This window comes from Syzygium oleosum, unplaced genomic scaffold (assembly GCF_021117445.2).
Source record: "Syzygium oleosum isolate NSW1041296 unplaced genomic scaffold, Sole_v2.1 Sole_v2.36, whole genome shotgun sequence".
In the NCBI taxonomy this organism is placed as follows: Eukaryota; Viridiplantae; Streptophyta; class Magnoliopsida; order Myrtales; family Myrtaceae; genus Syzygium; species Syzygium oleosum.
In genome coordinates, this window is record NW_026607520.1 from 1514246 (window position 1) to 1586334 (window position 72089).

A 72089-nucleotide genomic window follows, 5' to 3' on the forward strand; every position below is an offset into this window, starting at 1 on the left:
TCAGCCCTTATATGCTTACATATGGACAAGAGGCAGTTTTACCAATGGAAATAACAGTGCAATCTTTAAGAGTCCAATTACAGAGTGAAATGTTGCCTGAAGATTATAAAGATTGGATGCATATAAATCTGGATGAACTAGATGAAGTTCGTGCGGCTTCTTTGGATCAATTGATTGCACAAAAGAGAAGAGTAGCCAGAGCTTTTAACAAAAGAGTTAAAGTTAAGCAGTTTGTGATGGGGGATCTAGTATGGAAAGCGATACTGCCTTTTAATCTCCAAAATAGAGAATTCGGTAAATGGTCATCAAATTGGGAAGGACCCTATTTAGTTACCGAAGTGCTGAGTGGGAATGCATACAGGTTGATGGATGTCAATGGAAAAGAACTATCACGTTCTATAAATGGGAAATTCTTGAAGAAATATCATCCATCAATCTGGGAAACATAAGGAGATTTATTCATCCACTAGAAGTCAAAATACATTCTGATCTTGGTTACAAAGATTTGCAGATCCTTAACAAGTTTGAGATTTTGGGCTACAAGATTAGAATGTAAGGCAAGATTCGGGTGAAGTTCAGAAAGTTGTTCTTCAAGATACTTCATGTGACGAGAATGGAAGCGGACAACTTCAAACTTCTCCCAAGCTTCTCGAAGCAACTACCTGTGCTTGTTTGAAGAAACTTCTACCATGGATCTAACTCGAGAGATTTCATCTCTGATCACTCTCTGTTCTACACAACGATGATTCAAAAAGAAAGTAAGGAGTCGACGTGCCATCTCAACGTCATCTTTAGCTTGAGTACAAGACTCCTAGGTTTGAGCATATTCAGCCTTAGAATCTTGCAATCGGGAAAACTCTTTCTCAATATGAAGTTGAAGAGCATCAGCTTCCACAACAACAGGTTCCAAATTCCAAATCTCCCTCACATTATGTTTGAATGCATCAAAGTTATCAGGGAATAAAGAACACAGCTCCCAGACCCAGATCCAGAAAGGTAGAATCTGCAGGACAGAAATACTTTGGATCTGAAGAAGTCTGTCAGGTCGGTAACTTCTACCTTATGATTGTTGTTCAATAATAAAGCATGGTGTCCTTGGGACAGCAGTTCGTGTAGTCGCCTCCATAAGGATCGATCACCTATAGAGAATGAAGCAAGTTGTCATGTTAAAGGGAATGAAGAATGGTCGTCAAAGGTCAGGTAGAAAGTTTACCTTCATAAGTATTACGACCATTCTGTGATCGAGACCAAAGAAGCAGCCGAGATGAAGAACCATGTGAAGACATCATGAACAGGATTGTGAGTTTGCAGGGAATCTGTGGCAAGCTTAAACAGTTATAAAGGGAGCAGATCGTGGAGGATGATGTATCAGAATTTTCTCGGAGATATGGGATGGAGATGGAATTTGATTCATGCGTGTGGATAAGCAGTTATTAAGTTGGTAACCAATAAGTTCAGAGAGAATGAATGAGAGGAAAGGTTAGCGTTTGATCTTTCAGTTACGCAAGTTGCAGTGGAACAGTTATCTTTGAGTTGATTCAGATATCCAAAAGAACCAGACAGAGATAAAGAGCGACCTTTGGGTAGAATGTTTGAGTTACCGATTGCTAAAATATACAGCGTCGGGAATTTGCTTTATCGGGATATCCTACATTTGAATATACAGCATCGGGAATTTGCTTTGTCGGGATATTCTACAATTAAGCAAATGCAAGGAAGACCAAGAATGGAATCCAACAAATGGTTTCGACATTTTATCTCCAATTAGCCAATAGGGTCTTGGCTTCAGTTACAAAGTCTCTTAATCTAATCTCTAGCCTGTAGTTTTCATCCATGATCTCTGCCCTTTTCTTCTCATGAACCCTAACTAACCCAATAGTATTATCAAACTCTCTCTCCAATTCCCTACATTTCTGCATCTTGCGTCTAAGTGTGGGAGAAAAGTTTGAGACTGCGAATTTCTGATCTATAATTTGAGCATCCACCATCCTCAACTCTGCTTCAAGTTCTGCTTTTCTGGCCTCCAAGCTTTGAAGTTTGCTTGCCTCAACTTTAAAATGATTATAGAAGAGACGAGCATCTTCACGCTTGTGGGCTAACTCATCTTGAATTGCCAATCCTCGGCTTTCTCCAAAGAGAAGATGGGGGAGATGGTCAAGATTGACTCTGTTTGTAGTCACAGCATCTACAAAGTCAATAGCGAAGAGATCAATCTTGTCTTGAAAAGAATCGACAAGATAAAGGATGGATGGCCAGAGCATATTTCCTGGAAAAGATTCCTCGCTTGGCGTTCTTTGTTAGAGTCAATGATCAACTTCCTATAACCAGGCTCTAATAGGTTTAAGAGTTGTTCCCATTTAGCTTTAGCCACTTCTCTAGGAACTTCGGCAAGCATTGACAAAGTTGAAGGCCCTGAGGAATCAGCAGTCATTGAAGAACTAGGATGAGTACCTGCCAATATTCTTTCCAACTCCTCCCGTTCTGCTAAAGAGAAAATTTCTATCTGAGCAGATGGATTGGGCACAGCAGAGGATGTTGAGGGAGGTAAAGCAGTGATAATCTGAGAAGTTGGTGGCACTTGCACGCTCAAAGGTTCCTGAATCGTCGTTTCTTCAGGCGTTGGAATCTCTTGAGGTGCAGAAGCAGGTATGTCAGAAGCTGCAGCTGTAACATATGTATATCAGATAACTGAATAGAAATTTCGAGTCAAATACAGGGCAATGACATTTACCAGTAAGAGTTAGAGGAAGATTTTCTTCAGGTTCTATGACATTGGTAGAAGTATCCTGCGTTGGTATACCCTCTTGAGAATCTAAAATAAGAGGTTGATCTTGAATCAACTCAGCAGTAACTTCTATCAAAGAAGCAGGAATCACTGGTGAAAGATTTGGGGCTGATATGATAAGAGCCTTGCTAGGAGAAGGAACAGGGGAAGCAACACTGGATGGATCAGTCTTGGGAGTATCTGGATTAATCAAAGGATATACAGGGTAGTGCTAATATGCACGTTGCTAGTCTCCATAAATAAAGCAAGAGAAGTACCTTTTGGTGTGCGCGGTTTCATCATAGCTCGAAGCGTGAGCTCTGAAGATTGATCAGATGTTGGAGGATTCTCTGGAGATTCTGAGGAACGAATAATTACTTTTTTAAAGCCGCGTTTTGCTGGTGCTTTCTTTGGAGCAATAGAGTCTGAAGTCTTTCTTTTCTTGTTCACTGCGAGAGTATGATGTTAAATGGGAGGCTGAAAATCAAGCAAAACATATATTGACGATCAGAATCAAATTACCTTTGGAGGGTTCTATTGACTTGGTTGGAGGCATATTCACAGCCTCAATTGCTTTTGATGCTACAGGAGGAACAGCATCTCTTATTTTTGAAAGAATTAGGTCCAGAGGATATGAAAACACAGTCTTTTGATAATCCTTCCACCAAAGGTCAAAATCGGCTGAAGAATAATCAGAGTAGCCAGTGAATTCGATGACACGGGACAATCGGTAGATACCCCGTATCAACGTGGTCAGCTCATTAAAAGGCTGATCATCCTTCAGCTTGCAAGTTAATTTATCAAAAGAAGCAACAGAGAAAGTGTAAAGGGCAGGAACAGGAACTCCTTGAATTAACCCAAGTTGCCTGGCACAGTATTGGGGAGAATAGATTTCAAAGCCAGCAGCAAACCTGCCTTTTGTCGAAAATCTCACAGGGAGATCAACAGAAGTCAAGACAGATTGCCAAAAGTCACTTTTGTTCTTCTGAAAGGCAGGAAGGTAAGATTTGAATTGAGGGGTAAAGAAAGGAGAGAAAGAATGTGGATTCTCCTTAATGGAATAAATTTGAGAAATAAAGTACCGAAAACAAGAGGATGGTGCTTTAGGAACAGAGACCAGTTTCCTGCTCAAAGTTTGGCAGACTAGTTGGTCAGGAATAGAAACCGAGAGAGGTTGGATAACTTGATCCTCGGAAAACCAAGCAGGGAAATAGAAGGTTGCCCATGCTTGAAGAAGCCAAAGAGGACCACCAAAAACGCCACTAACTTCATCTGAAGCAGTGGAGGAAGAAGCATGGGCTAAACCCCGATAGAGTAAGGCCAACATTGTCTTGCCTAAAGAAAGTTGGGTCCCTGAAGCTAAAGCAGAAGCAACAGCAACAAAATCGTTCGAGACCCTAACTATAGGGTGGCAGAAAAGGAATTTACAGAGCCAGTATAAAAGAAAAGCAGTGTGCTCTTCGTCGGTAATTGCATTTTCCTTTTTAAAGTAGTTTTTCATGAATGTCCCGTAGGCCATTTTAGAATCAGATAATTTGCCGAGCGGCGAATGAGAATCTGGAGACAGGGTAGATGGGTCTGTACCCAAAGGAGAGAGCCCAGTAAGGCAATGTACATCAAGCAAAGTTACCGACATAGGAGAAAAAGGGCAAAGTACACCACAAGTGCCATAACTTGTGTACGGCGATCACTTTGGTGCCATAACTTTTTTTCGGATCACTTTGGTGCCAAGTCGGAGGAAAAGAGATCACTTTGGTGCCAATTTGGCCGGAAATCCGACGTGGCATTTTTTATTCATTTTTTACGCCGACGTGGCTCGCCGGAGGCTGAGTCAGCGTGTACAGTCAGCATTTTTTATTTTAAATATTTTTTTAGCGTGTACAATCAACATTTTTAATTTTAAATATTTTTTTCCTTTTTTTTTCTTTCCTTTTTCTTTTCTTTTCTTTTCTTTTTTTTCTTTTCTCCCCTCGCCGACCTGTTGCCGGTGGCCGGCCGGCCACCGGCGAAGCCCAGGAAGAGCTGGGCGAGGGCGGCCTTGCCCATGGCCGGCGAAGGGCACCTGACCCTCGCCGGCGACAGGCGAGGCCGGCCTTTGCCGGCGTCAGGCGAGGGAAGCCCTCGCCTGGGCGGGCGAGGGTCGCCCTTGCCGGCGTCGGGCGAGGGTCGCCCACGCCTGACTCAGGCGAGGGCGACCCTCGGCCGACGCCGACGAGGGTCGCCCTCGCCAGATCCGGCGAGGGCGACCCTCGCCGGCGTCGGGCGAGGGAAGGCCTCGCCCGGGCGGCGAAGGTCGCCTCACCGGATCCGGTGAGGGCAACCCTCGCCGGCTTCGGGCTAGGGTCGCCCACACCCGACTCAGGCGAGGGTGACCCTCGCCCGCCCAGGCAAGGGCTGCCCGGCGTCTGGCGACCCTCGCCGGCGTCGGGCGAGGGAAGCCCTCGCCTGGGCGGGCGAGGGTCGCCCTCGCCTGAGTTGGGCGTGGGCGACCCTCGCCAGATTCGGTGAGGGCCGGCCTCGCCTGTCGCCGGCGAGGGTTGGCCGCCCCTCGCCGGCCATGGGCAAGGCCGCCCTCGCCCAGCCTTTCCCGGGCTTCGCCGGTGGCCGGCCGGCGAGGGGAGAAAAGAAAAAAAAGAAAAGAAAAAGGAAAGAAAAAAAAAGGAAAAAAATATTTAAAATTAAAAATGCTGATTGTACACGCTAAAAAAATTTATTTAAAATAAAAATGCTGATCAGTATACGCCGACTCACCTCCGACGAGCCATGTCGGCGTAAAAAATGAATAAAAAATGCCACGTCGGATTTCCGGCCAAATTGGCACCAAAGTGATCTCTTTTCCTCCGACTTGGCACCAAAGTGATCCGAAAAAAAGTTATGGCACCAAAGTGATCGCCGTATACAAGTTATGGCACTTGTGGTGTACTTTTGCCGAAGAAAAAGAGAAAAAGAAGCAGTTGGTCGAAGATGACCAAAAACAGGACAATGCGCCAATTAGTTCCCGATTCACATGATAGTCGAAACAACTAAGACGCAAAGCATCGTGGATGGAAAGGGTATTCCAAAGAGAACCCTTAGAAGGAAGAAGACGAAGGTACCATTGATAGAACTCAGAATCAAAATCAGAGAAATCCCTAAGGCGAGAAGGACGAGAATACCACTGGTACGCCAAAATAGATTACTCATGGATGGGAAGTACCTCAATCTGATGACGAGGGAAGCGGTTTGACAGGCATTGTGGAACGAAAAAGTGATTGTGAGCAGCAGGGCCGAGGATATAAGAATCTTCAAAATCATTCTGTACAGAGATCAGATGAGATCCTTCTTTGAAATTATCAGAATCTCGGAATAGATAATATCGGTCGAGGGCATCTGATGCAGAAAAGGAGAAAGTTTGGTCCTTGGAAGCTTTGGAAGCCATGGATTTTAGTAGAGTGTCGGAAAAGATTGCAGAGATTCGAAAAGGTGAAGATGAAGAAGAACGAAAAAGGAACAATTTTTATCAAAAGTGTTTTGGAGACGAAAGGGTAGGCGCGCGAAGCAAGGTGACGAAGCGACGTCAAGAATAGGTACCATTTCTTTGACATTTAAAAGAATTAAAAGTTCTTTTAATTCTTTTAAAAGGGGGCATTTGTTTACACCAAAATCGGCATAGATGTCAAGTCGGTTTAATGTCAAAATCCGACGGACAATGGAGCTCAGTCGTCTGCCGAAGTACGTTTGGATAAAATTTGGGAATGTAGTAAGCGTGAATGGCACCATGTCCCAAATTCTGTGATTGGAGAGAATCGGTAATTTTACCGAAACATGAAAAGTTTACATTTCGGGAAGTGCTGAAACTACCGAAAATCGGCAAGATCACAACCCAGCCACGTGAATCGTGACAACAGGAAGTTATGAGCAAAAAGCGGAGATAGTGAGCACGAGTAGATCGTGGGAGATTATTTATCCAAATTGGAAGTCATCCCAGCGGTTGAGATCAAGTTTTGGTGGACAATGAAATTGGAAAACGTGGGTAGATAAGGCAGTTATTGAAAGCGCCAAGATTCAAAGTTCGAAAACAAAGAAGTAACCGACAAGCAGTTACAGGATAGGAGGAGATATAAATACTCAGAAGAAAGAAGAAGAGAAAAAAGGACAACAATGCAAAAACACTCAAGCTTATATGCACTTTAGTTTCCTCTGCACTTTTACTTCCTGCGTTTACAGCTTCCTGTAGCTTTAGTTAACCTTCAAGTCCTTTACAGCTTTCATAGGAGTATTGTAACGTAGTTAGAAACTTTGTTGATCTCAGATCCATTTTCACTCCACTCAATTTCTACCCGCTTCCATATAACCCTGCACTACACTCTGTTTTTCACCACGATATTCCTAGAAATCAAGCCACAAAACCTACTTTAATAAAAACCGAAAATCGAAGTTTCGGTGAAGGATATTCCTCGTCGTAAAACGAGCGAACACCGTCGTAACATCTTGGTGGAAGGAATCCAACGGTTCGGAACCATCATGAAGAATCCATGGTTGCACACCGCCTTCTCTAGATTTAACGTGGAAGAGCTTTCGCCTAAGCGCAACCGGAGATCGCAGCAATCTTCCATGGCCGACGTCAACAGAAGGAAAAAGAAACACAAAAAATGAGGAAGATCCTTAACGCTTCCTTAAAATGCAAAGATTGCACAACGTTTCAATTCATGGGGAATCCTCAACCCCTCGACTGATGCAAACAAAATCAAATTCGACAGGTCAACTCCATGTCATACTTATGGTGACTCATCGTTTACCTCTATTGGGAGCGAGAGGGCGAAGTAAAACTAAATGCAGACAGACGAGGCTCTCTTCTAGGTGTCCCCGCAGAATGTTTACTATTGACAAGCAAGAAAAAGAGAGAACGGCAGCATTGAAGAGTCGTATCCAAGCGAGGACGAAGATTCATAATAACCCCTGCTAAAATTAAAGAATTCTAGATATCATACTAAATTTATGAGTACATATGCATGCATTGGTTGGTCTCTTCGAAAATTTCTCTAAAGGTTATCTAAGATTAATTTGATAATCGATGAGGAGAATTAGTAATTTAGAGAAAAATCAACTCGACAAAATAACATTAAATTTCAGAATTTATGACAATTTGATTGTTTATTATAAGGACAAATAGGTGAAATGCACTTGCAGGATTGAACCATTCTTATGACCATGATATATAAGCACAATTGACAAAGTTTTTAATAGTTGTACCTATGTGATAGTCGTGGAACCGTGGAAGAACATTAGTGAGCGGCTTGCCGACATGGCCGATTGAGTAGATTTAAAACGTTGAAGAAATTGTTTCATGGTGCATGTAACTTTATAGTAGATTTGACTACATAATGCTTTCGTTGGGTTTTTTCTATATTAAGCATTTCAAATTATTTTTAATTATTAGAACATTATATAAAATGCTAAAAGTTTGTAGTGTTTAATGTTGAACACTAAAAAATTACAAATTAAAAGCTAAAGTACAATGAAACATGGCAAGAAGCATAGCAAGATCGTAATTTTGCTACATGTCATGTTTACTACATGCAAAAAATATCTTTATTTTCTAAAATTTTCAAATGTCCATACAGGCGACGCTATGTATATTTGCTAGTGTATAGAGATTTAAACCCCTTTTATCAAAATTTAAATTGTTGTAAGAAAACATGAGTGATATATTAAATACAAGGCAATTATTTTGTATTCTAATGCATTAATTGATTACTTGCCAATCATCTTCATTATCGTAAATGATGATTTTGTCCATATATAGGTATGATATTCATAGTGAATTTTGTGCAACTCACAGCACCATGGAAATTCATGTCATTTTATGCCTTCTTATGACGTCATCAGTTAAGTTAGTAGTAAGCGCATATATATATATATATATATATATATATATATATATATATCGATATAAAATTATAAATTCATGTCAAAAGAGGTACGTGGCGAATATCGCTATGTTTTTTTTGCTCCGACACTACAAAAAAACAAGGATTTAGCCACGGAAATTAGCGACGAATAATTTTTCGTCGCTAATTAGAGACGGAATTTGCAACGAATTTTTTTTTCGTCGCAAATTAGCGACGAATAATTTTTCGTCTCTAATTTCCGACGAATTTTGCGACGGAAAAAAATCCATGGCTAATTTGCGACGGAATTTGCCACAAAAAAAATTCGTGGCTAATTTGCGACGAAATTAGCGACGAATTTTTTTTCCGTTGCTAATTTGCGACGAAAAAAAAAGTCGTCGCTAATTTGCGACGGAATTTGCCACGAAAAAAAATTCGTCGCAAATTTGCGACGAAATTATCGACGAATTTTTTTTCCGTTGCTAATTTGCGACGGAAAAAAATGTCGTCGCTAATTTGCGACGGAATTTGCCACGAAAAAAAATTCGTCGCTAATTTGCAACGGAATTTGCGACGAAAAAGTATTCATTGCTAATTTGCGACGAAGTTAGTGACTTATTTTTTTTCGTCGCTAATTTTGCGACGTAATTTGCAACGAAAAATAAATTCGTCGCTAATATATGTATTGCGTGTCAAATATTTACTAATATATAAATGTAAATTGTTAATAGGATTTTTCAAACTTCAATGTATGAACTACCACCAAATGAGTTGGACCGTTTGTGCGATGAACAATTTGCAGCATGGTTCAAAACATATGTAAGTTGCCTATGGACTAAAATCAAGTTATTAATATTTTATACATCATTTAAATATATATTATTGACTTTGCGTGTGTGACCTTAGGTTCACAGTAATCATGATCAAGTTGAAGAGCAAAGATTGCTATATTATCTGTCATGGGGTCTAAAGTCAAGAGTACGAACTTGGCCAGCATATTTCATAAACGGGTATAATTTTCACACTCAAGAATATTGAATGGGAAAAGCCACAATGAATAGTGGTGTGTGTGTTCGGTCATCCAATGGTTGCAGTTCAAAAGATGATTTTTATGGCTTGTTGGATGAAATCATGGAGATAGAGTACCCCGGACCATTAATGCGGGTTGTGTTATTTAAGTGCATGTGGTTCGACCCCGTCAAAGGAATGAAGGTGCATACGAAGTTTAATTTAGTTGAAATAAATTACAAGAAAATGTATATGAAATATGAACCATTTGTGTTGGCACAACAAGCAATTCAAGTATATTATGCATCATATCCTAGTTTGAAACGTGACAAAACTGATTGATTGGCTGTATCTAAAATCAAAGCACGAAGAAAAATCGAGGAACACTGGAAGGATACAGCATATCAACAAGAGGAAGTTTGTAACACGGTTCAAACTGAGGAATATGATGATGATGACGATGACGACGACGATGACGACGATGATGTTCAAGAAGAAGATGAAGATCAAGATGAAGACGAAGGTGAAGATGACGATTTAGATTTTTGAGACTTTTTACTAATTATGTCGTAATTATTATTATGACAAGAGTTTATTGTTGTTGTCATATTTTGTCACGCCCCGAACCCTATGGCACGCGACAACCCTACCGAGGTCGATTCAGTGCGACGTCTCAGGACGCGTCGCCGACCCGAAACCCAAAACAGAGAACAATGCACAAGCGGAAGCAAACAAACACCCGTACAAATTAAAACCACATGACCAAGGATAGCGGTAATACCATAAATACAACTTGCACTAATAACGGGGATTTACAATGTCTATTACAACATAATAAACATATAAAAGCCAAAATGGGTCAACATCCACCAACGTCAAAAAGGGGGTACGTGGCTCGGCGGTCAAGCGCTATATCTAGCCGGGGCTCCTCTCAAAACGTATCGGTACGCCTGCCATCCTCAAGGCTGGGGGTCTGAAAAGTGGGGTTTCAACAACAGTGAGAATAAATCTCAGCGAGTAGGTTCCCTAAACCTAAGCTAGGCTAACATGCACCTCCTGACGAGCACTAATCAACACACCAATCAAACTCTAATTAACTTAGGCCCTCGGGCCCAAATCCAATACTCACCTTGCCCTACAAGTTAGGCACTTACAATTCAAGAATAAAACACAGGACCCAATCACAGCACATGCACACATCACTTGGTCACAACGCATGTCATGCTTATGCTCGTGCTCATACGCGTGCTCACGCCTCATCAATGCATTTTTGCACGCTTGCACTCCAGCACACTTGCAATTATCAATTTCTCCTCCGACCCGCGTTAAACGCATCAGGTCCATCACTTCGAGATCGATCTCCGGCTCGCGTAAAACGCATCAGGCTCATGACACATAACCCGCGTAAACGCATCAGGTTGGTCATCTTCCGGTAATCCGGGCATCGTCCCGCGTAACACGCCTCAGGACGGGTTCACTACCCCGCGTAAAACGCATCAGGGCTTTATGTGATCACCATTCATAAACACCAATTGTTATATGAACCCCGCGTAAAACGCATCAGGGCATTTTACGTGATCACACACTCATGTCATTCGTGCACACTCATATATGCAAATGCCATGCCAATGCTCGAGATGCACACCCATGGCCATGAAGTTCACACTTGGGCACTCACGAATTTCACAATGAGCATTCAATTGCACAACGCCAATTATTCAATTCACAACACAATATGCTCAATTCAATGAATCAGAAGTCCAATCAATCAATTAATTCAAATCAGCCATGGTACATCATCGGCACACGAAAATCACGCAATTAAGCCATTAAACTTGCACAAGTCTAAGGTCCACCAAGCATATCCTTTCTCGGCCACATAAGTACTCAATCCTGGCATCACGTAACCACTACCAAGCCATAAATAATCAGCCGCTTAATGGACAAATCAAGCACACACGGCCAATTCACAATTAATCCTCAGTTTCGCCGAACAAGGCCCGATAAATTCCACTATGGACAGCCACTAACCAGTCCCCTCTAGGCCTCCAATCCACTTCCAAATCATCACATTAGGCTTCCCAAATCCACCACATAAACAGCCACTACACGGCCCGATTGTTGTACCCATTATAGTCCGCATTTAGACCACGATTAATCAACATAATAGTCCAATCGAGCCTACACTAATCGGTCACCAACCAGATCACCTTAGGCCACTAAATCACTTCCAGATCACCACATTAAGCCACAAGAATCACCATGAAGACAGCCACCATGCGGTCCACAAATCACATCCGCCAAATCCACATAATCGCCTAAATTAATTTCCCCAATGAACAGCCGACCATCAGCCCACTCTAGACTATCAAGTCATATTTAAATCATCACGTTAGGCTCTCATAATCACCACATTACCAGCCTAACTCGCAGCCCACGAATTGCGCCCATTTAATCCACATAATGGCCCGAATCGAATCCACAATAAACAGCCACCGATCAGCCCATTCTAGGCCATCATATCACATTTAAATCATCACCCTAAACTCCCAATTTCTCCACATAATCAGCCACCACGAGGATCAAACTAGGCGCGCTCTATAACCCACAATTGAACCCGAACTTGACCCGAACTCGGGCCGATTCAATCCGATACTTCCAGCCATCACACAGCACATTCCAAGCCGCTAAACCTCATTACAATAATCCCGCTAAACCACCAAATCAGCCACAATATCAGCCCCTAATGTCCTTCGCACGTTAACCCCTAATTACCCTAATTAACCCCTAAAACCCGTCTAGAAATGTAAATTAGCCTAATTAGGGTTTAGGGTTGTACTCACTTGGATTCCTAGGCTCCAAATAGGGCTGAGCAAGTGTCAACGGCGGCTAGACAGCGGCGGTCCCGCGCCGAAACAGTAACGGCGGCGGCGGCGGCTCCGGCGAACGGTGCGAGCGGCGACGACGGTCTAGGCGATTCCACGGCCTAGATGGACACGGCCAGAGAGAGAGAGAGAGGTGGGACGGCTGGACGGCTGGGCGAGGTGGTGGATCCGGGCCGGAATAGTAACGGTGGCGGCGGAGCTCCTCCGGCGAGGTCCTTGAGCGGCCGAGAAGGAGAGGGGGAGCGGAAGAGAGGGAGATGGAGGCTGAGGGGGGTGCGGACCGGTGGCGGCTGGCCGGACGGGCTGGCGACGGGCGAGCTGGCCGGCGGGCAGCAACGACGGGATGGCTTGGTTCGTCGGAACCGAAACAGGGGAGAGACCGGGGAGGAGAGAGACAGGGGGAAACTGGTCTCACGGCAGCCGAAGGCGGCGCGGCGACTTCACGGTGGCCAGGCGACGGAGGGCAGGCCGCGGGCGGCCGGCGGCAGCCGTGTCGCGGCGGTCGCGGCGATGAGCCACGCTCGCGCGCCTCGCGGCGCGAGGCCGGCGACGGGCGGTCGCGGCGACAGACGGCGGCGCGGCTCAGTCGGGGCGACGGTGGCGACGGCGACGTGGCTGGAGGCAGAAGGGCGGTCACGCGGCGTACGGTCGGGCGAGCAGAACAGAAACGAAGCAGAACCGTCGGGGAAGAGAGAAGAGGAAGAAGGAGAAGAAAGAAAAGGGAAGAAGAAGGAGAGAGGAGAGAGAGTGTCAAGGGGGGTTTGGTCTGCATGGGTATGGGCAGATGGGACGCAAGCAGGGAGAAACGTGCGCGGCAAGTGGGGCGCGCAGAGGAAAGAGAGAGAGAGAGAGAGAGAGAGAGAAAAAGGGGGAGAGGGCAAGCGCACGAGGGGAGACGAAAACGTGCGGGCAGGGGTGTTCGACGCGGCAGATGGGGAGAGAGAGAGGGGGAAATAAATTTAAATGTTCAATCAAATAAATAATGCAATTCAACGGCCCATAATTAAAACCGACAACGTTCCGACGGTCCAAATTAGTCCTAGAATATAATAAGGGACAAAAGCCAAGTTAATTAAATCAACTACCACGAGGGAGGTCTACTGGTCCAAACTCGCACCCGGTCAAAAACTCCCCTTTTTCCATTATTCCTGACAATCTCAACGCTGGCCACACTAATATCGACATCGTCCAATTTATTTCGTACCGAAACTCCTGAAAATCGACTGCCAAGTTTGGGGTCTAAATAACGGCAAAATTCCATCGAGTGCGATTCTAGCAAAATCTCTATTTTAAAAACAAGAACCCGAGAGTGATCAGTTCCCTGGCGAGATTCTATTATAAGCGCACTGACGAATTATACGTTTTATAAATCCCAAAAATGAGCCGAAATTCGGGATGTCACATATTTATTATTATTGTTGTTGTCGTAATTATTAGTATTGTTGTTGTTGTTATTGTTATTATTATTATTGTTGTTGTTATTGTTGATTATTATTATTGCTATTATTGTTACTGACACGTTATTGTCGAGAAAAAAAATGAATTAGGCGTGTGTGGGCTAGTAGAAATGAAATTCATGGCAAATTTGCACGGATTTAACATTTGAAAAAAAAATGAATTGCGGGCATTTTTTATGAAATTCGTGGCTAAAATCCGTGGCAAATTTGCCACAGATTTTAGCCATGAATTTCATAAAAAAATGGACGTAGGCATGTGTATGGGCATTTTTTTAAAATTCGTGGCTAAAATCCGTGGCAAATTTGCCACGGATTTTAGCCACGAATTTCATAAAAAATGGACGTAGGCATGTGTATGAGCATTTTTTTATGAAATTCGTGGCTAAAATCCGTGGCAAATTTGCCATGGATTTTAGCCACGAATTTCATAAAAAAATGAATTGTGGGCATTTTTTTAAAATTCGTGGCTAAAATCCGTGGCAAATTTGCCACGGAGTTTAGCCACGAATTTCATAAAAAAAAATGAATTGTGGGCATTTTTATGAAATTCGTGGCTAAAATCCGTGGCAAATTTGCCACGGATTTTAGCCACGAATTTCATGAAAAATGCCCATACACATGCCTACGGATTTGCCACGGATTTTAGCCACGAATTTCATAAAAAAAAGAAATTGTGGGCATTTTTACCACGAATTTTAGCCACGAATTTAATAAAAAAAATGAATTGTGGGCATTTTTATGAAATTCGTGGCTAAAATCCGTGGCAATTATCCGTGGCAAATTGCCACGGATTTTAGCCACGAATTTCATAAAAATACCCACAATTCATTTTTTTATGTCCGTGGCTTTGTTTAGCGACGAACTCTTCTGTCCGTGGCAAAATTCCCTAATTTTGCTCCCCGCCCTCTCTCAAATTTGCCCGCCCTCACCCCAATTTTTCTCTCTCTCTCTCTGTTATTCCTCGGATCCCCCCTTCCGCCAAACACCTCTCCGTCGCTCCCTCCTCCCCTCCACCAGCCATGATGGCCACCCTCACAGCCACTGCCGCCGTCGCCTCCTCCTCCGTCGCCATCCGCCCGTTCCGCTCCCACAAGCCCTCCCGCGCGCCCGCCGGGATCAGGTGCTCCGTCGCCGAGGGCCCCGCGATCTCCCAGCCGAGGGCCGCCGGCGGGGGACTGGTTGATTGCGTGGTGGTCGGGGGCGGGATCAGCGGGCTTTGCATCGCCTAGACGCTCACCACGAAGCACCGCGACAGGGCCCCCGACGTGGTCGTCACCGAGGCCAGGGACCGCATCGGCGGCAACATCACCACCGTCGAGAGGGACGGCTACCTGTGGGAGGAGGGCCTCAATAGTTTCCAGCCATTCCGAGATTGGTACGTTCCCATTCCGAGATTAATACGTTCCGTCGGTCCCATTCCGAGATTTGTACGTTCCGTCTACTCTGATTTTGTGACCTTCTTATTGAAGTTCTCGAGTATGTTCGTGTGTCAACTGATAGATATATCGTCGGATTATTGTAATGGTTGTCGTTGCTCTTGTTTCGTTAGAATTGGGTATAGTCTTGATCGAGAAATGGAGATGATGTTTGTGAGTTTATAGGGTAAATGGGTCAGGATAGGGTGCTTTGCAAGTGTTTGATGAATGACCCAGTTCTCCAATTTGAGAATAGACGTGCAATTTTGGACCTTTTTTTATGCTGTTGTGAATAGCGGGGCGAGGCTCGAATCGGCGTGAGTTCTTTCTTGGGTGTTCTTCCTTTTTTTTTTCTGGGGAAAAGGAAGAAAATGGAGAGGACAAAGCAATCGTTGGATAGATGCTCAAGAACACTCAGACTTCACTTGCAGAAGGTAGTGCTTCATGTGTTAATTTTTGTGAAGCTTTCGTTGGATAGATGCTTGCGACCTTTTTTAGCCAGGTTATGGCTGCTATTGGAGGAAATACTGCAGGTCCAGGTAGGAGGACTTTAATTTTAAGCCCTTGAGTTAATAACTATTTTAGTTCACATTTCTATTATGGTATTGATTTTCATCTTTTGTTTTTATGTGCACAGGGGATGCTGTTGTCAATGTTTACATAAACCATGAAAAGAAGTTTGCTTTTGTGGAAATGAGATCTGTTGAGGAGGCAAGCAATGCAATGGCCTTAGATGGCATTATCTTTGAGGTAAGTTCAATTACATTTTTAACATAATTCTACATTTTTTCTTGCGGTGGATCTGCCCCCTTTTTTCGAGGACATTCATATATCTACAACATTGACAAAACGTTAACTAGTTTGAATTTTTGTGCAGGGAGCGCCTGTGAAGGTGAGGAGGTCCAGTGATTACAACCCCTCCCTTGCAGCAACTCTTGGTCCTAGCCAACCTAATCCTAACCTAAATCTTGGTGCGGTTGGTTTAACCCCGGGTTCTGCTGGTGGGCTTGAAGGTCCTGATCGCATTTTTGTGGGTGGATTACCATATTACTTTACAGAAGTGCAAGTGAGGGAGCTGCTGGAATCTTTTGGTCCTCTTAGGGGTTTTGATCTAGTGAAAGACAGGGAGACTGGAAATTCCAAAGGCTATGCTTTTTGCATTTATCAAGATCTCTCAGTCACGGATATAGCTTGTGCAGCTCTCGATGGCATTAAAATGGGCGACAAGACTCTCACTGTTAGGCGTGCTAACCAGGGTGCAAACCAACCAAAACCTGAACAGGAGAGTGTTTTGTTGCATGCACAGCAGCAGATAGCTCTGCAGGTGAAAGGTTTTTACATTCATCGTTGAGGAGTCCTTTTGCATGGTCAAGTTTTTCTACAATTTCAATTTTTTGGCTAATTCTTGCAATTTCAGTTCCGTGAATTATAGCAGCATTGTTGACATATTCTCGAGTATATTCGTAGTAGTTTTTGTCAGCGTCATCTCCGCTTTTATTTTATTTTGCATCTGTGAGTTGGAACTTTAACTGAGATGTGGTTCATTGAATGTGTGACATTGGTTTCTTCTTTTTAATTTGTCTTGTTACGATTATGTCCTCAAGTCTAAATTACCAAGGCTTTTTAACTTTTGCAGAAGCTTATGTATCAACTTGGTGCACTTGCTACTAAAGTGGTATGTCTAACACAAGTAGTTACTGAGGATGAGCTTAAAGATGATGGGGAGTATGAAGATATATTGGAGGATATGAGACAAGAAGGCGGAAAATTTGGTAAGAACTGTCTATATAGTTCTTGTTAATTTCTGCTCTTATTTTGAGGTTTTTGACTCGCCAAAAGTATATTAATATTTTTGTTCTTTCTTTGTGCTGTATCTCTATTTTACAGCCTTTTCTTGTTCCACATTCTGCTTAAAGAATCGGGCCTAACATTCAGAAAGAAGTTTCCAAAGCCTTATATCTTCACCTAGATTTCAAAATCTAAGCTCTTTTCTTCGTTCTAATGATACTTGTTTTGCAGGTAATTTGGTGAATGTGGCCATACCTCGTCCCAGACCAGATGGAGAACCTTCCGCAGGTGTTGGAAAGGTAATTCTACCACCTGCTATGGGCAATGCTCTTCTGCCTCCCTGGGTATCTGCGTTTGTCTTCATTTTTCTCCCTCTGGGTGTTGGAAATACATGGGTGCTCATGTGTCTTTCTGCTTTTGGTTTTTTTATGACGTTTGGAGGAGGGGGTAAGGGGTGTTGGCTGCTACCATGTTACAATACTCTCCCATCATAAGTTGCAAATTATCTGTTATATTATGATTCGTTGTCTCTGATTCTTTTCTATCCTCTGTGGCCAATGTGCCTACTGTGCAAGACTTAGGAAATGATGGATTTGGGGGTTGATAATGTAGTGCTTTGTTGCCATAAAAGACCTGACCGCAAATTAATAATTGTAGTGCTTTGTGGCCAATCCTTGGTAATGGACCATCCTCTACTGAAAATTGTAGATGAGGGTCGAGATCATGTCTCCTTTGGTGCCCTGAACCAATGTAATGAAATGTATGAAGTGATATTAAATTGCCAATCCAGCATTCTTATCACTGATGCAATTGCTGGATTCCAGAAAATGCTCTGCATGGATCCTAGAAGAAGCAAGATGCTCTGCAAGAACTTCACGATCTTATTACCTCGAAGAGATCCCGAGCATGGCAAAATACCCTTGAGAGGATTATGTTCAAGTACATTGAGCTATGTGTTGATATGCGGAGGGGGAGATTTGCCAAGGATGTTTAAGTACGTTGAGCTAATGTTCAAGTACATGAAAAATGTAGATGAATGTATTCATTTTCATATTATTATAATAGTTTGATGACATTGAGCTATATGTTCAAGTACATGGAAAATGTAGCTGAATATATTTCATTTTCATATTATTATAATATTTTGATGTTATTAAGTGCTTAATCAATGTTAAATACAAATTCTAGAAATTAATTTTGCTTTAAATTACATTTAAAATCGAATAAGAAAATGAAATACATTCATTTTGGTGGGTAATTTAAATTACCCATGAATTTTGCCACGAATAAGTTCGTTGCAAAAAATTGACAAAAAAAAAAAATTGGTGACAAATTAGCCATGAATTTTGCCACGAAATGTGTTCATCGCAAATTAGCGATAAATTTTGCCACGAATAATTAAGAACGATTTTTGCCACGAAAATATTTTGTCGCAATTTCGCGACCAACAAAAAAAAGTTTTTAAAAAAATAGCGACGAATTTTGCCACGAATAAAGTTCGTGGCAAATTAGCGACGAATTTTGCCACGAATACAATTCGTGGCAAATTAGTCACGAATTTTGCCACGAATAATTAGCGACGAATTTTGTTTCGTGGCAAATTAGCCACGAATTTTGCCACGAATAATTAGCGACGAATTTTACGACGAATTTTTTTTCGTCGCAAAATTTTGCGACGGCCTATTAGCGACGAATTTTTTTCCGTCGCTAATTTCGTCGCAAATTAGTTTAGCAACGAATTTTGCCAAATTTTTCGTGGCAAAATTCGTCGCAAAAACCAACTTTTTTTGTAGTGCGAAATATCGCTAATTCAATAGGGATACTTCTGCAAATTTTCATGTTTATATTCTCATCATTGTAAGCTAGACCATTTTCATCTTCCACTTCTACATAATCTTTATCTCTTTCCTTTTTTTTTTTTTACAATTCCCTAAATCGAAATATCATAATCTTTTTTTCTATTCTTATAGATCGTGTATACCTTATTTGGTGTAACTACTTGAGCAAGATGAAAGGAAACTTTCTCGTCCGATTTTAAAGGAGGGAGATCCTATAGGATCCTATCCCAATTTTTCTTTTTCTAGGCCCATAGCTAAAAAACCTACTTTCTTGAGATTACGAAGGTTATGCGAATGTGAAATATTTCCTTATTCCAAGATATTTTAGTTTTGCCTTGAATCATTGGGTTTAGATATTACTTCAGTGATTTTTTATCTTTTCTAAATGGCGGCAACATGCCCCTTTTTCTCATTTATTTCTATCAAAGAATCATAAACGGTTGTTTTTCGCACCTTACACTTTTGATCAAAAGAGTTTCACTAATTCCAACAAATTTTCCTTTTTTGGATTTGAAACTTGCCCAAATTGAATCCTTTAGATTTACAAATCGAAAATAGACCACACTTACGAAGTTGTTCCAACTTATTAATTGGCACTAATCCTAGATCCTTGCCTTAGAAATGAATCAATACTTTCTACTCGAGCTACATCACATGCTATATGCACTACAACCCAAGAAAAGACAAGGGTTCTAGTGGAACAGGACAAAGGATGTTGAGCCAAAAACATCTTCATCCCTACATAATATAATAAAATAAAAAGGATATGTGTAAAAACCCACAAATGATCATGTCCTTCACGTCGCACGTTACTTTCTACCACCATTGTTTTTAAACAAAGCTTTACCATAACATTCCTCTAGTTTGGAACTTATATGTAATTGATTCAATTAGGGAATCGCATTTTATTCACGTATTAATCATTCATTCACAATCTTGTTGTATACAAATTAATATTATTATCCAAATCAGAGCAAATATAAAGGAAAAAGCCATTGACATTTTTTAATATGCAATTAACACATATTTCTTTAAAAGGAAATCTTTAATTTGGGCTCACGCTATTTCTGCCCTCTAAATGGCTATAACACTCTAATTTGTTGAATTAACAAAAATAGCATTAAGAGAACTAATTAATTAAAATCACAAATGGATAGGGTGAAAGTTGCTATTTATTGCAAACACAAAAGGCAAATATTGTCATAAAAATATAAGGGTGTTCTTATTATTGTACTCGAGTGGATAAGTGTTCTCATTAAAAATATATGAGTGTTCATTGTCATAAAAATACAAAAGTTGCTACATATTGCAAAATCACAAATGGAAAGATTGTTCTCATAAAAATATTGTCTAAATGCCTTTAGTATTTTGTCATAAATACAAAAGACAGATATTTCCGCCGTCTAAATGGTGTTTTCATTCCACCATTTATGTTATTCCCATTCGTTTTTATATAGACTTCGTTTTCTTTTTCTTCTGCTTACTAATGTACTCGACTTCTTTCTACAAAGGATTTTTTAATGAGTTTGCACCTTGATGGTGTTCTTTGTTAATCTTGATATTGACAAGGTTTTGGGTCCTAGTTCCTTTTACTGCTTACTCAAGAGTTATTTGGTGTTTTATTATGGGATAAATTAGGGATAGTAAATTCTCGACATTCATTTTTTTTATTCGACTGTAACCCTTTTTTATACAAAAAAAAATGTACTTGTTGATGTACTTTCAAGTTTGAATGTCCATCATTAAATTTATCAGTACACTTTATTAATGTCCAGGAAGTGAAAGTTAGAAGGTTTTCACTATAAAAGTAATGCACAATAAAAAGAAAATTTGATAGTAAAATACAAGGATGAAATAACCATTAAGTTTATCACTTAGATTTAATTATTTCGTAATTGTTCACTCTCTCTCGACTGTCTCCATTTTCTTTTTTAAATCTTTTTTTTTTTGGATACCGTTTTAGTTATGTACGTTAAAATATCCAAACGGTAGACATGGCAAATAGTCCACGCAAAGAGTGAGTCAAGCACCAAAGAGGATACTTGAGAATTGAATTTAAATGGTACATTTTGGTTTGAAATTTAATTCGATGCGTAAGAAGTTTTCAAGACGCTTTCATTTTCAATTTTAAAATCGAAAGATATTAATTTTTTGAGATAAACATATCAATTACAAGGGTAGTTTCTCACATATTAGGGCAACACATTAGACAGGACTTTTCAATTTTACCACATTCTATAATTGATATTTCAAATTTGGAAAGTTCCCCATTTTAAATTTTCCACTTACAAGCAAGCATGGTTAAGTTTGCTATACATTGTAATCAAAATGTGATTGCACGTGCATCGATTCAATATCACTCCGTAGATGAATAGCAACAAAACAAATTGGACACTCTTTCGATTAGTTGAGTCGAATGTGAATGACCAAAAACTTCGATTTCTTTGGAATTTGTTTATTTGAAACATGGATATTGTTTACTTTTCATAGTCTATTCGGATTGGGTAAAATTGGTTTTTGGGTCTTTTGGGCGGGTACGTGCCTCTTCTCAAAGTTTTGTTCAACGGGGGGGAGAGGTGATCGGTTCCAAGGTAGGTAGGTTACAGGTTTGAAACCTAGAACCAACTCTATTATAACTAATTTTCAATTTTTGGAATCTGGAATCTACCATGTTTTTCTAGGAACCTGTTTTGGAACCTATCTTATTTTTCTGGTCCGATTCAAAGTATACTCGAGAACCTATTTTTCTTTTGTTCCTTTATCTGGTTTCATTTTTTCCAGCAAAATAATATTAGTACAATTCAAAGTAAAAGATGAATAATAAAAATCACTATCCGCCATAAGCAACAATCCCTAAGATGAGCAATAAAAATTACTATCCATCAAAAGCAACAATTTAAAATATAGTAATACTATGATCTATGTTTTTTTTTTAACACAAGCTAAAAATCGGTTCTAAAACCGGCCCGGATGGGTCTTCACTTGGAATTGGAAACCGGAACGGTTCCAATCAGTTCCCAAAAAATGGAACCGATTCCCATACCAGTTCAAATAGGAACCGGTTACCGGACCTATTTTTCGGGTGGTTCGGTCCGGTTGCACACCCTAAATGGGGGAAGCTATTTGCGACATAAAAACATTATAGGGTAACTTTGGGGGATTAGTGATCAATAAAGGGGGGCAATATGGAATTTTCTAAAGTTAAGTCTGTCATACGCAGAGTCACGACTTAAAACGGCGCTCCTTCTCGTTGGACAAAAGAAGCGCGAAGAGAATCGGGATGCTGCGGAGGAGATAAATGCTCTGCAGTTTTCAAGAGTCATGCTTTCGCTTCTCATATGGATGTTCCTCGCTTAGCACGCCACAGGTTGGAACTTGTGGAGGCACCATCATTGCTTCTGGTAATCATCCGTCTCTCTCTCTCTCTCTCTCTCTCTCTCTCTCTCTTAAAATGCATGCAGTCCGTTCTGATTCAGTTTGTCTAGCTTTTTCCCCTTCATTTTCGTTACAAGAAAATGGTTTTTTGGGGTCGATTCTGATTCTCTTTTGCACATTCTTTTACCTGTGAATTTGATACGACTTGTTTGTTATTTTATTTCATGAGAGTGATGATATCGTTTGCTCTGTTTCTCCACTGATTGAGTAGGGATTGAAGTGAAACCTGGCAAGCCTTATAATCACGAGCCAAATGGATCGAGGCTTCACATCTCCCAGGTAAGACCCTTCTCTGTTCTTTGATTTTGGTTCATTGCAACATGGAAATGTCCAGATTTCATCAGGTTTTTATTGCTTTTCCTTCTAAGTGGATATGCGAAATTTTGGGCAGGCGACACTCGGGATTGGTGTTGCCACCAACAAGAGCACGGTCCAATGTAATGTGGGCGATGCGAGTCCTGTATTTATATGCTCCTTGTTTCCAGGAAAAGAAGAATCTGCTCAGATAAATTTGGAATTTGAGGAATCCCATCAAGTCATTTTTTCTGTTCTCGGTGTTCGCAGTGTTCACCTCACAGGTTACTACCTGGGAAGAGGTCGAGAATTTGTTGATGACTTGTATCCTTGGTTGAGTTATTACATGTCGTTTCTCATATACTTTTGTTTTTTAATTGTATAAGATGATGGGTTGGGTTCCATTACATCATTTTATCCATGCAAACATTATACATGTTGGGGTGAGCTGAAAAGGTCAAGAAGTACAAATCAGTGTCCGAAGGGACTTAAACTGTTTTATACACTAAATATAGAAGCTTCATTCTAGAGTTCCATTCCTTTATAATGATTATTAGAGAGTCCTACGGAGAAGATATTGCGGACACAGAGACAGATATTTCTGAGGACGACGACCAGTATGAAGATAGCTTTATCAATGATGGTGATGTTGAATTCCTTCCACCTTCTCCTATTCCGAATAAATCAGGTATTCGTAGTTTAACAATGTTCTTTTCTTATTTCTCATGATAAGCTTGTCGATGAGCTTCTACTTGGAAAATTATGTATGCACAGCTCTTCATTCTTTATTTCTAAAGGAAAAGAAATTCTCGATTTTGAGAACTCAATTAGATTCTGTATAAAAAAAACAATTCGGAATCTATTGTGATTAGCTGTCGATGTCACAACAATGCAATAGACCATTTTGCTTTGTTAAATTACACATCTAAAATCCTTGGAGTTGGTTTAATGCTTCGTTCAATTCTTGACATTGCTTAAACTCTTTTTGCTTGATATCAGTAACACCTACAAGCAATTACAACAGCATATATTACTAATCTTTCACTTTTTTCAGATTCAATGAAACCTTTGAATAATTTGCATTTTGGGTCACTATGTACCAGTAGTCCAGCCATGCATTTGTAAAATGAAATGTGAAATTCGTGCACTGAGTCTAGTCTATTTTTACTGCTAAAGATTGTTGCATCAAAATCTTCTGATGAGTTGCTTGCATCCTGCATCGAAGTAGGACCAGTCAAAAACCTCTAGTAACTCGTTTCTGGAGGCAAAAGGCAATATCCAATAAATTGTTGCTTTTATCTTTTAGAAAGAAAGATTATTGATGATGAAGTATAAAGAAATTGACCTTTAAAAACTTCGCTGCCAGCATTTTTTTTTATTTGGATTACTTTATTGATAATGTAGTATCAACTTTCACAAACAAAATATACTAGTTGTGTAACCATAGAAAAAGAATATGATGTTTGAGCAATTTGTATGATTATGTGATGACCATAGAAAAAGAATATGATGTCGGAGGATTCTGCTTTTATTTTCATGATTGCCAGATAATCTTATGTAACTGATATCATTCTTCACTTTGAAATGTGAAATTGCTTCTCCTTCTTGTATTCATGTGATGTCATTGGTGCTTTTTATTTTTGGCCTTCACCATGATGGAGTTGTCATATTGTATTATTCTGTTTGTTATGGATTTATTAATGTTGTATGATCTTGCATCATGCCAGATTATGTTTTATAGTTCTTAGCATTCTTGACTTTGAAATTTTAAGTTGATTTTCCTTCCTATATTCATATGATGGCATTACATGGACAAGTACATATATGTTGGTTGCTCTTATTCTGCCCAGTTTTGCATCTTCAGTTTAGGAGAATGTTTATATGGCGTGTTTACAATGTGAATTTTTAACGACAGAGAAGGAGAAACCAAACCACAAGAAAGCAAGGAAGGGAAAAGACCATCGTCAACGACTTAGGAAAAAGCATGAAAAGGGCGAATCTGATAAGGTCAATAGCTTGCCACAACAGAATTCCGAGGCCCTGTTGCTAGAATCCGACGAGGAAGATTTCTTTGTATCCTCTCTACTTAAGAAAAAGTCTTCTGCGAAGGAGTCAGAAATAAATGCCCCAGTTGTAGTCATGGAAACACCACTAGATTTTGTCAAGAAGAAGCGAAAGCAAGATGGAAGCACCGCCGTGAAATCAACTGAAAGTTTGTCTCCTACTGTTGTTGGCGGTGAACCTGGAAGGTAATTGATTAAATTAGAGACATAACAATATATTACCTGTTTTACTTCTTCCACAAGAAGAGAATTCATTGATTTGCTGGAAATGCTTCGTGTTCGCACTAATCTCAGTTTGAATAGGTTGTGTAATGTCTAACCGAAGATAAGTGGTTAAGGAATGGACTCTTGACTATTGTGAGACATGGAACTAATGTTTTAGTTACTCAACTAAAGCAGAGGGCCTCCCTATAAACATTATAAAATCAGGTACACATGGATGCGTATGATTTCATCTGACATCTCGATACAATGGAATCAGCACTGCAAAGAAAATGAAGAGTAAATTGCATATCGTGGAGGGAGAGACGCAGAATCAAGCATGGCAGGAAGATAAGGAGCCAAAAGCTGATGATCCGAGTCAGAAGTGAGTACCTTTATGTCATTACGTTCTTTTTGACCTCTCATTATCCAGACTCGCATATATAATGGTGCTTGGATGAATGCATTGATCCTATAGCTGGGTGTCCTAGGGTTCATTCCACATGTAATCTTTTGACGTGATGTAGCAACAAGAGTTGGACCCCACTTGAAATAATGAAAGACCACCATTTGTAGGTCACCCCTTTCTACCTTTAATTCATGTCAGTGACTCCACACATATGTATATGATGAAAGATTGAAGTACTAGAAATTTTTCAAAATGATTGTGCTTGAAGCCTTCAAGCAAACTTCAGAATTTTTTGTCTTGGAACTCTTATTGTTATGGCTTGTTGCAGATAGCTAAGCATGAATACTTCAAGAGTAAATGTTGAGCGATGACCTTTCTACTTGCATTTGCAAACAATTTGTATTAAGTATAATGGCAAGCACTGGTCGGTTGACTAGACACTAATGACAGTGGTTAAACAATCCTTATAACGAGGAAAAATTGAACTTTACCTGGGTTTTTCTTATCTGTGATGAGTAGGAGTTCTGCTGTTGAAGTTGAGCAAGTTCCAAGCGGAGAGAATTGCAAGAAGTCCAAAAAGAAGAAAAAGAAGGACGATAGCTTGCCACATCAGAATCCTGAGGCCCGGTCGTCAGAACCCGATGGTGAAGATTTCTCTGTATCTTCTCCACTTGAGAAAAAGTTTGCTGCGAAGGACTCGGAGACAAAGATCCCAGATGTAGTCATTGAAACACCACTAGATGTTGCCGAGAAGAAGCAAAAGCAAGATGGAAGCACTGCCGTGAAATCATCTGAAAGGTTGTCTCCTTCTGTCGTTGAGGGTGAACCTGGAAGGTAATTGACTGAATTGGAGACTTAACAAAGTGTTACCTATTTTACTTTTTTTATGAGAAGAAGTCATTTATATGCTGGAAATGCTTCAGCCTCGCACTTATCTCAGTTTGAATAGGTCGTGTACTGTATCAGATGACCAAAGATAAATGGTTAAGGAATGGACTCTTGACTAAAGTGAGACATGGAACTTATGTTTTAGTTACTCAACAAAGTAAAAGGCCTTCCTTCAGACAAAATGTTTACATACATGTGGAAGCACATGATTTGATCTAACATCTTAATACATTGGAATCAGCTCTGGGAAGGAAATAAAGAGGAAATTGCAGTTCATGGAGGAAGAGATGCAAAATCAAGCGTGGCAGGAAGATAAAGAACCAAAAGCCGATTATCCAACTCTGAAGTGAGTACCTTTATGTTTTCATGTTCTTAACGGTCTTTCATAAACCAAACTCACATATGTAATGGTACTTGGTTGAATGCATTGATCATATAGCTGGGTGTCCCAGGTGTAATCTTTAGACGTGATGTAGCAACAAGAGTTTGGACCCCACTCAAAATAATGAAAAAACTCCATTTGTAGGAGGCCCCTTCCTACCTTTTATTCCCGTCAATGACTCCGTGCATATGTATATGTTGAAAGATTCAAGTACTAGCATCTCACAATATGATTTTGCTTTTAAAGCCCTCAAAAAATGTTTAAAATTTTTCCTTTTGAATAATATATTTGGAAAGACCCCTTGATTTTTTTTAAGACTGTTTCGAACACAATTGGTACATCTTAAAATAGCTATTACTCAGACATATTTACCCTCGGCCTCTTCTAGTTTTTTTTTAATAAATGAGAAAGGATCTTAGAACTCTAATTGTTACGGCTTGTCAAAGCAGATAGTTTAAGTGTGAATACCCGAAGAATAATTGTTGAGCAATGACCATTCTACTTGCATTTATGAACCGATTTGTATTAATTCACTTGTCAAGCACCGGTTGGTTAGGTCGACGCTCGTGAAAGTGGTTAAACAATCCTTGTAATGAGGGAAAATTGTACTTAAAGTAGCTTCTCTAAATTTGGGATTTTCTTCTCTGTGATGAACAGGAGTTCTGCTGTTGAAGAGCAAGTTTCGAGCGGAGAGAATTGCAAGAAATCCAAAAGGAAGAAAAGGAAGAGCAAACTGCCAAATGGGGAAGAAAGAAGAATGTGAAATCTCTCTCTCTCCATCCTTAGAGAAAGATGATGGGAAAGAAGCAACTGCTCTTTTTTGTGATTTGTTTGCAAGACCAAAGTCACCTTTAAGTTCGAACTTTCTACTTGAAATCAGCTTATAATTGTGAGATGACTTATGAGGATTTTGGACTACACATTCGTCATTATTATTCTTATTTATGTTCTATATGATGATGTGATGCATGGCTGATGTTATTAGATTTTGTAAGAATCATAGATTTTCTGAGTTTAACTATATATTAGGGGTGATCGTGTCACGCCCCGAAACCCTGAAGTACGCGACATCCCTCTTAAGTCGAATTAGTGTGACGTCCCAGGAAACGTCGCCGACCCAAAAAGAACCCATCAAAGTTTAATCGCGGCGGAAACATCAAACACCCAAATAATAATTTACCTGGGGTGCTAGGGAGAATAAATTGCCAAACCACCAAATCATATACTATACCTCAATTTAAGCACAATATCAATTTACAACATAAACTTATGCCACAACCGCCAATTTATAAACCACAAAGCAAAATATACACATTGAACTACTAAACTGCAAACCACCGATATCACAAAAGATTAGTAGCCTGGGTAACGCTACACCAAAATGGAACACTTCCAGACTCTTCCTCAGTTCCAAAACTAATCCCTACGCCCTCTAGATGGCGTCCGCTCTTACTCACTCTCTTCGGAATCCTCATCCGAATCCTCATCAGGCACAGCTTCATCCGACGACTCCAAATCGGCCTCAATCTCGATCGGGAATTCTACCACATCATGATAAGTATGCATAACAATCCCAAATACGCTGCAGCGGCGGCGGCATAAGGTTCATGGCTCGGGCGGGTGATCTACAATGGTTTGGTTGATATAACCATGAGACACTTCTCAATAAGTACACAACCTAACCCTTATCTAGGCTACCACGTATTCCAGACAAGTCCAGACACCGAATCAAGTAACACACCAACAACGTCCACACAATCGTACTAATAATCACATGCGATCCTACCTGGGATCCATCATGCACATCCATGCATGTCAAACAATAATACAGCCAATTCGTTTATATCCATACTCATCCAGCACCATATCACACGAGGCAAACCACACTCACACACTAACTCACGCCATGCGTCAACTTTCACCATCTTCACGCGTCAAACCAAATCCAGCTCACTCTCAACTTTTCCACCACTACTGCGACCGCGTAAAACGCATCAGGCCAACGGTCTTCTGACCTCGTCAGGCATCGTCACCCCGTCGGGCCGAGCATCGTCACCTCGTCAGGGACGGCATCGTCCCGCGTAAACGAACACGCCTCAGGACGGAATCCTACATTCTCAACTTTCCTTCTTTACCGCGCCCGCGTAAAACGCATCAGGCCAACGGTCTTCTGACCTCGTCAGGCATTGTCACCCCGTCGGGCCGCGCATCGTCACCTCGTCAGGGACGGCATCGTCCCGTGTAAACGAACACGCCTCAGGGTATCACTTTTCCAACCAATCCTACATTCCCGTACCTTCGTTCCACTCATTTCACATGTATCACACGGCCACACATACACACGGCCACACACAATCTCACGCCTCACACTCACTTCGCAAATGCACATCCTTGCCACACAAACACCACACAATCACACATGCTTGACACGTGAGCTCATCTTGCAATCACACCACACACCTCACGGCCACACACACAGGGCACACGGCCACTCAATATTCAGCCCAACAATCATTCAAAAATCAACCAACAACTTCAACCACTTTACAAACACACCATCCACATACAAACACACATTCAGGATCAATTCCCATCACAAGGGCAGCAACTATTCAACCTCGACACCCCCACCATTCCGCAACATAAAAACGAACATCCAAAGAATCGGGGTAAAATTGGGCAGTTTACATAGTGACCGAAATCCCATTCAAATAAATAGTAAATGAACTCCAAAAAATTATGAAATTTGGATATGTTGCGTAAAACATCTTGATAAACATTTTCCGTGAAGAACTCGAAACCCAGTTCCAACTTTAAACACCTTTTTTGTCACTTGAAGTCAGATGCAAATCAACCCGTCCGGTCAGGCCGCCTGACCATAAAAATGCATCTCATCCAGTACCCAACTCACTTTGGAAAGCCTTGAAATTTTTATATGTCATAGTCACAAATGTTCCCAATTTTGTGAAGTAAATATTTTCAAAATAGGTCTAGAAAAATTTATAGAAAATCGGAAAGACCAGAAGGTTGGGTGAACAGTAAATCCGGCAGACTGAATTCGGTCCAAAGATAGACTTCCGAATGGCCTCAAATGACTTCCAAAATTTCCAAATTAAATTATGTCATACTTCAAGATGTTAGGAGCAACTTTTATGAAGAAAACTTCCTCAAATTCGGCCCAAAAAATTTTCCACAAAAACAGCAAACCGGATGGGTACAGTAACTGCGAATCCGAGAATCACACCAAACCTCCCGGATTCGAACCCCAATTGACTTCTACCGAATTTCAACCGCCAAAACTCATTCCCAGACGTCTAATCCAACACGCAACAGCCACTAATAGCCACGATCAGCCACCAACAATCACGATCAACACCCTAATCAACCCTAAACTACCCTAAACCGCGTCTAAACGAGTCCGATAATACCCGATGTCCTAGGCAAGGGTTAGATTGCGACTTACCGGACTCTAGACTAACTCGGCTAGAGTAGAACGGGGTGGCGATCGGCGCGGCGGCCCGGCTCGGCGGTGGTGACGGCAAGCGGCGGTGGTGAGCGGTGGCGATTCAGTCGGGCGGTGACCGGCGAGCGGCGGCTCGGCGAGGGGAGGGAGAGTGTGATCGGAGGGGGGGGGCTCTCGGTGGGTGAGGGGGGGCCGAATGGGGAGAGAGAAGAGAGAGAGAGATAAGGCTTGGTCAATCTTGGTGACCAAGTTTTGACCCAAATGCAAAAATGACCAAAATGCCCCTCTCTAACCTTTTTAATCCAACGGTCGAGATTCGATCTAATCTTGAAATCAACGGCTCGGATCGAATCTTACTTTAAAATATCCAAGGGTATTGTGTCTTTTCCAACTTTGGGGGAAAAATGACCAAAACGCCCTTGCCTCATAAACTAACCCTTTAAAAAGTCTTAGAGGCAAAACGGTCACTTTCCTCATTTCTCGCCAAAATTGAATTTTTCTGAAGGATCCGAGAAAGTCCAAGACTGAACATGCTAATAACAACGTCGTCCAAATGTCCTGTCGTGACTTCCTAAATTTTCCATGCCCAAATTGGTCTCTAATTTAATAACTGAATTTTAAATAACATAACTTGAGCGTGTCTCGAACTAATGGGCGGCTTTTGGGGAAATTCGCATATTCGACCCATGACTGTTACTAAATCAAGTCACGTGCAAGTTCGTTCGGATCGTGACGACCTCGGTTGTCAATGTAATCGCGAGGATCGATCGCTAGTTCCAACGCGCGCGATTGTTCGGTATAGGTTCTGGATCGTTCGTCAACTCACCTCGTGGTCAAACGGAATCATCCGTGATCCACTCGTATGACAATGACGAACTGGCCCATAACTATCCTAAAATCGGCCTACATTGGCTCAAAATGTCACCTCGACGATTCTATGGTCGAAAGTCAGTTCACGACCGAATTTCTTTAGTTGCACGAATTTAAATCCCTAATTAGCCCTTCCCTAATGGTTAGTATCCCAGGAATGACCAATTCCGAGCGAGACCTAGCTACAAGTACGTTCATAAAATCACTCATTTTATAAATCCCAAATGGGCAAATTTCAGGATGTCACAGATCGGCTACAAGGTAGGTAGGTTCTAGGTTTGGAACCTACCCTGTTATAATCGATTCTCAATTTCTGGAATCTGGACCCTACCCTGTTACAATCGACCTTGTATTAGAGTTTGAGAAAACTTGGGATATATCTAAATCCATACTTATAGGAAAGTTTAATAAGTTATGCACAATTGCTATTGTATTGTATAATTACAAGTGGAATGGTAAGAGTAGGAAATGATTTTGCGATGAGTACAGAACACAATATTGTTCTACTAGATAGATATTAGATCAGATGATATTTACCTGTGAGGATGTATAGAAGATTATTATTTGTCCTTAGATGCTTTAGATAGCAATGTAATTAGCATATCTCACGGATGAACACTATTGGCTGAATCACAGGCAGTCCGTAGACGCTCATGAAGAGGTTCCGTCTACGATGCATCATTGCCACTCGAAGACAAACACGTGGGCCTCTTCCTCGATGAGTTGGTATCTTACGTGACCAACTTAGCCTCTAAAGCTCGAAGTACGTTCCCGATCCTTCTAGAATCTTCGAGAGTCTTGTAGGTATCTTTGTATGTTAGAAAATGCACTAACATTTGATAGGAGGGAGATTGTAATAGATGTCGGTTGGTTGGAAGAGGGCCTTTTGAGGTACTTTAATATGGTATTGGTCAATTACCAAGCTAGGATTTCATGTTATGAACTCCTTGGCAAAAAATTTTCATAAACGAATGTCGCGACCTACCTCCTGTAAGGTCCGCCTCAGGAAAGCGGGTTTAGAGGTAAGTATTCATGAAACGGTCTATCACGCCCTGATCCCCGCAAGCACACAACATCCCGCCTAGGTCGTTAAATATGCGATATCCCAGGACATGTTGCCGACCCAATCAAATCACAACGATAACGCAAGCGGAAGCAAACTCGAACTCGCCATACAACATACAATTAAACGGGATAGTAGAGAGACATTTGATACACATCAACGAAATACTTTTATAAACATAACGTCAGTAACAAAATATACACTTGTAAGCCATCTATGAGACAACTAACTGCGGACCATGTGTAACAAAAAGGGTCAAGTGGTCGGTTCGCTTAACTCCTCTAATCAAAAGAGGGCTTCTCAAAAGTCAGGATTTCTAAACCTATCAGTCACCCCCATGATACCCAGGCAACGTCCCCGGATTGGACTCAAAGTACTTAGGCGATCCCGGATCAGCCATGTCGTCAGACGGCTCAGGTTCGGAATCAATAGGCTCCGGTTTGGGGTCATACTCCATAGGCTTCAACTCGAGATCCGAATCTTCAGGACCAGTGTCCAGACTAGTAACAACTCTGTCTGGTGGAAGGATCTCCATGAGGTCCCACTCTCCTACTCCGTCATCAGGGTGAACATCAAATCCCCGAAGTGGACCAAACAACTCGTCTCCGTCCCGGTAGAACCAAGCCAAAAAGGTATGTGGTTTCCAAAAGGTCTCACCCTCGTCTACCCAAACAGTGCTAACATGCCTAATTTAAACCCTATCTTCTCCCACTGGGTATTCCGTCAACGTATGCTCCATATGCATCGCTACCCCAAAACGTTGCGGTGGACCATTCATGTTCATGATCGGGGGTCTGAAATGTTTGGGATACAACAATGAGAATAAATCTCAATAAGTAACTACCTAAGCCTCGCTTAGGCTAACGCGTACCTCCAGACAGTTCTAAACATGCAATTCTATCAATCAACGTGCCACATCAATCACAAGGGCCCTTACCTCACCTTGGCACATACACAAGCCTTGCACATTAGAGAACCGCCACAACATGGCAAACGCTCATCGAGCATAACAACCCGAATCAAGGTATGAACATGCATAACACACTTAATAATCTAGACATGCTCAACATTAGTCTCAAACATGACATTCGATAATGCATATCGCACTGACTATATCCAGATTATTAACGGCCCCTCGGGCTCCCCCGAACCCGCGTAAAACGCATCAGGTTATCGGTCTTTCGGCATAACGGGGCATCGTCCCGCTACGTCAGCGATAGCAACGTCCCACGTTAAACGCATCAAGACGGCATTCCATGAGGAGCATCAATCCGACCTCCACGCGATTGGCATCCGAGCCCCCACCGGGCATCCAATAAATTGGGTATCGTCTCTCATAAAATGCATCAAGACAAGTTAAATCCCCATGTAAGACGTATCAGGACATTATATGATCATACGAGCATTCAAGCACTCAAACCAATTCTCATCTTTTCGATTCGTCAAATGCCATTAAATCCGTACTCGTGTAACAAAAAGCCACGCCTCTCTTATGCAATAATAACACCGAGTAGTCCCCGAGAGAGAGAAAACCGAAGTTACACATAACCGGGGCTATTCTGGGCGGCTGACACAGCAATCGAAATCGTCTCAAAATAAATAGTAATTCAATTCCAAAAATTCTAAATTTTGGATATGTTATAGAAAACAACTGGATAAATATTTTTCATGGAGCACGAAACCCAGTTCCGACTGTAAACACCTTTTTTTTTTCACTCGAAGTCAGACAGAAATCAATTCGTTTGGACAGGCCGCTCAGCCTTCAAAATGCATCTCAATCAGTACCCAAATCTCTTTAGAAAGTTTTGAAATTTTTATATGTCATAGAAACAAGTGTTCTTAACAATTTTCGTGAAGGAAGTTTGTTTAAAAGAGACCTGAAAAAATTTATAAAAATTTGGAAAGACAAGAAGGTCGGGTGAACAGTAATCCCGGCAATTTTGAGACGGTCCAAAAATGGACTTTCGAATGACCCCAAATGATATCCAAAAATTTCAGATTTAAATTATGTTATACTTCAAGATATTAGGAACAACTTTCATGAAGGTCACCTCCTCAGATTCGGCCCACACAAATCTTCACAAAAATAACAAAACACAGAGGCAGATCGACAACCAAACCGAGATCAACCAAGCAAGAACCAACAAGTAACCAAACTCATCCAGCCACTAAACCACCTCTAAACAACCCTTAATCAGCCCCTAAACATGTCATTAGTAACCTGTTATCCTAATCAAGGTTTAGGGAGCACTTACTAGGGAGCCTAAGCAAGATTATCAAGCAAGGGGGGCAGCAAGAGCCTTGGCACGGCAACGGCTACTCCGGCGAACAAGCAGCAAGGGCGGATGGCTGACGACAGCTCAAGTGGTCGGAGGTGGTGCTTGTGATCTCGGTTGGTGGTGGTTATGACCAAGTGAGCAAGAAAGAGAAGGAACGAGAGAGTGTCATGGTGGGGGGTGCGAGAGGCGAGCGGCAGCGGTGGTGAGTGGCTGCCGGTGGCTGGACAGCATGGTGGTGGTGGCGGCCGACTAGGCTGATCACGGCAAGGTGGAGGGAGAGAGTCGACCAAATGAGAGCAAGGGAGGGGAGAATGAGGGAGTGAGAGACTTAATCACAATGAGAGGTGAGACTTAATCACAATGAGAGGTAAGAGACAAGAGTGATAAGAGTGTCTACTAACCCCACTCACAAAACCACAATACCAACTCTACTATCTCATATGCAAGGGTCCACATTCCTTCCCCTTTCCCAAGCCAAGATCCTAGGGCTCTCAAATTTCCTCTCAACTAATTACACAAAATAACAAATGGCAAGCAAAATAAATAAGCAAGGAGAGGAGGGGCACAATGGTCCATCAAATTCGACCATGGAGGGAAAACACTAAAGTCCAAGTTGCTCTTCAATGTCTCAAATGAATTCAAATATCCTTGGGGTCAAATGGTCTTTTCTAATACCCGGTCCAAATTACACTTTTCCAATAATTCCGAGCGATTCAGTAGATGGCCACACTTAATGAGACGATATCCAATAAATCTTCGTGGAATCTTGAAAGTTTGACATCCCATTCCGGATTCTAATTCATGGCTAAAACCAATCAATCACGACTTTAGTGTATCTCAAACTAATGGGTGGCTTTTAGAAGTTACGCGTATCGACCCGTGGCCAATTCAAAATCGAATCACATTTAAGCTTACTTAAGCCATGGCAACCTCGGTTATCATGTAATTGCGAGGGTCACTTACTAGTTCCAATTGACCCGATCATTCGAATTAGGTTTAGGATCATTCGAAATTCATACAATGATCAAGCGAAATCACCCGCGATCCAATTATATAATATTTGCAAATCATTCCATAACCATTCTTGGATCGGCCTATAATGGCCCAAAATATCTCCTCGTCAATCCTTATGATCGAAGTGTCGATCCATGGTCAAGTTCTTAGGTCCACGTACTTGATTCTTAGCTAGCCATTCCCTAACGGTTAACGTTCTCAAGAGTGATTAATTCCGAGTGAGATCTAACTAATAGTGCATCGAAGATATATATTCATTTCATAAATCTCGAAAATGGGTCGAAATTCAGAATGTCACACGATCTGTATGGCACATCATAAAAGACGGTTTACCGAAGCGTCAATTTTTTGGTCATCCATATGGTCCATTGATCATGAACGTGAATTTTTCCTAAATCCATATCTCGTGTGACCGCGAATTGATTTTATCTTTTTTAGGAATCCCCACTAGCCTAGGTCAGGGGTCGGCTAGAATACCCAATTGAAACGTAGGAGTTTCGTTTCGGTTTCTAAGAAAACTAGAGATCATGGGTTCGGGGACTAGCTTACGTTAATGTTTCCACTAACGCCCTTTCAGTACTGCTAAACTTATCATGGTTCTTATCTAAATTGTCATGCATTTATTTTTTTACCATTTTCATACCAAAGTCTTAGTCTACTAGGTGATCATGCAATTTATTTTTTGTATTTTTCATTTAAGGTTCTAAAATAATCCTATCTTAGTCTAAAAAAGAAAAGAAACAAACAATTGATTTGAAAAGACAGTGCATAAAGTGAACGCCCAATGTATTTAAAAGGCGAGCTAATCTAAGCACTAGAAAAGAAAACCCGCAACTCGTTGGGTATTTATTATAACACGAATATAAAACTCAAGACATGGCTGAGCATCAAATGATATACAAAAATAGACTGGATTGGACATCGGTCTTTGACCACCCTCTTCGAAGTTATTTGGCCATCTCTTTCATGGACTTGTTGACACTTGATTTTTGGTTCATTTTTCAGTTTGACATAAAAATCACAAAATTAGGACTAGAAACCTTGGCCATGCTTAGGAACCTATTTCTAAACAAAAAATAATTTTTCTAGATTTCTCTTTAATTTTATTTAATTTATTTTAATAAAATTAGGAAGAAAATCAAGAAAAATACCAAATGGAATTCAAAAATTTCACAAAAATAGTCATTAGTTTTATTTTAATTCCAATTTTATCCCTACAAGGTCAATTTTACAAAATTTAAATTAGGAATATGTTTTTCCCCAAATTTGGGCAATTTCATATCCTAATTGAACCAAAAATCCAATTAAGCCATTTCTAGTTGTTTTTGGGCTATAGTGTCTTCGAAACAATTGATTCTGGGACCTTGAATTGCACATTGGTCAGTCCAATTTCACAATTTGATGAAAATATCAAAAATTCCCAAAAATTAATTGAAAATTAGGGATTTTACGACCAAATTGGGGATTTCATTCAATTTGAAATTTTCAATCAAAACTTATACCTTCCCTAGGGTTAATTGAGCATGGGTAATTCAATTTTGGCCTCAATTTTGCTTAATTAGGTCATTTGGACACTTAATTGAACAAAAACCCAACTGAACCAAATTCAAATTTCGGAATTTTTGGCCTAATTAAAATGAAAATTCAAATTGAACTCATATTCTATGGTAAAACGTATCAAGGAGCCTAAATTTGGGGTTAAGATTGCAAAATGGGTCAAATTGGGGTTTAATTTGCAAATTTAATCAACCCAAGTCAGCCGGGTCGGTCGAATCCAACCTGAACCGACCCGAGTCTTCATCTCCCTTACCCGACTCAGTTCCAAACGGGGAAATAGAGGGAAAAACCTGCTCGGCCCACCCCTTTGTCGACTTAGTTCTCCATTTCTAGCACATGTCAAAGGGAATTGACAGTTGGAGAATCTCCATCTGTTCATCCCCAACATACCTAATCGACTGGGGAGTCAGTTAGAGCCCGGAACGGCCCCGGCGAAGTGATAAAAAGGGATGGGAAAGCTTAGTTCCCACAGAGACCACATGTTCGACAAAAAGCCAGAGAGAGAGAGAGAGAGAGAGAGAGAGAGAGAGAGAGAGAGAGAGAGAGAGAGGGAGAGAGAGAGAAAACTAGAGAGAAAGAAGGAAAACCAAAGAGCGAGGGGAGTGGATGTCCCCTGAGCCGAGTGACCGGCGCTATTCCGACGAAACGGCGTCGGCGAATCGGTCTCCCAAGGAGGACCTCCTCCCCAGGTGAACTTAGAAGGGCTAATCAGGAAGCTCTGAAACTAAGCTCCGATCAGCCGATCCAAGACTTGACCGGCGAAGCGAAAGTCACAATCCTAAAGAGCAAGTGTATGAGGATCGTCTAAAAGCCCCCATTTGGTTCGAAATTTATGATTCAAGCTCCGGCGAAGAAGGTAAATACCTTTTCTCAACGCCCACCACCTGTTTGTCAAAATTCCAGAATGAGAATCTAAGTTTCATTGAGTTTGACCTTGTGATTTTCTCTGTGATTTTATAATCATCGATGGCTTAAACATGTTTATGATCAATTATTTTTGCATTTGATGCATTTTGGATTTTAATTTGTACAATCCATGAGTCGGTCACCTACAAAACACTTCGTTGGAGCAACCAGGCCTCACCGGAGTTCCTCTCCACAGCCATTGGGCATCCCAAGTTAGTCATTCTTGTTCCTTGATTGTTTTGATCATTGTTTTAATTGATAGGATGATTAAATGGATTAGGTTTAGTTGAAAACGTTAGAAAGTTTTAGGATTAAACAGTTTCAAGTTAGGATTTTTTAGGTTTAGTTTTCGCTGGCCGGTGGTGGTCCGGTGGGGTTAGGTGGTTCGAGGGTCGTATATAGTAGGCCTAGGACCATTTGGGGTGGCCGGAACATGATCGGAAGGTCGTCGGAGATTAGGTTAAAGTCATGATCCTAAAAATGCAATATAACATTTGATACACACCAAGTGTTTGTGAAAATACACCAAAGAGCAATGCCAAAAACAGTGCCGTTTTGGCACCGTCCCCGCTGGAGCACTAATTGGCACCGATTAGCCCGATCTGACTTGGTCGGACCGATCTGAACCCGCTCGGTCCAGTTCGCCCCTGAATAAAAAATTAATAAAAAAACATAAACATTCAAAAATTTGAGAAAACTTTTAGAAAATCCATAAAAATTTTAAAAAAAATTTGAAAAATTCATAAAAAATATTAGAAAATTCAGAAAATCTATAAAAATTTGAAAAATTCTGAAAATTCGTAAAAAAATAGAAAATTTATAAAATCCATAAAAATTTGAAAAAATTCCAAAAAACCCAAAAATGTAAAAAAAAATTCCGACAAAAAATTTACATAAAAAGTTTTCAAAATAAAAATTGAGGTTTGGGAGAGTGAGAAATTTAACAAAATTTTTTCCAAAAAACAAATAAAAAAATAAAAAATTCCAAAAATTCACGGAATGACTTAGAATACCTGTGGTCACCTGCTTTGAGTGAAATGTAAATTTTTTGAGGTGCCCAAGTGGTTCCCCCAAAAGGGGTCTTAAACCCTAAAAAACGTTAAAAAATAACACAATCCTTTAAATGTATAAGCCTTTAGGGCTTCACTAGGGTTTTGATGTTTTGATTGATTTTCTTTTTAGAGACCATTTTAGGATTGCCATTTGTGATTTAAATTGGTTGCGCATTTCTTTATTTATAAATTTCTCTTAAATTAGAACGGTTAGAATTAGTGGATAGGCCTCGTGAACTCGCATGACATGTTTAGACACTTCAGATCATTTTAGGTATCGAAAAGGCGTTAGGGATCTCAATATCGCGATCGTTAGCGTAACCAAGTCCCTTTACCCATGTAATCTCTGGTTCGTAGAATTCGGGGTAATTCTCCCATATCTCGATTAGGTTTCTAGTCGACCAATAAGGACTAATGGCGACTCCAAAACAAACCATAAGTTAAATAGAAAACAAAATAACAAGAACCCGCTGTCTCGTGAGGTATGGTCAAGAAGAGACCCTCGTTCGTTTAATAAAACACCTAATCATTAGAAATGAGCGAAAATACCTCCTAGCGTGCTTTGGGTAGGGGCAAGGCGTGACAGGCTTGGCGACTCCACTGGGGATCTCTAGTGAACTTAGGCCTAGTTTAGAACGATACGCATGTATTTTGTGCTCACGCAAGGACCCAAGGTACGTCGCACTAATGATTGTGTTAAATGGTTTTGTAGGTGGGAGGTATAAGGGGTGTAGTCTTTGTTCAACCCTTTGTTTTGCAGGGAGGTGTTGAGATGAGTGTGATGTGATTATTTTAGAAGTGTTGTTTGGTTATAAATTGTTATGCATGCTTTTAAATAGCTTTAGCGCGACACCATTTGCACACACCACCCATAGCCCAACCCCGACTACAAATTAGGATTACCTTTAGAAGATATGAATCTAGACGACACTATGGGCCGTGCCCATAGGATCGTTTAAATTCATATCGACCACTAAGATAGAATAATATTCCATTACTTTAGGTCGCGTGCCTATTGGAATGGAATCTCTTGTTCGTTAAAGTTGTGGCCTCAAACCTTTAACATATCCTACCCTTAGGCGTCAAAACCCCACATTTGTTGCATTTGCATGTCTTTGTGCTTGACTTTACAAAAAAATCGCCTCGATAAGTGTAAGCGTCGTTTCTTGTCCTTTCCTTTAAATTATGTTACTTATTTCAAACATCATGAATCAATGTTTAAAAACAACAATCAATGATTGGTTGAGATATCCCTTTTAGGTTGAAACGAACAATTAAGGTTCTATGCTCCATTAATTCATTTTAGATGGAATGTATAGGTCAATTTCTATTGTAAATCAAATGAGTGCTGTTGTGTAAGGCCATTCAAAAAATTGAAAATGTCAAGTGGTGTTGATACCTAATTTTTAGGTCATTTTTGTTATATTTTCAAAATTTCAAAATTAGGTCTAGGGATCTTGGCCAAGCCAAGAAACCTATTTCTACACCCAAAAAAAATAATTTTTTAGCATTTTTCTGCATTTATTCTTAATTTCTTTTAGTCAAAATAGGCGAGAAAATCAAGAAAAATAGCAAATGGAATCGGAAAAAATTCCATAAAAATAGTCATTAGTCTTATTTTAAATCCAATTTCATAAATACATTGTCAATTTTGAAAAATCTCAATCGGGTATATGTTTTTCCCAAAATTGGGCAAAATTAAACCCAAATTGAGCCAAAAATGAAATTAAATTTTTTCTAGTCATTTTTAAGTCATAGTGTCTTCACAACAATTGATTTTGGGACCTTGAATTGCACAATGGTCGGTCCAATTGCACAATTTGACTTAAAAATAAAAATCCCCAAAATTTGATTAAAAATTAAGAATTTTGAACCCAAATTGGGAATCATGCCTAATATGAAATTGTCGAAATATGAGACTATCATTTCTAGGGTTAATGAGATGTGGGTAATTCAATTTTGGCATCAATTTTGCCTAATCAGGTCATTAGGACGTCAAATTGAACAAAACCCTATTAATCCGAATATAAAAATGAGAAAATCTTGGACACAATTATAATAAAATTGGGGCAAATTATACATTTGGGTTTGGAATATGATGGGAAATTCAATTTTGGGGTTAAATTTGGAAAATTGGGTCAAAATTGGGTTGAATTGACGAATTTAGACCTACTTGGGTCTGCCGGGTCGGTCGGGTCAACCCGACCCGACCCGGGTAGCTTGTCTTCCCTACCCGACTTGCCCAATGTACAAAAAACCCAGGAGAACCAACTCGTGCCCGCAACTTCATTGACTTACCCCGATTAAATTAGCATGTTTTAATCGATTTGGCCAGCTGAAAAATATCCCGCTGGCATCGGTTAACGACCCTAATCAATTGGAAGTCGGTTCCAACTGAATTTGAGCAGGAAATCAATCATAAAAAAAGGGCAAAAAACTGAAGAACATTGAACGGAACCTGTTCGAGGAAATTCCGAAGAGAGGAAAGAGAGAAAAAACGATCGCTAACGAGAGAGAACGAGCGACAACGTGAGTTGAGGCTTCTCGGACCGAGCGATCAGCGCTTGCAAATCGATCCAAGTGGTGAGCTTCCTCATCGGCGAACCAGTGTCGAAGTTGATCACGAAGCTCTGAAACACAAGCTCGGCCGACGTATCCAGGGACTTTCCGACGAAGTGGAGACCACAGTTCGATAGTCCAGATATTGAAGAACATCTCTGCGGCCACATATTAGCTCGGAAAAGCCATTTGATCCATCTCCGAAACAGGTAAAGTATGATCATAATCATAGTTTACCAGATTTTCCAGAAAATGAGCTTTATTTCAATATAGATGATCATACGATTTCTTTGATAGTTTCAAGTTCCTGAATGCTTTAAACGTGTTTTTGAACATTTTTCCTGCTGTTTGATTGCATTTTGGCCCTAAAATCTCCATGAAACCTCCTCGGCCATTTCTGGAAATCTTCGCCGAAGCTGTTTTTGTCTCGCCGAAGCTGTTTTTGTCTCACCGGAGCGTCCCATGGCCATTAGTCTCTCAAGTCAGTGATTCCCAACCCTTGTTTGATGCTTTGAGTTTTGTATTAGACTCGATCTAGACGGCTAGGGCGCAGGATATGTGAGTTAGATAATCAGAAATGCAAAATGAATAGGTTTATCAACTAGACATTTTCTGATCGATTTTCGCCGGCCGGCGAGTGTTCGACTGCGAGTTGGTGGCATAAAGATGATAATAGATATTATAAACTTCGAGCAGAACCAAAAATTAAACATTAAAAGTCGTCAGATGGTCGCCGGAGAAGAGATCAAAGTCTCGGCTTCGAGAACATTAAGGCCAAAATCATGCCTGCCAAGTGCTCGGTGATATGCCGAAATGAAAACGGCCAAAACGGCGCCGTTTTGGCATCGTGCCCGCCGGAGAAGACGGCCGGCAACCGGCACCGGCGACGTCCGGTTCGGCTAAGCCGAACCGGGTCATACCTGTCCGGTCCGGTTCATCCCCGGCGGGAAAATTCAAAAATAAAAAAAAATCAAATAAAAAAATCAAAATCAAATAAAAATTAGGAAAATCAGAAAATCAAAATAAAAAATAAAAAAAAACAGAAAAATCGAAAAAAAATATAGAGAAAATCAGAAAAAAATCATAAAAAATTAGATTTTTTTAGAAAATTAGAAATTTCGGAAAATTTACAGAAAATTCATAAAAATTCAAAAATTTTCAGAAAATTCATAAAAATCCCGAAAATTCGGAAAATACAAATAAAAAATTTTAAAATTTTGGAAAATCAATAAAAAAGATTAAAAAATTGGAAAATTCATAAAAAATCAGTTCTCGGTTTAAAAATTTTTCCGAAAAAAAAAATACAAAATTTCAAAAAATTTGAAAATTCACAAAAAGGTCCAAAATCATCGTGGCCAGCCATAAGAAGTGAAATTTGAATTTGTGGAAGTGCCTAAATGGTATTAAAAAAAATCAAAGAATAAATTTTTTTTGAAAATCCACAGAATGACTCAAAACCATCGTGGCTAGCCATAAAAAGTGAAATTTGAAATTTCGAAAATGCCTAAGTGGTATTTTTGGAAAATTCCAAATTTAAGGGTTAAAACCCCAAAAAAACTCTAAACCCAAAAATGCACCATTAGATGAGTAAGCCTTTAGGGCTTCATTAAGGTTTTAGTGTTTTGCTTGATTTTCATTTTTAGTGGTCAAATTAGAGTTGCTATGATTGATTTGCCATTGATTGCGCATTTAATTCTTGGGTGCTTAATTGTTCGTTCATGATTAGATTAGTGAATTGACCTTAGGAATCCGTGTGACACGTTAGACATGCCATATCGTTCTTAGGTACCGAAAGGGCGTTAATGGTCTCAATTTGGGATCGTTAACGTAACCAAGTCCCTTATTCAGAATTTCTGGTTCATAGGATCGTGGTATTTCTCCCGTACCTCGATTAGGTTTCTAGTCAACCTACCATAAATGACTAGTGGCGACTCCAAGTTCAAGTTTAGATCAAATAAACCCTGCTGTCACGTGAGGTATGGTCTGGGAGAGACCCGTGTACAAAAATACCTCCATTCTAGCACGCGAGAGCATGGCGCGACAGGCTTGGCGACTCCGCTGGGGAACCTTGGGTTTCTAAGTGGACTTAAGCCTAAAATAGAACGATATGCATGTGTTTGTGCTCGCAAGGATCCCAGGTACGTTCCACTAATGACGTGTTAAATGGTGATGCAGGTGGGAGGTATAATGGGTGTAGTCTGTGCTTACCTTTGTTTTGCAGGATGGTGTCAAGATTGAATGTGATTTCGCCAAATTTTAGAAGTGCTGTTTGGTTATAAATTGTTGTGCTTGCCTTTAAATTGCTTTAGCACTATACTTTCGCACACACTACCCGTGGCCCAACCCCGGCTACATTTAGGATCACCCTTAGGAGGTATGTGTTTAAGCTAAACTGTGAACCGATTGCTCATGGGATCGTTTAAATACAATACCGATCACCAAGATGGAATAATATTCCATTACTTTAGGCCGATCGCCTATTGGAATGGAATCCCTTGTCCATTAAGATGGTGACCTTGAGCCTTTAGTATATCCCACCCTTTTAGGTGTCAAAACCTCACTTGTTGCATATGCTTGTCTTTGTGGTTGGTATACCTAAAACCAAGCAAAAATGTGTCGGTAAGTAAGTGTCGTTCCACTTCTCTCATCTTTTCAATTATGCAAAGTTAGTTGACACAATTTTGTTAAAAATTGCCCAAATAACAATCAATGTTTGATCAAAATGCCTTTTTATACTAGAATGAATGAATAGGGTGACATGCTCCATTTGGTCATATTTTTCATTTCTAGATGGAATGTATAGGTCCATGGCGATTTTCAATGTAATTCAAGTAGATTGAGTGCTCAAGATGTGACACGTACAATCCCATTTGCCAAAGTCTATTTTTGATGTATTCGAAGTAGTAAACCATAGGATAGGACTTTATGGTCAAAATGGAGCATGACAAAAGGCATTTGCATTAAATATTGGTTTCATTCACATTTCAAGTATATGCTCTTTTAAGGCATAAATGGATTAGAAGTGGCATTTGTATTACGTCATAAGTATGCAAATGTACTTTACCTCCATTTTTTCCATAAAAGAACATATAATTAAAATGGGGGCATTTAAAATTGATGTGTAATCCATGGTGATTAATAATGAACTTTTTTGCATAATTAGGCTCGATGGGAAAACTAGACATCCAAGTGGCTCCCATTCCATGAAAAGAGCTCATGGCTTGATGGAAGGACATGACAAGAGATAACCGAGTTTATGTCCAAGATAGGTTGGGATACCTTCTAGACTTGATCCATGTGGAACATCAAGTCAGTTTGATCCAAGCATTGGCGCATTTTTGGGAGGCTTCCACCGCCACCTTCCAATTTGGAGAGTATTAATTGACACCGACTTTGGAAGAATATCAAGCCACCATTAGAATTGATTCCAAACCTAGGGTCGTAGAGCCACCTGTTGGACTTAATCCCATAAGCATTCTTGCAGAATTCCTTAACCTCAAAACTTCCAAAATCGAAAAATTAATCAAATCAAACACGGGTAGATTTCCATTATCCTTTCTAATGGACAATTTTTCAAAACTTCCTAGGGAAATGGGAAACACTTCAGCCCGGGTATTCATTCTAGCTTTCCTCGGCTTTGTTCTATTCCCTGTGTCTAGAACGGGATTAGACCCTTTAGTGGCTGTGATCGCAAGACAATCATGTCTTAAATGGGATTTTTCTAATATACTTCTTGCCCAAACCGTCATCTCCTTAAACACATATCAAAATCGTGGAAAGGAAATCTTTCAAGCTTCTACGGGTCTCCTATCTCCATGGTCCATCTCACACATTCGACCTTGGTGTCGTTTCATAAACATTCGCAAAATTTGTTCGGCGATAAATCCAATTGAGCGATACATTTGTATCCAAAACAAATTACCCAAACAATCTTTCTTAGATTGGGCCAATTTCATTAGAGCCTTAACTCCTAATCAAATCTAATGGCGGATAAATTGGCCAAAGATTGACAAGGCAAGGATTACAAGCCAAGAAGGGAACGCGGTACCATTACTCGGGCTGAATGGGGGAGCCGCCTATTGTCCCTTGAGAGTTGTCAGACAATTTGGGATGCTTCAACAAGTCCCACCGGTATGGAACCCTGAGGAGTTTGCTTTTGACATCCCAAGTGGAATTATACCTGAAGAAGAGAAGAAAGACATTCAAGCCAAGGTTCACAAAATCATCCTTTCTTTGGATAATTCACCTTCACAAGTAGTGGAATGGCCAAAGAACTTGGAAGGAGACATGGAGATTTATATGGCATCCAAGGAATACATCCAATGGATAGAAAGTAAACGATCAATTGATGTTGAGCCATACGTTCCATTGAGCATCATAACGGATCCCGAGGAGGAGTATGTCCCAGAATACATTGTCCCACATGTGCCTAGAGTTGAGCCTTACATCCCCGAAGAAGTCGTGATTGATGTCGAAGAATGGGAATCTCAAATCAAGGAATGGAAGGATTACCACGGGGCGGAAGCTACCTTAGTTAGCAAGAAGCCTAGACTTGGATGATTTAGAATTCCCATTTGAGTTTAAAATCATTTTGTAAAGCAATCTTGGATTTTATATGAAATACTCATTTTTCAAAATCCATTTGGATAAATTCAAAGACATGATTAAAAAGAAGGATCACCATGGATTACAATTCTTTGAATGGTATGATTCCTTGAGAAAAAACATTGATGAGAAGTTTTATGCAAGGCTAAGGCTTGTGTAAAAGTTCTTATCCTTGTTAATCACAAGAAACCATATAATTAAAAGAATGTGGGTTTTCATATTCATTTCACCAATTCTAATATCCCGATGGTTTTCATGAAGACAGGCTTTCTAGCAACGGAAGGCAAAAGACCCCGAACCCATTTACAAATTAAAATGGCCGAGGAAGAAACTCGCACTCGACTAGCTGAAGTGGAGAGCCAGATGACACAAATGGCTACCATGATGGCAGAAATGAAGGCCTTCATTATAGCTACGAAGGGATCTTATCCTACAGTTTCAAATCTAGGAGCTGCAAATACCGCTGAAGTACCTGTTGAAGAGCCAATGAGAAGTAAAGAACCAGTTCAGGAGAATCCTCCAAAAGATGCACCTGAAATAGTGGATCTGGAAGAAGACATTCGGGTTAAAAAGACATCCAAGGATGAAGAGGAGGCCAAACGATTAGCCAAAATTGAAGAATGCCTTGTAAGCCAAGGATATGAGCTTCAAAGGTTCGATAAATTCTCGCCTTACGCAAAGGTGGTGTTCCAGAAAACTACAAAGAACCGGAGTTCGTGAATAAATATGATGGAACTGGCTGTCCTAAAAGCCATTTGAAATATTATCTCCGCAAGATGGCAAGATATTCAGACAATATGCCACTTCTTATCAGCACATTTCAAGATAGTTTGAAGGGAGCAGCCCTGGCATGGTATACCACTCTCGACATAGAAGATTTTATCGAATGGGACCATTTGGCGGGAGAATTCCTTTGCCAATACAAATTCAATGTCGAAGTACTTCCAACTCGGGAGGATTTAGTCAGAACCGAGAAACGAAGAAGCGAAGGATTCAGAGCCTACGCTCAAAGGTGGAAAGCTGTAGCCTCACAAGTTAAACTGGCTATAAGTGAGGATGAGCTTATTGAACTCTTCTTGAAGTCGTTACCAACTGAGTATTACGACAAGCTGCATATATCGGGCTGCCAAACATTCACCATGTTGGTGAAGGTCGGTGAAAGAATCGAATGGACATTGAAGGAAAAGAAATCTCAAGAAGTGACAGCACGGAGACCGTATCCTGGAAGAAAGGATAAAGAACCTGTACGTGACGTGGCTATGGTATCTAGCCCCAATGTTAATCAGGCTTCATTCCCAAAACAGTCTAACGTCCCTTGGAGAAATCCAAAACAGTTTGTGCCGAAGAAAAGACCCGTAAGGCAATTCACTCCGTTACCACGGCCCCTATCGAAATTACTACCGATGCTGTTGGAAAGGTATTTGGTGGCCAAAGAAGTGCCAAGAGATAATCCTACAAGGTTCCCCTGGTACGATGAGTCAAAGACTTGTACATATCACATGGGAGAAAGAGGACACGATGTGGACAATTGTATAGTCTTGAAATACAAAGTTCAGCAACTCATAGACAAGAAGATATTAAGTTTTCAAGAGCTAGAGCCAAATGTGCATCAGAACCCTCTTCCTGAGCACAATGTGGTAAATATGGTCCTTACAGAAGGAGAAATAATAAGGCATGATGATGAAGATGAATATGAGGCCAAATTAAAGACTGCTCGACAAGGAGATGCTCGCTTTCGTCGTGAAGCATTATTAAAAGGGGAAATTATAGACAACTTTGGAGAAGATTCTGGCAAATACAACTTCCAAGTAAAGTATACTCCACCACCGTGAGCTTTTAAAAGTGAAGTGATTGTGCCCGATGGTTGGGGTGGCATGGACGATGAGCTCAGTAGACAAAAGGAGACTCCATCCTGTGATGAAGTGGATCAATTTGAAGAGCAAAAAGAAAGGATTCGGCGGGGTGAAAGGCGATTTACCCAAACATCACTTGAGCAAGGTGACAATGTAGACCTCATTGGTCAAGACAGTGGAAAATATAACTTCCGTGTTAAGTACACACCTCCACCCTGGGCTTTTAAAAATGAAACTATTGTGCCTGACGGATGGGGAGGCATAGATGAAATCCCAATCAACGAATTAAGTCTTGAGGAGAAAGAAGATCAAGACGAGAAAATAAAGAAAAAGGCTCGCCAAGGAGACAGACGATTTGTTCGCAAAGCACGAAAACAAGGTGAAATTGTGGATTATCTGGGACAAGACAGTGGCCGGTATAATTACCGTGTCAAATACACACCACCTTCATGGGCATCCAAAGATGAAAATATCGTGCCTGACGGTTGGGGTGGAATGGATATTATTGAAGCTGACAAAAGCATGGTGTCCATGATTACACCACTATTGATTAATCTTGATGAAGTGGATAGGCTTGAGGAAGAGAAGGATCATGTTGAACCAATTACCATTGAGCTCCCAATTGGTCAACTAAAGATCGAAGAGAAAGAGGTTCAGCCTGTGATCATCACTTTGCCTCCAAAGGAGAAATTTGATACCAGATGTGTACCATGGGACTACACGCCTAAAGAAGTTGATGCAATAACTAGATCGGGAAGATGTTATGTCCCAAAAGAAGGTGAGCACGAAAAGAAAGGAGTAACTGAAGAAGATGTCAAGCAGTTGTTGTCAGTCATGAGGACAAGCGAATATGAGGTAATTGAGCAATTGAGGAAGATGCCAGCACAAATTTCATTACTGGATCTTTTCAAAATCTCAGAAAGCCACAAAATGGTGCTTATGAAACTTCTTAATGAAGTACATGTTCCCGAAACGATCAACGAGGTGCAACTAGAAGATTTCGTTGGGGCTATTCTTTTGAAATATCAGATAGCTTTTTCTGACGAAGATTTTCCAATGGATGGCCGTTCACATAACAAGGCCTTATATATTGCCATCAAATGCCGGGGTAAGGAAGTATCCCGTGTGCTGATTGATAATGGCTCCGCGCTTAATTTGTGTCCATTAAGCACGCTGCATCGTCTAGGAATTAATGAAGAGTTCGTCAAGCCTTCAAAGGTGACTGTACGTTCGTTCGATGGGATGAAAAAAGATGTTATCGGTGACATCGAGCTGGAAGTAAATATAGGCCCTGTGCCTTTCCTGATCGATTTTCAAGTGGTAGACATTCCAAGGACTTTCAACCTACTGCTGGGGAGGCCTTGGATTCATATGGCTGGCGCCATTCCTTCTAGTCTTCATCAAAAAGTTAGATTTGTTATTAATGGTAAAATGATTACCGTGCACGGGGAGACGGACTTCACCACTTACAAGGAAAGTGCCATACCTTATGTCGAGCTTGAGATAAAAAAAAGAGCCCAGCTATCATTCCTTCGAAATGATTTCGATGGTACAAATTCCCGCTGGTAGTGTCATGAAGTCTCCGGAATTTTCGGCATCGTCCATTATGTTTGGAAAAGTGTTATACCAATATGGATTCAACCTTGATGATGGACTTGGGACAAAAGCGCAAGGAATTAAAGAACCCATTATCCCATTTGGCACAAAGAAAAAATATGGGGTGGGGTATGAAGTCACTAGTAATCACCATGGAGGCCGAGGCCAAGGTCAAAAGAATCATGAAGGCCGTGGAAGCCGAGGTGATCGAACCATTAACCCATCAACGTGGAAGGGTAAGGCTAGAGAGTTACCCTATCATCATATTCATATTAGAGAAAACTTTCCTAAGCCTCCCAAACTGCTTTCAGAAGAAAATTTACATGTAGAAGCAGAGTCTATCTTGCTGGGTTTATTTGAAGAGGACGTTATCGGCGTCATTATAACTGAAGATGAAGACACTTACGCACTGGAGTAGGAAGATTCTTTTGAACCCTTTCCTTATTGTTGCCTTTACAATTTGTCTGTTTCATATTGATATTGTTTGTAATTTCGACTTAGTTGCAATTCTCATTCTTGTTAATACAGTTGTAATCACGTTTTGTAATTCAATAAAAGTGTTCAATGTTTTGTTAAGGACATATGGAAACAAAACCAAACCAATGATGAATATTGCTCTCACACGTGAGGCTTGAGGATTTGGGTTTCCATATGACTCCTAATTGTGAAAACGGTTTTAAGAGCAAGGATGTCCAAGGATATGAGCATTAGCTCTATTCTCTTGATCTCTTCAAAACAAGATTTCAAAATAATTTTTCAAAATGGTTTTTCATTAAACCTCATACATCAATTCATTTCATATATGATTACTAATCATGTTTGTTACATATAAGGCATGAGCATTCACACATCCATAATAGGTTCATAGGTGACCCAAATCTCTCTGAGGAGATCACTTGTGATATTGAAGTGGATAATGAAGATGAGGAATGGATCAGAAGAGAATGGATTTGTCATGAAGAATCAAAGCCACTCACATTAGAAAAAACAGTTATTGTTAATCTGGGTGATAAAGAGAACCCTAAAGAGGTTAAGATTGGAGAAAGTCTTCCCTCAGCAGAAACAGAAAGAATAACAGATTTGCTCAAGAAATATCAAGATATATTCGCATGGTCTTATGCTGACATGCCAGGCCTTAATCCAAGCATAGTAGAACATGCTTTGCCAATTGATCCAAGCATTCTACCAAAGAAGCAAAAATTGAGCCGAACAAAGCCGGAATTGGCAAAGAAAATAGAAGAAGAGGTGATGAAATTACTCAAAGTTGATTTCATCGAAGTAGTGCCATATCCAGAATAGGTTGCCAACATAGTACCCGTAATGAAGAAAGATGGTCGGGTGCGGGTGTGTGTTAATTTTCGCGACCTAAATAAAGCAAGCCCTAAGGATGATTTCCCGCTTCCACATATTGATGTATTAGTGGATAGCACTGCTGGGTTCGAAACATTTTCATTCATGGATGGTTTCTCAGGATATAATCAAATCCTCATGAAGAAAGAGGATAAGGTAAAAACATCCTTCATAACACCATGGGGCACATTTTGTTATAAGGTGATGCCTTTCGGTCGGAAAAATGCTGGTGCCACATATCAAAGGGCAATGGTAACTCTGTTCCATGACATGATGCACAAAGAAATCGAGGTATATGTAGATGACATGATTGCAAAATCCAAACAAGGAGAAGATCATGTTGAGGTGCTTCACAAATTGTTCGAAAGACTTAGAAAGTACAAGTTGCGGCTAAACCCCAACAAGTGTGTATTTGGGGCAAAATCTGGCAAACTGCTAGGATTTGTGGTCAGTAACATAGGAATCGAAATTGATCCTTCCAAGATCAGGGCAATGTATGACTTAAAGACTCCTTCTATGGTAAAAGAAGTGAGAAGCTTGTTGGGGCGATTAAACTACATTGCCCGTTTCATCTATCAGCTTTCTGAGACTGCTACACCATTCTTCAAACTGTTAAAGAAAAATGCCAAAGTAAAATGGGATGTAGAATGTCAACAAGCCTTTGACAAGATCAAAGAATATCTGGTATGCCCACCAGTGTTGGTACCACCAATTCCTAGAGTCCCGCTGATCTTATATTTGATGATTCACCATGAATCGCTAGGAGCAATGCTTATACAAAAAAGACCAAATGATGGTAAAGAACAAACCGTTTATTACTTGAACGAGAAATTCACAACATCAAAAGTGAATTACCCAGCAGTTGAGAAGACATGCGTTGCATTAATTTGGGTATTACACAAATTAAGACAGTACACCCTTCATCACCAAATTTTTCTAGTAACCGAGAATAACCCGATCAAGTATCTTCTTGGGAAATCCTCCTTGGTCGGGAAATTAGCAAAATGGTAAGTCTTGTTATCTGAGTTCGACATCAAAAGTTCATCCCAAAAGTCAGTCAAAGGATGAGCGATAGCAGACATGCTGGTAGAAAATTCGCAGAATATCGCCAATTCTGAAGAACGACTTGATGACCACATATTGACATTAGTCGATGACAAATGGACCATGTATTTTGATGGTGCAACCAACTTATCTGGATCAGGAACTGGGGCAGTACTGATCTCCCCAGAAGGCCAACACTATCCGGTATCTGCGAAATTGGTATTTCCATGCACCAATAACATCGCTGAATACGAAGTGTGCATTCTCGGCTTACAACTAGCCCTTTCAATGAAGGTAAAAAGGTTGCAAGTATATGGAGATTATATGCTCATCATATTGCAAACAACTTAAGAATGGCGAAATTGGTATTTCCATGCACCAATAACATCGCTGAATACAAAGTGTGCATTCTCGGCTTACAACTAGCCCTTTCAATGAAGGTAAAAAGGTTGCAAGTATATGGAGATTCTATGCTCATCATATTGCAAACAACTGGAGAATGGCAAACTTGTGATGCAAAGCTAATTGCCTATCACAAAAACTTAGAAGGAATGATGGAGGAATTCGAAGAAATAACATTTGATTAGGCAAAAGGACACTATAAGTGCCATAACTTGTGTACGACGCTCACTTTGGTGCCATAACTTTTTTTCGGATCACTTTGATGCCAAGTCGGAGGAAAAACAATCACTTAAGTGTCATAAATTTTTTTTGGATCACTTCAGTGCTAAAATTTTTGAAAAACGATCACTTAAGTGCCAATCTCCGGCGAGCCACGTCAGCTTCAGAAATTAATAAAAAAAATGGCACGTCAGATTTCCGGCGAAAAATTGTGTACGGCACCGGAGTTGGCACTTAAGTGATCGTTTTTCAAAAATTTTAGCACTTAAGTGATCGTTTTTCAAAAATTTTAGCACTAAAGTGATCCAAAAAAAAGTTATGGCACTAAAGTGAGCGCCGTACACAAGTTATGACACTTGTAGTGCTCTTTTGCCCATTTGATTATCTTCCAAGAGCTCAGAATCATTTTGCAAATGCTCTTGCAACCTTATCATCCTTACTCCAAGCTAAAGATGGTATGGATATAAAACCATTGAGAACCAATATTCTCGAACAACCAGCACACTGCATGGAAGTTCAAGCAGAATTTGACAATGAACCATGATTTCATGATATCAAGAAGTACTTACAAGCAGGAGAATTTCCTGAAGAAAGCCAGTCAGGCGACAGAAAATTTATCAGAAAGATAGCCAACAAGTTCTTTCTCAGCGGACATGTTCTTTATAAGAAATCATTCGATTCGATCTTGTTAAGATGCGTTGATAGCAAAGAAGCTGAACAAATCATGAGAGAAATCCATGAAGGCGAATGTGGTCCGCACATGAACGGCCATCTTCTAGCCTGCAAAATCATGAGATTGGGATATTATTGGATGACAATGGAAACAGATTGCATTCAGAATGTGAGATGTTGTCGCCAAATGTCAAGTTTATGGAGATAGAATCAATGCACCGCCGAATGAGCTACATCAAATGTCAGAACCATGGCCATTTTCAATGTGGGGAATTGACATGATTGGTCTAATTAACCCCAAGGCCTCAAATGGACATCGCTTTATCATGGTGGCAATTGACTACTTCATCAAGTGGATTGAAGCGAATTCATATACAAATGTCACCGCCAAGAATGTGGCAAAATTCATTAAGCGAGACATCATCGCTAGGTATGGAGTTCCAGAAGCAATCATTACCGACAATGGTTCAAATTTGAATAACAAAATCGTAAATGATCTGCTTGAACACTTCCACATTCGACACTTGAATTCATCTCCATACCGTCCACAAATGAACGGAGTAGTGGAAGCAGCAAACAAGAATATCAAGAAGTTATTATCCAAAACAGCCGAGAACTATCGTGACTGGCACGAAAGATTGCCATATGCTCTGATGGCATACCAAACTTCAATTCGAACATCAACTGGGGCAACTCCATTTTCCTTAGTATATGGGATGGAAGCAGTATTACCTGTCGAGGTAGAAATTCCTTCATTAAGGATATTATCCCAATTGAAACTCTCAGAAGTTGAATAGAGCCAACAAAGATGTGAACAGCTCAACATGATTGATGAGAGAAGATTAAGGGCTATATGTCATGGACAAGCTTACCAGAAAAGAGTTGTTAAATCTTTCAACAGAAAAGTGATACCAAGATGTTTTGAAGTGGATGATCTAGTAGTAAAGAAAGTCATTCCCAATAACTCAGATCCACATGGAAAATTCACTCCGAATTATGAGGGTCCATACATTGTCAATAAGGTTCTTCCTGGAGGAGCATTGATTCTCGTAGATATGACAGGAACAGAACTGGCCTATCCTGTAAATGCAGATGCTGTCAAACTCCACATTGGGGCAAATCAGGAAGTTTGTGGATTGACAACTGTGGAGAATAGGATCAAGAAAGATTTTATCGCATACTCTTGCATCAATCTTTCTGAGATAACTTCACATGAAGTCATATGGAAGTTTAAAACATTCCAAGAGGAAGAAGAGCACTTCGTTTCTTATACCCAAACACATTACCTTTGACAAAGTCCAATTAGCCTGAATATTCATTTCAGAACCCCAAGTTGGTGATCATCTCTTTGCACGGGAGCATGAGCATATGATCCACTTTAATAAATAGAAAACAAAAGGGCAGAACACAGAGTCCTTAGAATGCAAAAAAGGATCAAGGACAAAGGAGTATGGGGCATGAAAAAGCTGATGTAGCTAGCAAGGATCACCTAGAGGGGGGTGAATAGGTGATCTTAAATAATTTTTATTTATTTATGCGGAAATGAAAGATCACAGTTGAGTCTGAATAAATTTCAGATTCAAGACAGATTATATAGACAGTGCTCTTGATGTGCAGTATGTAAATTAAGAGATAAGGGATAGAAAAACTGCACACAAGTTTATAGTGGTTTGGCTTATAGCAAGCCTATGTCCACTCTCCCACGCTGACAGCCTACCGGCTGAATTTCACTATGTAATCAAGAGGAATTACAGCTTTTGAGTGACAACACTCTTGTGTATGATAGGACTCTCTATCTCACACAATCACTCTTACAAAATATCCCTCAAGATCTTAATTTTTGGCTCAGAAAGATAAGAGAAATGATCGGAATATGCTCAGACTTTGGACTTGTTGATTCTTGATTCTGTTCTACCTTCTGCTGCTCGTTGATCTCTTTAAATACTCATCTACTTCCAAACTAGCCGTTGGACAGCTTTCAGAGGATCATCTTCCAATCTTCACCTTGGACAGATTTGTATAGAAAGGATTGAGTAGCCGTTGGATGACAGATTCTGAATCCCGATGATTCTGGTTGCCCATACAATCAGAATCTTGATTTCCATAAGTAGAGCTTTGTCCGTTGTAATGCATACTTGTCATAATGTTTGATTGTCAATCAATTTGATTGAGATTGAGATAATCAAAACTTTCCTTCTATGAAATCCATGCCCGATCACTAGCTGTTATTTTTCGTTCTGAGTTCTGCGTCTGCGTCTGCGTCTGAATAATTTCTGCGTCTGTGTCTGCGTCTGAATAACTTCTGCGTCTGCGTCTCAGAACTAAGATTATGTGGGTCTTCAATAAGATATGAACTTCTTATTTTGCCAGCTTGTAAAGTCTGAAAAAGCTTCCTTATGAGCTTCCAGAATATATATACATACATGGAATAAAATAGTTCAGAACAAGTATCAGATTTACAATAACATGGAAGGTTTTGTCAACTTCAAAATCAATAGGAGTTTTTGTCAACAATCTCCCCCTTTTTGATGGTGACAAAACTTCCTTGCAGATTGAATCAATTTGAAATTAATTTGAAATAAAAAGGCATATTAAGCGCATGAAGCACAGATTGAAATTGAAAGAGCAAACTCTATTGAGATCTGTGTCTTTTTCTTCCTTTGTATATAACATGCATATGATCTGCGTATTAATGTTAGTAAGGCAAATCTGCATATAATTTCTCCCCCTTTTTGTCATCAACAAAAATAATAATATATAGAATAAAGCATTTTTATAAATTAACCAAACAGTCTAACAAGAAGAATTGTTAAAATATTATTGACCAATTGAGAAAGAGATGGTTTTTCAGAAAAATGTTAAAAAGCAGGCTATTTCTTGGTTGGGGTTCGAATGAGTTGAAAGTTTTCCAATATGGAGACAGCTTCCTCAATCTTGGAAGAACATTCACCCATAGCTTTGTCCATGTTGGTTGAGCATAGAGCAATAGCTTCCTCAAGTTCTGCTTTGTCTTTTGCTGCCTGAAGACGTTGAGTCTGGTTGTTTTCCTCAACAATTTTCTGTAAATTCTTCACGTCTTGTTCAAGTACAGTTTGCTTATCTTTGATTTCGAGCAGAAGGTTGAGAATGGTCTGATTTTCTGAGGGCTGTTCCTAGACATTTGCTTGTTCAGACTGATCGAACCCAGTTGCTGCTTCTGGTGGAATCTCCCCCTGAAAAGGTGCATGGTCTGCAGAAACATGTTCTTCAGGAACTGGTTCTGAAACCTTTGAAGTTGGTTCAGAAATATGTTCTGGACCATCAGTATGTCCTGTTTCAAGGTGCTCTGCTTCATCGCTTTCATCTTATAGAAGAATTTTTCGTTTTTTTTCTGTACACCTTGAGTGGGCTGGGCGAGTCAGTCTGCTTGCTTGCTGGTCCTGTTCTTTTTCTTTGCCCTTTCTCTTTATCACTTGTCTTCCCAACAGATTGTGCCTCTGAAGGTTGAGCATCCTTTCCTCTTGCTATGCTTACTCGTTCCCTTATATCATCAAACTGCTTCATCTTTGTAAGCATTCTTTCTCCAACATACATACAAGGTACAAGGTTTTTGCACATCTCAGCAGGAATAGATATCTTTAAGAACATAAAAATTCGTGAGATGAGAGCACCATACAGAAGTTGTCCCTTGTCCTTTTGTAGTGTTCTGTACATGTGGAAAATAATGATATGAGGAAGAGAGAAAGATTGACCTTTCAAAATTGCCCAAATAAGCTTGATTTCTAACTTGGATAAGTCAGTTTTGGAGGCTGCTTTGGGCTTCAAGCAGTTGATGATGATCTTATGTAAGATCACAGATCTTCTGGTCAAATCAGAATAGGAAAGATGACGTTTAGATCCTTGAGCAAAATTTTGATTCTCTGAAGCCTCTTTGGAAGCATCTTCTAGGCTCACTTCCAATGGTGTAAACTTGGAATTTTTTGCTCCAATTATCAATGCCAGCTCGTCCGCTTTCAAATCGAACTTTTTATCACCAACAGTGAATTGAAGCCAGTTGGGTGACAAAATGGAAAGATTAGAATAAAAGTAGGCAGCCAGTTCAGCGTATACATTGGCAGATTGTAGACAAAATTCATAAATCCCCAATTTCTCAAAAAGATGTTTCACTGAGATGCCAGCCTTTTCAAGGTAGTCGAAATCCACAGTCCAATGGTTCATAACTCCTCGAGCAAGTAACAACTTATAGTAGACATTATGCTCAGTGCTTCTGAATAATCCTCCAGTACCTGGCATACCAGATGCAATTCCCACCTTCATTTCAAAAATATTAAAGAATCGAGTATCATCATCAGGAACCACAAATTTGGATGCACTGGTGGTCTTAGGGCTTATTTGAACAAATTTCTTGTCAGAGGGAGTGGATGATTCTCCGACTTTCTCCTTTCCCTTTCTGGAAGTAGGCTCTTTTGGGGTAGTGCTGGCTTGATCGTGATCAGTTTTAGTACAAAACTGAGAATAACTTTGCGTAAGACTTGCTTCAGAGAGAAAGCCATTGTCTTTCAGACATTCACGAAGGACCGATGCAGAAGCATTACTTCTTTTCAACCTTTGATAAGCATTCCATACAAATTTGATGCTACTAAAGCGAAAATCAGTTTTACCGGTGGTTTTGGGTGGCGACGATCGTTGTGGTGGTGTCGCTTCTGAAAAGTCTTGATGTTGGTCTGATTCTGTGTCTGAAATTTCCATGAACTCTGCCGGTGCTGAAGACTTGGAATCTTGGTTGAGAATACGTGAAGATCGTCTTTTGAAAGGCATTTTGATCACTTCTAGAGCAGAAAGATTCGATCTTGGAGAAGGAAGAGGAGTAGACTCTGAGTATCGAAAAGGTTGGGAGAGAAAAAGTTCGTACTGATAGGGTTTTAGAAAAGAGAAGGACAGGTTTATAAAAACGAGAAGGACAGTATGTGGAAAGAAAAACCACTTATAGAAAATATAATAAGTGAACTCAAATATGTAGGAAGGAAATATACTTTTTGAAGCACAAACAATCACGACAATATCATAACAATATTTTAAGCACAATTAATCAGATAAATTAGAATACATACCTGATTTGCTTCCGAAAGTAACAAATATGAAATATCCTGCCAGAAATGCCAAAAATATACCCGCCAAAATTTGAATTAAGGACGTACCTTTCTTTGTGAGTCTGAAAAGGACATTCAGACTGAGAACATTTGAGTCTGAAAAATTCCTGTCTAACAGATACTTCAAGAAAATGGATAAGTAATGCACAGTTTATTTCTAATATACTCAAATGAAGACTTATCAAGAGGTTTTGTGAATATATCAGCTAATTGATTCTTAGAATCAATGAATTGAATATTCACATCACCATTTTGAACATGATCTCGAATGAAATGATGCTTGATTTCAATATGCTTAGCACGAGAATGAAGAATTGGGTTCTTGGTCAGATTGATAGCACTTGTGTTGTCACATTTGATTGCAACACTTGAATCTTTAATAGCAAAGTCTCGCAACTGTTGCTTCATCCACAGAATCTGTGCACAGCAACTTCCCAAAGCTACATATTCTGCTTCTGCCGTAGAAAGTGCAACTGTATTTTGCTTTTTTGAGTACCATGATACCAACATGTTTCCAAGTAGTTGACATGTACCTGTAGTACTTTTCCTGTCCACTTTACATTCAGCTAAATCAGTATCAGAATAACGAGTAAGAGTAAAATCTGAATCTTTGGAATACCAAAGACCTAACATTGGATAAGTTCCAATGTATTTGATTATCCTCTTTACTGCAGAAAAATGTGATTCCTTTGGGTCTGATTGAAATCTTGCACACATACAGACACTAAATAGTATGTCAGGTATAGATGCAGTAAGATACAATAATGAACCTATCATGCTTCTATATACCTTCTGATCAACATTTTTACCATTTTCATCTTTGTCCAGCTTGGATGATTGAGACATGGAAATGTCTGTTTTCATGCAATTTTGCAATCCAAACTTCTTGACAATCTCCTTTGCATACTTCTCTAGGCAAATGAATGTACCATCTTTGGTTTGTTTCACTTGTAAGCCAAGAAAGAATGTCAATTCGCCCATCATACTCATCTCGAACTCATTTTGCATATTCTTAGAAAATTCTTTGCAAAGCAGTTCGTTAGAAGATCCAAAAATGATATCATCAACATAGATTTGAACAAGTAAAAAATCCTTACCTTTTCTTTTAATGAATAACGTTGTATCAACCTTACCTTTTGTGAAGTCATTTTGCAGAAGGAAGTTACTTAACCTCTCATACCAAGCACGGGGTGCTTGTTTCAGACCATAAAGGGCCTTTTTGAGTTTATAGACATAATTAGTCTTCATTGGTTCTTCGAAGCTAGGTGGTTGTTCCACATATACTTCTTCTTTGATATATCCATTCAGGAAGGCACTTTTCACGTCCATCTGAAACAATTTAAAGTTATGGAAACAAGCATAAGCTAATAGTAGCCTAATGGCTTCTAACCTTGCAACTGGTGCATATGTTTCATCATAATCTATGCCTTCTTCTTGAGAATAGCCTTTTGCTACCAGTCTTGTTTTGTTTCTTGTGACTTTCCCTTTGTCATCCAGTTTGTTTCTGAATACCCATTTTGTTCTAATTACTGGATGATTTTTGGGTCTTGGCACAAGTTCCCATACTTTATTGATTCTGAACTGCTGAAGTTCCTCTTGCATAGCTTCGATCCAGCTTTCATTTGATAATGCTTCACCAACTTCTTTTGGTTCTATTTCTGATATTAACGCCAAGTTGCTGATGTTCTCCTTGTGTTTAGATCTAGTCTTGATACCATCTTCTATTTCTCCAATGATGAGGTTCTTCGTATGACTGCATTTATGTTTCCAGTTTCTGTCAAATTTTTCCTTCTGAATATCATCAGACTCTGAAGGTTCTGATTGAGTCTGAATTGAATCTTCTTTTCCTTCTTCTATAGATTCTACGATCTTTGGAGATTCTTGATGAATTTCGGATAACTCTTGAATATTGGGAGATGGTTTAGAATCATCTATGTGAGTCTTAATATTTTTATCAAACCTTACATTCATTGTTTCTTCCACAGTCTGAGAATTGTTGTTGAAGACTCTGTATGCTTTACTTGTAGTAGAATATCCAAGGAAAAATCCTTCATCTGCTTTCTCATCAAACTTACCAGTGCGGTTATTTGGATTTTTAAGAATAAAGCATTTACAACCAAATACACGAAAATATGAAATATTGGGCTTTCTACCTTTGTAAAGCTCGTAGGGGGTTTTCTCAAGAATGGGTCTGAGAAAAGCTCTGTTAATGATATAACATGCTGTAAAAACTGCATCTGCCCAAAAATGAAAAGGAACATTGCTTTCGATCAACAGAGTTCTTGCCATTTCTTGCAAAGGACGATTTTTCCTCTCTACAACACCATTTTGTTCTGGTGTATAAGGAGTAGAAAAATTATGTTGAAAGCCATTTTCCTCACAAAAATCTGAAAAACTTTGATTTTCAAATTCTCCCCCATGATCAGTTTTATTGCAGGAAATGGTATAGCCTTTTTCATTCTGAACTCTTTTTGCAAATTTTGAAAAATATGAAAATGCTTCATTTTTATGAGCAAGGAAGAACACCCAAGTGAATCTAGTGAAGTCATCAACAATAATTAAACAATATTTCTTACCACCAATACTTTGTGTTCTGGTTGGTCCAAATAGATCCATATGAAGAAGCTGCAAAGCACGATTAGTGGAAACATGATGTATAGACTTAAAAGAGCTTCTTACTTGTTTTCCTAGAGTGCAGGCATTGCATAACTCTATTTTCTTGTATTTCAAATCTGGCAGACCTCGAACCAATTTCTTGTTTGAGATTTTTGAGATTTGTTTCATACTAATATGCCCCAGTCTTCTGTGCCATAGATGTTTATCCTCTTTGATTGAGATCAAGCAATGAGTGAAGTTTGGGTTGACATCTAGAAGATAAATATTGCTATGTCTTCTTCCTGTGAATGTTTGAGAAGAATCTTTGCTTGTTCCTAAGCATGTATCTTCTTGAAAGTTGATTCTGAAACCTGTATCACATAGTTGGCTTATGCTTATAAAGTTGTAGTTGAGTCCTTTTACCAATGAAACATCATTGATTGTGAGTCCTCCAATTTCAACCGTTCATTTGCCAACTATTTTTCCTTTGTTATTTCCTCCAAAGGAAACTTTTCCACCATTCAGGCTTTGTAGTTCAACGAATATGCTTGGATCTCCTGTCATGTGTCTAGAACATCCACTGTCTAAGTACCACTTTCTTTTTCTCTTTGTGGTAACCTGTAAAAGTCACAACATCTCAAGTTTTCTTTGGTACCCAAATTTGTTTGGGTCCTTGAGCATTAGTATAGGCTGTCTTAACAAAGTCTCTTCGAATAGGTCTCCAAACCTTAGGACATTCATTCTCAAAATGTTGTGGATCTCCACATTTTGAGCACTTAAGAGCACTTCGGCCAACAGGTTTGACAAAATTCCTTTTGAAATGATTTTTATAAGCTTGTCGAGGAGGTCTTTGTCTTAATCTTTCCTTGACCTTTGGAAAATCAATTAAGCTATCACTTTCCTTCACAAATCCGAAACCAGATTTGTTGTAATAAGGAATTTGGATAGAAAGGATATGCTTCAAGGTTTCTGAACCTTTTGAAAACTTGGAAGTAATTTCTGAAACTTCCTTTTTCAAAACAGCATTTTCTTTGGAAAGAAAATCTCGACTTTCCTTGATTTGTTGAAATTCTTTTTGAAGGAAATCAATTTTTTCTTTTTGTGAAACATCTTGTTGCCTCAGTGATGAATTTTCCTTTTTCAAAGAAGAGATTCTTTTAAGAGCAGTCTTAAATTCAAAGCATAATTCATCAATGTAATTTGATACTTCAATAGACATTTCAGAAAGCTTTACCTCAATTTCCACTTTAGGATTAGAATCTGAATCTGAGTCTGAGTCTGACTTAGCCATTAGACAGAAATTTGAGATATCTTCATCACTGTCTTCGCACTCTGTATCACTCCAGGTTTCTGCTTTTAAGGCCTTCTTTGCTTTCTCAAATTTGGTCTTCTTTTTCAGAAGTGGACAATTTGGCTTGATCTGTCCATGTTTCCTACAGTGAAAGCATATTACTTCCTTTGATCTTTCTGTTTCATCGAGAGACTTCTTCTTCTCAAAGGGCTTCTTCCCTTTGAGGTTTCTTCCTTTGATTTTCATCTTCTTATACTTCTTTATGAAGAGTGCTAGATCTTCATCGTCAACATCTTCATCTTTAGAATCTGCATCAGAATCAATGTTAGTTTTTAATGCAATTGACTTATTACCTCTGGATTCATTCTCCTCATTCCGTTGCTCAGTCTCATATGATTGAAGAGTCCCAATTAACTCATTCACTGATAGAGGCTTGATCCTTTGTGTCTCTCGAAGAGATGTTTTGATATTATCCCACTGCTTTGTCAGTCCTCTCAGTAGTTTGTTGACTTTCATTGCATCTGGGACTGGTTGTCCTTGATATGCAAGACCGTTTACTATGTCAGTAAACCTGTCATACATATCAACAATTGATTCTCCAGGCTTCATTTTGAAGGATTCATATTGACCAAGCAAAAGATTGATTTGAGTTTCCTTGGCTCGATCTGTTCCTTCATAAGTAGTGTGGAGAGTATCCCAGATTTCCTTAGCTGATTCACAAGCAGCAATTTTTTTATATTCAATAGGTGATAAGGCACAATAGAAAGAATAAATTGCTTTGGAATCTAAGGCTTCTCTTTTAGATATCTCAGTTTGAGATAATGGAGGATTTGCTGCTTTGCTTGCATCTGCCTTTTCTTTTGAATCAGAAGATTTTGGCTTGACTTCTCTAATGATGACATCCCATTGCATGTGATCAATTGACTTTATGAATGCTTTCATCTTATTCTTCCAGACACTATATTCCTTGCCATCGAAATATGGTGGTATGTTGTTGCTTTGTCCTTCAATGAGACCTGGAGCACTCAAGCTAGCCATATAGATCGTTACCTCAGAAGTAAAACACTTCAATAAATGAGTAACATGCTCTGATACCAATTGATGTAGCTAGCAAGGATCACCTAGAGGGGGGTGAATAGGTGATCTTAAACAATTTTTATTTATTTATGCGGAAATGAAAGATCACAGTTAAGTCTGAATAAATTTCAGATTCAAGACAGATTATATAGACAATGCTCTTGATGTGCAGTATGTAAATCAAGAGATAAGGGATAGAAAAACTGCACACAAGTTTATAGTGGTTCGGCTTATAGCAAACCTACGTCCACTCTCCCACACTGATAGCCTACCGGCTAAATTTCACTATGTAATCAAGAGGAATTACAGCTTTTGAGTGACAACACTCTTGTGTATGATAGGACGCTCTATCTCACACAATCACTCTTACAAAATATCCCTCAAGATCTTAATTTTTGGCTCAGAAAGACAAGAGAAATGATCGGAGTATGCTCAAACTTTGGACTTGTTGATTCTTGATTCTGTTCTACCTTCTACTGCTCGTTGATATCTTTAAATACTCCTTTACTTCCAAACTAGCCGTTGGACAACTTTCAGAGGATCATCTTCCAATCTTCACCTTGGACAGATTTGTATAGAAAGGATTGAGTAGCTGTTGGATGACAGATTCTGAATCCCGTTGATTCTGGTCGCCCATACAATCAAAATCTTGGTTTCTATAAGTAGAGCTTTGTCCGTTGTAATGCATAATTGTCGTAATGTTTGATTGTCAATCAATTTGATTGAGATTGAGACAATCAAAACTTTCCTTCTGTGAAATCCATGCCAGATTACTAGCTGTTATTTTTCGTTCTGAGTTCTGCGTCTAAAGAAATTCTGCGTCTGCGTCTAAATAATTTCTGCGTCTAAATAATTTCTGCGTCTGCGTCTGCGTCTGAATAACTTCTGCATCTGCGTCTCAGAACTAAGATTATGTGGGTCTTCAATAAGATATGAACTTCTTATTTTGCCAGCTTGTAAAGTCTGAAAAAACTTCCTTCTGAGCTTCCAGAATATATATACATACCTGGAATAAAATAGTTCAGAACAAGTATTAGATTTATAATAACATGGAAGGTTTTGTCAACTTCAAAATCAGTAGGAGTTTTCCTCAACAAAAGCAGTGTGCCTGGTAAAAGCAAGGCCAATGCCTAGAAAAATGAGCAAAAGAAAAGAAAGAAAAAAAAAACATTCAAAAGAAAGAATGACAAAAGTCAAGTCAAAAGCAAAGCAAAAGTTGTGAAAAATCAAAAGTCACAACAAATCAGTGATTGAAAAGATCTCGATGAAAGTTTAGGGGACTCTTGTGTTCATGATAAGAAAAGATCCCCAGTGGACAAAGAAAAAGGGTAGTGATGCCAAGAAGATCACCAGTTTCACAAAAACCCTGAATTCAAAACAATTGAGCCTTTTGAGCCTACCCAATACCAACATTACAACATCTCCCCAAAGACTCTTCAGATTGGGATGTTGAGAGTGAAAATATGATTTCATGACAAGAAGTCATCACTCAAAGAAGTGTATGCAATATTGTCTTATCTTATCCTCGAGGTTCTTAACTTGTAGACCCGAAGTCAGATATGATGAAATCCTTTTCTTGGCCTCAGAATGCCTATCCTTTGAAAAGCCATTGATCAAGCCAACATTACAACCTTTTGAAAGACCTTATCGGATCAATTAGATTGTATACATTGCGAATATCTCCGAATACCTAAGGATTGGTTAAGAGAGATAAAATTGAGGGATATCAGAAAAGCCCCCTTTCAATCAAATGAAGGAAAGATCAAGTTCATAGATCGAAACAAATCCTTTCTAATGAAGGTCTTCCAAATGATCATTTCAAGCATTTCTTGAAAGTTTGCAAGCATTTTGTTCAAATAATTTCTTGAAAAGGAAATTTGACTGTCCGAAATGCATACAAAGAAAGCATATTTCAAAACCAGGTTTCAAAAGTTTTTGGTCAACTTAAAATCAAGTTTTCAAATAGTTTGTAGTAAGCTAAAAGAAAAACCACATTTCAAACGGTTTTGATTAATTTCAAAACTACTTTTCAAAAATTTCAAAATTAGGTCTAGGGATCTTGCCCAAGCTAGAAACCTATTTCTAAACCAAAAAAAATAAATTTTTAGCATTTTTCTGCATTTTTTCTTAATTTCTTTTAGTCAAAATAGGCGAGCAAATCAAGAAAAATAGCAAATGGAATCAGAAAAATCCTTAAAAATAGTCATTAGTCTTATTTTAAATCCAATTTCATAAATACATTGTCAATTTTGAAAAAATCTCAATCGGGTATATGTTTTTCCCAAAATTGGGCAAAATTAAACCCAAATTAAGCCAAAAATGAAATTAAATTTTTTCTAGTCATTTTTAAGTCATAGTGTCTTCACAAAAATTGATTCTGGGACCTTGAATTGCACAATGGTCGGTCCAATTGCACAATTTGACTTAAAAATAAAAAATCCCCAAAATTTGATTGAAAATTAAGAATTTTGAAGCCAAATTGGGAATCGTGCCCAATATGAAATTGTTGAAATATGAGACTATTATTTCCAGGGTTAATGAGATGTGGGTAATTCAATTTTGGCATCAATTTTGCCTAATCAGTTCATTAGGACGTCAAATTGAACAAAACCCTATTAACCTGAATATAAAAATGAGAAAATCTTGTGTAACATCCTGAATTCGACCCACTTTCGTGATCAATGAAATAGATGTTTATTTCTCATTTCATTTTAGTAAGTCTTGCCCGGAACGAATCCTTCTCGGGATACTGACCAATAGGGAATGGCTAATTAGGAAAACGGTACGTGGACCTAAGAACTCGACCATGAATCGAGTCTGATTCCGAGAAACGACGAGAGAATATTTTGGACCAACGTGGGCCGATCCAAGGAAGGTGACGGATTTGGTTTGGCCAATGACGTACGATCGGAACGCGGGTGATTCCGCACGACCGAGAGTACGCGTGGCGAATAATCCCGAACTTATTCCGAACGATCGCGACCCCTGGAACTAACGATAAATTCTCGTGTTCTCTTGGAAATCGAGACCGTCACGACTCGAGTAATCCTAAGTCGATACGCGTAACCCCTAAACAGCTGCCCGTTAGTGAGAGACGCTAAAATTGCATTTGAGTGAAATTGATCGTGAAATTGAGTTCGGACTTGAGTGTCGAATTTCACGGACGTACGCGACTATTTTGCAAGGACAACGTCGTATTAGTGTGGCCATTTATATTTGGGATCGGTATAGTCGAAAAATGGAATTTCTGATCAGGAGTGGAAAATTACCGATTTGCCCCTAGGCCCTAAGTGTTAATTCCGAATTTTAGAGGTTTTAATTGGTTTATTCAGCCCTATTAGTACTAAAAATCATTGGACATTAGTGCCCCCATCACTCTTGCTCAATCCCCAAAGTGCCCTTGGATTTTTTTGTAACGACCCGGTCCGACGAGGGCGGGGAGTGGTCGCTGGGGCCAGAGGGCCTGGACAAGGAGCGGCTCCTGACAGGCTTCTAGGATGGCAAGGGGGGCCATGTCTCTTGTCCCACATCGCTTAGGGGGAGAGTCCTGGGCTAGTTTATAAGGCTTGGTTTCTCTACTCTGTGTAACGCGTTTTAAAGCCGTGAGGGTCAGTGGGCCCAAAACGGACAATATTACATAGTGTAGACCCCGGGTCCTTACAAATGGTATCAGAGCCGACTCCCGACCGCGTGTGGGGCCACAGCGAGGACGCTGTGCTCGAAGAAGGGGAGAATGTAACGACCCGGTCCGATGAGGGCGGGGAGTGGTCGCCGGGGCCAGAGGGCCTGGACAAGGAGCGGCTCCTGGTAGGCTTCTAGGATGGCAAGTGGGGCATGTCTCTTGTCCCACATCGCTTAGGGGGGAGTCCTGGGCTAGTTTATAATGCTTGGTTTCTCTACTCTGTGTAACGCGTTTTAAAGCCGTGAGGGTTAGTGGGCCCAAAGCGGACAATATTACACAGTGTAGACCCCGGGTCCTTACAATTTTGGTCTAGAACCCATCTTGGCCATTGATCTTGATTGGATGTGATTGGCCTTTGAATTGTGGCCCTTGGATCAAGTAATGAGTGGAGAGGGTAAGATGGTAATTGCTAGGGAGTAGCTCACCAACCCCCACCAATCCATTTTGGATAAAATATATATCTCTCTCTCTCTCTCTCCTCTCACTCTCACTCTCCACCAACCGGCCACTCTCTCCCCCTCTCTCTCTCACGCCTCACTCTCTCCCTTCTTCCTCCTTCTTGGCCGTGTGAAGGCAAGCTCGCCGGAGCAGTCACCGCCGCCGCCGCTCGCCAGTGCCGCTGCCGTGTGCCACCGTCTCGCCTCACCACCCCCACCCGACCATCCGACCATCTCTCTCTCTCTCATTCCGTCCCACCACCAGCACCATCATCCCCCTTCGCCGCCCAGCTCACCCGGAGCACCACCACCCGCCGTCCATCGCCGAGCGTCGCCGTGAGGACACCGGAGCGCCGCCGCTGAACCGATTTGATCCAGTTGCTATTCGGCCCGTTTCTCTCCTTGTTCAGCCCACATTCGAAGCTTGAAAACTAGTGAGTGGAAACCCTAACCCTTATTTAGGCTTATGTGCACTTTAGACAAGTTTTAGGGGTTATTAGGGTATTTTAGGGGTAATTAGTGTGGGCTGATTAGGACTGGTTTTGTGGCTATTTTGATGGATTAGTGTGATGATTTAAATGTGATTTGGTGGTCTAGAAAGGGCTGGTTGTTGGTTGATCTTGGTGGACTTGATTTGGGCAATTATGTGGATTAAAATGGGTGCAAAGTATGGGCTGAGCATTGGCTGATTTTGTGGTGATTTTAATGGCCTAATGTGATGATTTGGAGATGGATTAGTGGCCTAGGGTGGACTGTTTAGTGGCTGCCCATTAGAGGATCGATTGGGCCTCATTCGGCGAGGTTGTGGATTAATTGAGAAATTACCGTGAGTGCTTGAATTGCCCATGTTGTGGCTGATTGTATATGGCTTGGGTTTGATTATGTGATGCCATGATTGAGTGCTTGATGTGGCCATATAGTGAGAAGCTTCGTGGGCCGTTGATTTATATGATTTTTTGATGGCTTAATCGCGTTCTTCCGTGTGCCAATTATGTGCCGTGGCGATTGTGATTGGATTGATTAATTGGGCATGTGACTAGGTTAAATTGAATGATTATTGTGAATTCAATTGATGCCCCGAATGTTTGCATGGCATGTGCATTATGTGAGTGTGCACGATTGGCATGAGCATGTGATCACCTAAATCGCCCTGAGGTGTCGTTTATGCGGGGTTCAGATAAAAATTGGTGGATTACTCTCGTGTGATCACATAAACCCTGAGGCGTCGTTTACGCGGGGTAATGAACCCGTCCTGAGGCATTTAACGCGGGACGATGCCCGGATTACCGGAAGATGGCCAACCTGAGGCGTCCCACACGCGGGTTGTGTCATGAGCCTGATGCGTTTTACGCGGGCCGGAGATCAATCGAATAGTGATAGACCTGATGCATGTTACGCGGGTCGGACCTGATGCGTTTTACATGGGTCGGTGAATAAATGGAAAGTTGGCACGTGTGCAAGTGTGCATTGAATTGTGCAAGCATGAGCATGATATTGGCAAGTGTGCGAAGAGTGCATTTTCGAGTGCAAGCATGTGCATGGCTTGTGTTCGTGGCCAATTGATATGGGTGTATGTACCATTGTTGGGCTCAGTGCCATTATTGTTATGTGCCTAACCTGCAGGGTCACTACATACTTGATTTGGGCCCGAGGGCCTAAGTCGTGTGATTGATCAATTGTGTGTTTAGTTGATACTTGTCCAAGAGGTGCATGTTAGCCTAGTTTCGGATTAGGGGGCCTACTCGCTGAGATTTATTCTCATTGTTGTTTAAACCCCACTTTTCAGACCCCCGACCCTGAAGATGGTAGATGCGCCGTTTCGTTTTGGGATCCCGTATCGCATAGAGCGATCGGTGACCGAGCACCCCGTAGGGAACGGGGAGTCTTATATTAGGTATTTCAATATAGTTTGGGTCGACGAGGGCGGACCACATTTCCGGGCCCATCCTTATCTCGGTTGGTGTTTCTGGGACCAGTTCGGTACGCATGGACCTCTTAGGACCTTCGACATATTAGGCCAGCCGGATCCGCAGGCCGTTGATGGAGAGGTCGTGAGCCCCGCTGCCACTTCCGAGGAGGATTCCGGCGCCCGGCCAGTCATCCTCGAGATGGATACCGAGTCCGAGGGAGAGGAGCCGATGGACTGGGAGTTCGACATCGAGCTAGAGCCGGAGGCCATGGAGCAAGAGCTAGAGCCGGAGGATGATTCCGGGGCGGAGTCAGTGGACGTCGAGTCCGAGCAGGATTCAATGGATTCTGAGTCGTCTGATGACTCGTCCGAGTCCTTAGGATCCGATTCGGACTGGTTGCCCTAGGGTTTAGTCTTGGCCATGGTTAGGTAGGGCCGACACTTTTTGATAGGAGCCCTTTTATAGATAGTGCCTGACCGCCCGAGTCACATACCCATTTTTTATGTTAGTGGCTGTTGACCCTTTTTGGTTGGTGTATATTGCATGGCAATGGATTTTGTAAATCCCTGTTGTTAATGCAAGTTGTATTTATTGTAGCTACTGCTATCCTTGGTCATGTTGTTTTATATTGTTCGGGTGTTGTGTTACTTCCGCTCTGCATTGTTCTCTGTTTTGGGTTTCGGGTCGGCGACGCGTCCTGGGATGTCGCACTGAATCGACCCATAAGGATGATCGCGTGCTCGTAGGGTTCGGGGCGTGACATCTTGGACACAATTATAATAAAAATTGGGGCAAATTATACATTTGGGTTTGGAATATGATGAGAAATTCAATTTTGGGGTAAATTTCGAAAATTGGGTCAAAATCGGGTTGAATTAACGAATTTAGACCTACCCGGGTCTGCCGGGTCGGTCGGGTCAACCCGACCTGACCTGGGTAGCTTGTCTTCCCTACCCGACTTGCCCAATGTACAAAAAACCCAGGAGAACCAACTCGTGCCCGCAACTTCATTGACTTACCCCGATCAAATTAGCACGTTTTAATCGATTTGGCCAGCTGGAAAATATCCAGCTGGCATCGGTTAACGACCCTAACCAATTGGAAGTCGGTTCCAACTGAATTTGAGCGGGAAATCAATAAAAAAAATGGGAAAAACTGAAGAACATTGAACAGAACCTATTCGAGGAAATTCCGAAGAGAGGAAAGAGAGAAAAAACGATCGCTAACGAGAGAGAAAGAGCGACGACGTGAGTGGAGGCTTCCCGGACCGAGCGATAAGCGCCTGGAAAAGCGCTGGCAAATCGGTCCAAGTGGTGAGCTTCCTCATCGGCGAACCAGTGTCGGAGTTGATCATGAAGCTCTGAAACACAAGCTTAGCTGACGTATCCAGGGACTTTCCGACGAAGTGGAGACCACGGTTCGATAGTTCAGATATTGAAGAACATCTCTGCGGCCACATATTAGCTCAGAAAAGCCATTTGATCTATCTCCGAAATAGGTAAAGTATGATCATAATCATAGTTTACCAGATTTTCCAGAAAATGAGCTTTATTTCAATGTAGATGATCATACGATTTCTTTGATAGTTTCAAGTTCCTGAATGCTTTAAACGTGTTTCTGAACATTTTTCCTACTGTTTGATTGCATTTTGGCCATAAAATCTCCATGAAACTTCCTCGGCCATTTCTGGAAATCTTCTCCGGAGCTGTTTTTGTCTCACCGGAGCGTCCCATGGCCATTAGTCTCTCAAGTCATTGATTCCCAACCCTTGTTTGATGCTTTGAGTTTTTGTATTAGACTCGATCTAGACGGCTAGGGCACAGGATATGTGAGTTAGATAATCAGAAATGCAAAATGAATAGGTTTATCAACTAGGCATTTTCTGATTGGTTTTCGCCGGCCGGCGAGTGTTCGACAGCGAGTTGGTGGCATAAAGATGATAATAGATGTTATAAGCTTTGAGCAAAACCAAAAATTAAACATTAAAAGTCATCAGATGGTCGCCGGAGAAAAGATCAAAGTCTCGCCTTCGAGAACATTAAGGGCAAAATCATGCCTGCCAAGTGCTCGGCGAAATGCCGAAATGAAAATGGCCAAAACGGCGTCGTTTTGGCACTGTGCCCGCTAGAGAAGATGGCCGACGATCGGCACCAGCGACGTCCGGTCCGGTTCATCCCCGGAGGGAAAATTCAAAAAAAAAAAATCAAAAAAAAATCAAAATCAAATAAAAATTAGGAAAATCAGAAAATCAAAATAAAAAATAAAAAAATCAGAAAAATCGAAAAAAAAATAAAGAGAAAATCAGAAAAAAATCATAAAAAATTAGATTTTTTTAGAATATTAGAAATTTCAGAAAATTTACAGAAAATTCATAAAAATTAAAAAAATTTCAGAAAATTCATAAAAATCCCGAAAATTCAGAAAATACAAACAAAAAATTTGAAAATTTTGGAAAATCAATAAAAAAATTAAAAATTGGAAAATTCATAAAAATTTCCAGAAAATCATAAAAAATCAGTTCTTGGTTTAAAATTTTATCCGAAAAAAAAATTCAAAAAATTCAAAAAAATTGAAAATTCACAAAAATGTCCAAAATCATCGTGGCCAGCCATAAGAAGTGAAATTTGAATTTGTGGAAGTGCCCAATGGCATTAAAAAAATCAAAAAATCAAAATTTTTTGAAAATCCACATAATGATTCAAAATCATCGTGGCCAGCCATAAAAAGTGAAATTTGAATTTTCAGAAATGCCTAAGTGGCATTTTTG

The 72089-nt window shown here is 40.2% G+C and overlaps 2 protein-coding genes across 2 annotated transcripts; both read left to right on the forward strand.

The window, feature by feature from the left end:
• The first annotated feature begins 14937 nt into the window (after positions 1 to 14937).
• Positions 14938 to 19190, forward strand: LOC115680393 (splicing factor U2af large subunit B-like). Its single transcript, XM_056305249.1, has 8 exons — positions 14938 to 15359; positions 15696 to 15938; positions 16037 to 16149; positions 16277 to 16723; positions 17036 to 17171; positions 17419 to 17486; positions 18012 to 18215; positions 19158 to 19190. Exons 2-8 carry the CDS (start codon positions 15878 to 15880, stop codon positions 19188 to 19190), a joined length of 1062 nt encoding a protein of 353 aa, XP_056161224.1. The 5' UTR covers positions 14938 to 15359; positions 15696 to 15877.
• A 3103-nt stretch (positions 19191 to 22293) lies between these two features.
• Positions 22294 to 27651, forward strand: LOC115680415 (peptidyl-prolyl cis-trans isomerase FKBP43-like). The gene is made up of 9 exons (XM_056305268.1): positions 22294 to 22426; positions 22672 to 22739; positions 22852 to 23078; positions 23312 to 23442; positions 24670 to 25003; positions 25299 to 25403; positions 25947 to 26261; positions 26557 to 26661; positions 27355 to 27651. Exons 1-9 carry the CDS (start codon positions 22324 to 22326, stop codon positions 27458 to 27460), a joined length of 1494 nt encoding a protein of 497 aa, XP_056161243.1. The 5' UTR covers positions 22294 to 22323; the 3' UTR covers positions 27461 to 27651.
• Positions 27652 to 72089: the final 44438 nt, after the last annotated feature.

Excerpts from the sequence above, each read along its gene's own strand:
- LOC115680415 (XM_056305268.1), top strand. The coding sequence starts at position 22,324 with ATGCTCTGCAGTTTTCAAGAGTCATGCTTTCGCTTCTCATATGGATGT. Across the intron at positions 22,427-22,671 it reads AGGCACCATCATTGCTTCTG|GGATTGAAGTGAAACCTGGC; the intron begins GTAATCATCCGT and ends CTGATTGAGTAG. Across the intron at positions 22,740-22,851 it reads CGAGGCTTCACATCTCCCAG|GCGACACTCGGGATTGGTGT; the intron begins GTAAGACCCTTC and ends AATTTTGGGCAG.
- LOC115680393 (XM_056305249.1), top strand. The coding sequence starts at position 15,878 with ATGCTTGCGACCTTTTTTAGCCAGGTTATGGCTGCTATTGGAGGAAAT. Across the intron at positions 17,172-17,418 it reads ACAAGAAGGCGGAAAATTTG|GTAATTTGGTGAATGTGGCC; the intron begins GTAAGAACTGTC and ends CTTGTTTTGCAG. Across the intron at positions 17,487-18,011 it reads CTTCCGCAGGTGTTGGAAAG|AAAATGCTCTGCATGGATCC; the intron begins GTAATTCTACCA and ends GCTGGATTCCAG.